This window comes from Coffea arabica, chromosome 6e (genome assembly GCF_036785885.1).
Source record: "Coffea arabica cultivar ET-39 chromosome 6e, Coffea Arabica ET-39 HiFi, whole genome shotgun sequence".
Lineage (NCBI taxonomy): Eukaryota > Viridiplantae > Streptophyta > Magnoliopsida > Gentianales > Rubiaceae > Coffea > Coffea arabica.
Window position 1 is genome coordinate 53463510 of NC_092321.1, and position 72089 is coordinate 53535598.

Below are 72089 nucleotides of genomic sequence, written 5' to 3' on the forward strand. Positions count from 1 at the left end.
AGAGAACGTGTTTGATCAAGATTAGCCGTCCCCCAGCCGAAAGCATCCTGTTTTTTCAACTCGCTAGCTTCCGCTGCATCTTGCTTATCAAGGGTTGGATGTACTCCCTTTTGGTCCGACCCTTGTAGAGACGAAAACCGAGGTACATGAATGGTAGTGATTGCTGCTGAAAGCCCGTTAGTCTGGTTATCAATCGCCTCTTTGCTGCAGAGCACCTAGCCGCAGGAACGTAGAAGCTCTTGTCCGTATTTACCTTCTACCCCGAGCCTTTCTGATAGATCTCGAGATAGTCCATTAAACACTTCACAGACCGGCGATCTCCCCTGGTGAAAATGACCACATCATCTGCAAAGGCAAGGTGGGAAATTGGCAAAGTGCCTCTCGGCTGTGCATAGGCCTGGAGCTTCCCTAAGGAGAATAGGGTGCGTAGCCCCCGACTTAATGCTTCAGAGACCAAAATGAACAAAAAAGTGGATAGGGGATCCCCTTGCTTTAAGCCATGGTCGGCCAGGAAAAACCCATGCGGTTTCCCATTAATGAGCACTGAGAACCAAGAGGAGTGTAAATTATTAATCACCAAGGCCACAAAGCGAGGGTTGAATCCAAAACGGAGGAGTAGGCGAGACAAGTAATCCCAGGACACTCGGTCGAAAGCCTTCATCATGTCTAATTTAAAGATAATGTTATGGCCACGGGCCCTCCTGTCAATTCCATTAACCAAGTCCTGAGCTATCAAGATATTGTCAGAAATCTCCCTGCCCCGGACAAAGGCCGACTTCTCCGGGGAGATAACCAAAGGTATGACTGATTTAAAGCCATTGCAAAGTATTTTGGTGAAAATCTTGTTGGCAAAAGTGCATAAACTGATTGGCCGAAAGTCAGAGAAGGTTTGAGGTGAGTCAATCTTTGGAATAAGCGTAATGGGAGTGCTTGCTATGCTTTTCAGAATTGGGACACCATACATGAATTCCTTCGCTGCTTGACAAACATCGTCCCCAATAATATCCCAACAATGCATAAAGAAAGTCCTAGTGAAGCCATCGGCCCCTGCTGCACTTTGGCCATCAAGCTGAAAATCGCCTGTTTCACTTCATCATTAATGAGCTCCCGAACTAGATAGTCATTATCCGGGTTGGGTAGTAAGGTGGGGATGTTGTCGAACAGAACTTGCATTGCTGCCTCATCCGTTCCAGCTGGTGCAGCCAAGAGATCACGGAAGAAATTACAGGCTTCAACACCTATTGCATTCTCCTCAACTAACAGGATACCTTGCACACTTTTAATTTGACGAATGGCCAGTTTTGCCCTCTTATCCAGAGCCGTGGAATGAAAGAACTTGGTGTTGAAGTCTCCCTCGCGCAACCATTTAACTCGACTTTTCTGCTACCAATAAATTTCTTCGTCAGCTAAACACCTATTTACAGTGGTCGTGGCTCACTCCCATTGTGTCCGCGCATCCTCCGTGTCGCTCTCCTCCAGACATATCTCTATTTGGTGCATAGCTTCCTCCGCTGCTAAGGTCTTGGAAAAAATGTTCCCAAACACATTCTTGTTCCATATGCCGAGTTCCTTCCTCAAGCGCTTCAGTTTCTGTCCAAGAAGGAACATCCCATATCCTTCAAGTGGCTGTGTCCAGTTCTGCCGAACTGTTGCCAAGAAGCCCGGATGTTTTAACCACATGTGCTAGAACCAAAACGCTCCATGCGCAGGTCTGCTCCCCTCATCAAGATGCACCAGCAAGGGGTTGTGGTCTGATCCTGCCCTATTAAGGTGATGGAGCACTGAGCTAGGAAACTAGTGTTGCCTAGGCGCGTTCATCAGTATCCGATCTAAGCGCTTCCATACTCCTCGACCTTGGCGAATACCAGTCCAAGTGTATCGACTACCTAGTGGCGCCTTCGTCTTCAACCCACAGCTAGAGACACATTTGGCGAACTCGTTCACTGCTGCCAAATTCTGCTGCGCACATCCCAGGTATTCTCCTAAGTCCGTAATTGTGTTAAAATCTCCTCCAACCAGCCACGATTTCGAGAGGGAAAGCAGGCTGGACCAATGCTGTCGCTTGCCCACCTGGGAGCAGCTAGCATAAACAAAGGTGCAAAACACCTCCCCCATCCACGAAGAGTGGGTAACTGCTAAGTGAATAAGTTGGTTTTCATTGAGTAAGACGTGAGCAGCAAAATCGACTTTCCACATGACCCAGATTTTATTGGTGATGTTGCTCACAGTAAGATGAAACCCGAAACGGTTTTTAATTGCTTCGAGTTGTTGGAGATCCACCATCGGCTCCAAGAGAACTAAGAACGAGATAGAGTGAAGCTGTAACAATTTCTTTAGGCGTCGGACTGTAGCATGGCCTGCCATCCCTCGCACATTCGATATTAGCGCGTTAATCATCAAAACAGTTGAGGAGGGGCGTGGGTGAGGGCTATCCTCGACGATTGCCGAGTTACAACTGTTTTCGGCAAGTTTAAGAACCGCCGTTTCTGTCCCCGTTTCGCCACTACCTCCAGGCTCAGGATGGGGAGGAGATGATCTATCTTTTGCTTGAGTAGAACAAAATCTTGTACCACAAGATGTCTCGGTCGCTCCTGTGGGAGTTCTTCAGTGTCAAAGAGAGAGTTAGGGACGCGTACCGTGCGTTTAGGGAGAAAGAGGTGGTCATCCAGAACAATTTCAGCTAAGTGATTTGTGTCTGAGAGGATTGGCATAGTGGGCTGCTGCGTCGACTCCGCCTTCAACCTCCCTGAGCATTGCGTTAGTTTGAGGGGGGCCATTGCTGGTCAAGCTCCTTGCTTGGGTTGGGTGTGAGGCAATCCTCGTTTGATCCTTCGGAGGCTGCTGATCTTGTTCCTTCTCGCGAGGCAACAGACCGATGTGCCTGGCAACGCGTCTGTTTGGCGTGGTCCACTCTGGGTATCCAGTGTTTTTCTATTTTACCCCCCACAGTCAAGCTAGGGGGAACACTTGTTCCAACGTTTTCTGGGTGGTGGCGGCATCTCTCCACAAAGTGTCCTAGCTTATGGCAGAAGGAGCAAAACTTCGAAAGATTTTCATACTGAATCGATTGCCAAAAGCCAGCGCTGCCGTTCCCTATCCAGACTTTGCCTGGCAGGTCACCTAAGAGGTTCACTTCGACGCAGTAACAGGCTACCCCAGGTCTGGTTAGCGATGCAGTTGAGGTGTCGATTTTGAGAGGCTCACCAATGAGACGGCCAATCGAGAAGAGCGGCCCTTTATCAAAGAGGTGGACTGGGAGATGTGGAAGGGAAATCCATACCGGAACTAATGGTGATTCTGCATCTACGGTAAATGAGGGCGTCCACTTGAGGGTGCGCATGGGGAAACCTTGGAAGCTCCAAACTCCACGCAACCAGCAACGGAGATAATCCTCCTCCTTGTCAAACCGTATCAGAATGTGTCGGGGATCTAACAGGCCAATGGAGTAGTCTCTGTGGCGACCCCACTTCACCCTAAGGCGAACCAGAGGGTTGGCAGGCCGTCTGCCTAGCTCTCGCCAGGACTCACACAAGAAATCTAGCCCAAATCCTTCCGAAGTATAGCCTAAACTATTACAACATTGATCCTCCAAAATAGACCAATAACTAAGACCACATTAACTTTAGAGATAACAGCACTTTAAGATAGCGACTCGTTGATTCTTAAATACCTTACGCATTACAAACCACGGAATAAAGTCAAACAGTCCCATTTAACAAATTCATACAAGCCACATACATTCTTACAAGCCAAGTAACAAACCAGGGTTTGCACTTTTCCAGCTTCAAGTGGCAACCCAAAACAAAACCACACTGTTTAATTCGAATTACATTCATAACAAGTAAAGTAGATTTCAGGTCTTTCTCACATGCCAGAACCTGTCAAGGAAAACAAAATAACGTGGGGTGAGCTAAAACTCAGTGGTGCCCCAAAACATGCAATCACATAAAACAATAACGAGTATTAACTTCAATTAAAGTAAATAATTAGGAAAGTGTTTAACAGTACAAGATAGGATACAGGGGCTATCAGGAGCCATTTCTCCACGAGCTTGATCAAAATTTTCCGTAGTCGACCCTCCGTCAACTTTCACTACCTAAGGTCCGTGTAGATCTTTTTATTTTTCTTAACTCCGATCACCAATCTTACCCCTGTCCCGGGCTCGCACGCCAAGTACAAAAGTGATAATACTCGAGTATACCTTAGACTGGTCGAGAGATTCACCCAACGACGTTACGTCCAACACTTATAGACTGGTCGAGGGATTCACCCAACGACTTTACGTCCAACACTTATAGCAAGCACAAGCAAAATATTCACGAAAAACACTTCAAGCAAGTCGCCACTCGAAAGGCTAGTGTGATAAAGTACACACTGCTCAATTCGATGGACCAGCAATCATTTTCCAATTATCGCATATCGAGTCACGAAAGCACTTTAACCAAATAAGCATAGAACAAGCAGGGACACTCACCAAGAGTGAAGTTCAGAGGTCAAGTTGAGAATCGAAATCCGCGTCCTCGCTAAACCCTAAAATATCAAATTTTAAAAACTGTAAGTTGGCTATACCAGTTCTAGGGTTACGTAGGAAAAGTTGTCTGTGTGTATAACTAGTTTATCCTTTCGAAACTGAATCAACAATTTGCTTAAAAATCAAAACTAGTAAAAGTGTTAAAATATTTCGTAGGGTTTCTTGCCGAACAAGTTTTCCCACGTTTTTTAGTTAAAGTTATTAAAATCTCATTTTTTTTTGGACAATTTCCTCTGGAACAACTAACCAGGGACAATTTCAAGGAAAGAGAAGGAATAGAGTAGAACCTAGGGTTTTAAAACTAGTGAAATCATTTTCTAACAATAACAAGGTTAGTTTAAGCTAAAAGAAGAAATATCGGTTTGGCAAAGTTTAAAAGTCCCGACACACGAGTTTCTTAACGTTAGCGTTCAATACCAAATTTTATAGTTCAATACTAGGGTAAAATATATTTAAATAGCTTGACTAAAGATACTCAAGTTCACAGGATCAAAACGGACTTCATGATTCCGATTCACATGCACATTATATCTCAGATTTGCCAATATAGTAAAATCACATTTCAACCAGCAATTTCACTAGGGTTTCGTCAATCATTAGCCCTAGGTTTCAACTGATTCATTTTTGATAAAAAATTAAACAAATGAGCCAAGAGTTTCATCAATCATTAGCTCTTAGCATCAATTAATCCCTGCTCATGACAACTCAATTGAAAATTCAACCAAGTAGCTTCCATTTTAAAAAAATTCCAGCTCAACCTCTCGGTTACTCCTAAAATTTTCAGCAGCTAATTGGTCTTAAATCCAATTTTTCCTCGGCTGAATCAGTGTGTTAAGTACCCAAAACTAACATGCAAGGCTACTTAATGAAGTTACCATCATTTCTAGTCCAAATCAAGTTCGGACAGCACCTGTAATCATCCACAATTTTTAGAATTTCTTCAGCTATTCTCGAGTGAACTTGCATGCGTCAGATTTCTGTTTCATTTTTTTTTTCTTTTTTAGCCGAACTAATTAGCCTTATGCAAGACTTAATTGTCTTGTTCTTAGTCAGATAATCATGTTTATCAGCTCAGATTACTACCAAGAGACAAAATTAGAGCTACATTCCAGATTAAGTTCTCGGCTAGGCTTGCATGCCAGCTCATCCCATTTCATTTTTATTTTTCTGGTTTATACCAATTAATTAACTGCATGCAGAGCTTAATCATCTTGTTATTAACCAGCTAATCACAGTTATAAGCTCAGATTATCAAGAAATAAACAAATTAACTCTGCATTATCCCATTCAATTCTTGGCAAACCCATTCCTTCGCACATCAGATTTTTCTTTTCCTAAATTCATCATACAAACGCCTAAGCTTCACATGCATGGCCATAGATAGCTTAATCTACCCTTGATTAGTTAGTTTCAGTCCAGAAATTACCTCACCGAAAGCTCACTCACGCGACAGAAAGCTGATGTTTCTCTCTTCTCGGCTCGCTCGCGACTGGATGTGTTGGTCCTGGTTGCGGATGGTTGAAGCTGTGGTGTTTCGGTTGGAACTGGTGAAGATGGTGATGATCAGTAGCTCACTCGACTGCCTCTTGCTCTCTCTCTCGCTTGACTTCCTCGGACAGAACAGAAATACAGCTCGCGGCTCGCTCTCTCTCTTCACCTTTCTCCTGCTCAAGCCGAGGAGTTCTCCCTCTCTTGCTCTCGTCGATGATCACGAGGTGGAGAATGGAGATGGGGTGGAGTGTTTGTGGTTGAGGCTGATGTAGTGGAGTGATTTGTGGTAGTGGAGATTGAGTGTGTGTGTAGAGGAAAGGGAATGCACTTCGGCAGAAATGGAAATGTTAGTGTTTTTAAGAGTTGGCCGAGGATACTTTGTGGTTGCATGGAAATTTTTGGGATAGTGGAGGGTATTTTAGTCTTTTCACGTTTCCTCCAAATTTCTACTCAAGTCCTCAATTCTAATCTAATTCCAAAGTTTACCCCAAATGTAATTTGAATGCCTAATAATGTACTAATCTTAGTATACTTATATCGAATTTGTTATAATGCTAAGTTTCCAATTAACACTTAACCTTATTAGGGATTAAAATGAGCTATCGAAATTTCGAAGAATTTATATTAAGGCAATAAAATTACTCTAACTCAAGAAATATTAATTTAACATAGCGAAACCAAGTATGTTAATATTTTGGCACAATTATATTATTTATCACATAAAATTATTTCTACGTACTTATTTAAAAACAAGTAGATATAATGCTAGAATTTATTAAAGAATTAAAATTGCAATGAAATATGCATTGATATCTATATATTTTTTCGAGGTTCTCACAGTCTCTCTTGAAATCAATCGTTCTAAAGTCCTTCCGCAGTGACTCCATATTTGGTCAACCTCTGGAGAACTTCCCGATGAGTGCAAATCGAAAGAGGGTCGATTGAGTTTGAACATCTTCCTCTGAGAAGAAAATAACAGGCCTGCCCTTGTATGAAGCTAGCTCCCTAACTATGTAGAGGTGACCCGAAGCAAGGGCGCTATGCTGGTGGACTGATGGCGCTGGTCGAGGATGCTGGTGGAGGACATCAGCGAAGGAAATTATGCATTAATGAGAGAGTGATGCGTTACCTCGATGGCTCTAGAAGCTTGCCGTGTTAGAATCTGTCGGGGCAGTGGAACATAGACGCGCCGCTTCCTCGTCTTCCGCGAAAGTACCATGGTAAAACCCTTTTCATCGCGATCAACCCCTGGTTGGGGTAGCCTCGGCCCCAAGGCAGTGCTAAACTGCTTGAGGGAATGGACCAACGTCTCTCTATCAAGCGCAACTGCTCTTGGCATGTCCTCTCCATCTGAGAAGGATCCGTTGGCCAACGTCTTCTCCTGCTCATTTAACTTGAGCTGCGTATCATCACAAATACCTCCCAAGACTGGTGCGATGTCAGTGACCTCCCACATTGCAGTCTCGGGCGCTTGCTGTGGCAGCACGACATTTTGGATTGCTGTTTAGGCAATCGTCGCCTCCTGCTCGCCCCACTTGTGCTGCGTACCAGCACACAAAAATCCCAACACTGGCGTGACATCATTGATGTCCATCTCAGGTGCCTGTTGCCTGAGAGCGGCATGTGGAGTTTGTGTGTGGGTGACGGTATCCCTCACCTCCTCCTGGCAGTGCCCGCCCAACCTGGGCTCAGTATCATGCTGCCCCTAGCCAAGTTGCTCAGCCATGGCAACCCCTTTTACTGCTGGGCCAGAAAAATGCTGCACACAGGCCTGCTCACGCTTGCCTCACCGACAACCCGAGGAAGGATGACCCTGTTGATGGCAAACGGAGCAATAAGGCGGCAGGTTCTTGTAAGCCACCTTCTGCCAGAAACCATGGCTGCCCGCTGCGATCCAGACGCGACCAGGCGGGTCCTTGGAGACGTCCAAGTCGACACAGACGCGAGCCACATTGGGACGGGCCAAGGTTGCCGTCGCCGAGTTGACTTTCAGAGGGCTGCCGATTGCACTAGCAATGGAGAACAGCGAAGCCCTGTTGAAGAAGTGAACAGGTAATTGTTCCAATGCAATCCATACTGGTGCGTGGGAGGACTCACTGGTAAGCTGAAAGTTAGGAGACCACTTGAAAACGCGCATGGAGAAGTCGGCAATGCTCCAGAGGCCTTTCATCCAACACCGTAGGTAGTCTTCTTCCAACCCAAAGCGGATGAGAACATGACGTTGGTCCAAAAGGCCGATGTTGAAACTGGACTGGAATCCAATTGTTGAGAAGGATTTGCGCATAGCATCAAGACTTGGCCGCCCATGAGAAAACTTCTCAACAATGGCGAACTTGAAGGGCGCAACCATCTTGGCAATATCCTTCTTCGAGAACAAAATTGCTGGTTCCCCTTTGAACTGAGAGATAGGTCTGATCTTGCAAGGCGACAGCGACGGCTGATCCTGAAGGACTTCAGTAAAGGAGCGGCTAGCCCTTCCTCCAGGCGGCTGGAAGCCAGCCATGGTTGGAGCCCTAAGCTTCCCAAAGTAGAAACCCTAAGAGACGAAGCGAAAGGAGACACCACGAAGACAAAATAATGGAATTGATGAGTTTTGTTTAGATAATTATTGTTTTCTTGAAATCGATTGACATTGAATTGTGATTTATTATTAGTAAAGATCCATATGATGCCTCTGTTATAAATGAAAATACTCATAGACCTAAACCAAAAATAAGAAATGAACTGACTGCTAAGAATAGAAAGCATCTCACCTTAAATGCAAAAACTATGGATGTGTTATATAGTGCTTTAGACTCAAATGAATCTATTAGAGTCAAGAGTTGTAAGTCAACTAAAGAAATTTGGGACAAATTGAGAGAATTCATGAAGGCACTTCGAATGTTAGAGAATAGAAAAAATCTATCTTGATTACTAAATATGAGTCGTTTAAGATAGAACCTCATGAAAATATTGATCAAATGTATTGTAGATTCAATGATCTTATTAAAGATTTAGAGGTTTCAGAAAAGGAATATACCTTAGGAGAAAAAATAGAAAAATCTTGAATGCTTTGTCAAATGATTGGGAAGTAAAGTGACTGCTATTGAAGAGGCAAAAGATTTAAATTCAATGCCTATTGAATCTCTTATAAACTCTCTATCTTATGAGTTGAAACTAAAGACCAAGGTACAAGAAGAAAAAGATGCAAAAGCAAAAAGGAGCATCGCTCTAAAAGTATCTCAAGATGATGATGACTCTATTTCACTAGATGATGAAGATATTGATGACAATGAACTTGCTCTTATTATAAAAAGTTTCAAAAGAATTATCAACAAAAGGAGATTCAAAAAGGGAGGACTTAGCAATTCGGATTTCAATCAATTCAATAATACAAGAAAGCAAGAGACCAACAAAAGGCAAGGTGACAAATGCTATGAATGCTGCCAATTTGGACATTACATGAGTGAGTGTCCAATGAAGAAGACGAAAGAAAGAAGAAAATCAAAATTCAATAGCTTCCAATTCTCGTGGAATGAGTGCAACTCCGATGGTGAAACTGAAGAGAAAGAAGAATCTGCTCAATTAACTTTTATGGTTATTGGAGATAATGAGATAACAACTTATAACTTTCAACTTGAAAGTGATGATGAAACTGATGATGATCTTGAATCCATCATTATAAAATTGCATGATAATTTAAAAGAATCTTATGTTAGAAACAAGGAGTTAAAACAGAAAATTAATTTTTTGTTTCAAGGTAATGCAAATCTTTTTCAACAAACTAACTCACCGCCTTTTCAGAGCAGGTTAGGGAAACCAAAGAAACAAGATAAGGAAAAAGAAATTCTAAAGGTGTTTCGAAAGGTGACAATCAATATCTCTTTGTTGGACGCAATCAAGCAGGTGCCAAAATACGCTAAATTCTTGAAAAATTTGTGCGTCAACAAGAAGAAGTTGAAGAGGGATGAGCATATTGTGGTAGGTGAGAATATTTCAGCTATTTTACAAAGAAAATTACCACCTAAATGCGGAGATCCAGGTATGTTTACTATCCCCTGTAAGATTGGACATTCTAAGATTAAAAATGCCATGCTAGATTTAGGAGTTTCTGTTAATGTGATGCCTAAATCAATCTATGATTTCCTAAATTTAGGACCTTTAAAAGAAACAGGGATAATAATTCAATTGGCTGATCATACATTTGCTTATTCGGATGGGATAGTTGAGGATATTTTAGTGCAAATAGACGGATTAATTTTTCCTGCTGATATTTATGTGCTTTACATGGATGATGGAAGTGCCCCAAATCCATCACCCATTATATTAGAAAGGCCATTCTTGAGTGTTGTCCAAACTAAGATTGATGTTAGTAAAGGTACTCTCACGATAGAATTTGATGGAAAAATAGTCCACTTTAATATTTTTGATACAATGAAACATCCTATTAACTATCATTCTGTGTTTGCTATTCATGCTACTAATTCCTCTGTACAAGAATTTGCTGAGTTTGGTTGTAGGGGTAAATTCAAAGTTGCTGCGAACAAGTATTATGGGATGAAAGCAATTCATGAGGTGAAAATGAGTAGAAAATTAAGGAAAAATGTTGCATTCAATGGCTATTTGGATCCCGGAAGAGGGCCACCGATTACAAGAAAAATTGAATTACATCCAGATTAAAGAGTGGTGTTTAACGTCTAGCCAAAAATGTTAAAGAAATGTGCTTTTTGGGAGGCAACCCAAATATTGATTTTATTATTTTTTGTTGTTCAATTCTTTCACTTTGTTGTTTCTCACTTGGGTACTGATTACTCTTGATATTTTCCTCCACTATAACCATGACAGGTAATCTTGGCGTGCCCACGCAAGGAGGACACGCGTTAATAGTGTAAATCCCAGCCTCATGGTCAGTAGACGTTTGCAAAACATGGCGTGGGCACGCCATGTTGATAAAACCTCAACATCTCGCGACGTCGGCAGGAAGTGGAATCTTGGCGTGCCCACGTAAGGAGGGCACGCGTTAAATTGTAAAAAGTGACTCCCATAGTCAGTATATTTTTCCCAATCTTGACATGCTCACGCCGTGTTTAACGACCCAAGATAAAAAAAAACCCAAAAACTTTTGTTTTCTTTTATTTTTCCTTTTCTTTCTTTCTTTTTCTTTCTTTATTTCTCTTTTCTTTCTTCTTCCCCCTTTCTCTTTCAACCGAGAGCTCTGTGACCGCCGCAACCCTATCTTTCTCTCACTCGCCGCGCTCGCTCGTGGCCTCTCTCTTTCCCTCTCATCCAACGCCACCCCCTAGCTGCGACCGACGCAAGCCGCCGGGTGGCTACCGGCCAACCGCGCCATCCTCGTTCTTTAAGGACATTCAGTTTTTACTCCTCTTAACTCTTACTTTAGTATTTGGAGCATCTCTTTTGGGAGATTGTTTGTTGAACTCACTTGCGATTCATCTATTCCATTGTTGCCATTCGATAATTGCCTTCTGTGGGTCTGTGTTGAGATTTGGTTGGCTCCAGTGTGCCTCTGATTGCCTGCTTGTGACCACTGGCTTTTATTACAGTTATTGTTGCCATAGATTTAGTTGATTGCTAAGTTGATTGTTAGGTTGATTGTGACTCACTGGTTGAAAGCAACATGCGGGTGCCTTGAAATGGCTACATTGTTGGGACATTTATTTAGACCTTAAGTGCCTAACTTGAGCATTTTGTTGATTGGGTTGGTCGTTTGAGTTGTTCCATTATCTGTGGGGTGCACCAATGGTACTGGTTGGGGTATTTTGACTATATTTGTTGATTCTATTTCGTTGGCTGTCTGATTGAAAGCAAAAACACCTTGTGATTTAGTTGCTGTCAAAATTCTGAACTGTTGTTGCTGGAATTGTCGATTTCTTGGCTCATTTGCTAATTTCAGTTGGTTGAGTTGTGTAATTGACTATCCAATTGGAGACATTTGTTGAGATTTTGAGATGAGCAAATTTTATTATCATCTGTTGATTATTGGGAGACATCTCTGACAGTGAGTTGCTTGTTGAGCTTTGTTTAATTTACTTGCTTTGTTGGGATAACTTGCATTGTTTGACCGTAGAAACATTTCTTGGGAATTTGCTTGTTGCTTGGGCTCTCATTACCCCGTCTGGAGCATTGGTTTCTATATTTGTTGGCAATTGTTGTCTCTTGTTGCTTGGAGTGACAATTGGAGAGAATGGTGAGGCCAAGATCCTCTCTAGGTCTAGGATATCTAGAATGGGTTTGAGTTCACCATTACTACCGGTTATACTGTATTTACCCCCAATGTCATCCGTTTTTGCTTAATGGGTCAAGAGTTCCACCACTCCATCACTGATTTTAATCTAACATTTGATTTTATTGATCAGGTCTATGCCGAATCTCGTGAGTATGCCGAGAGTGCGTGTGACTACGTAAAGCCTTTTTTCTCCCGCTATCGATATATTTGGGAGGATATGTCCGTAGATCGTGCTGATTTTGACCTTCGTCAGTCTAAGAGTTCCTATCTGAAGGACCCGGCATCTCGCTATATTTAGCGTTTTTTGGCTTATAGTTTCTCGAGTAGGCAGGATGGTTCGGGCATTCTGTCTAAACCAGAACATTAAGGTTAATTTGGGGTGCTGCCTTGCTTCTCAATTCAAATCTATTTTGACTAAAAAGAAATGCCCCCTGATTCTTGGGTTGTATATTACCCATTTGGCTGTTAACTTGCATTTGCTTGATCTTTCTAACCATGATTTGCATGTAACCTGTCAAATGGAAGCCTTAGACATCCCTTGCTTAGAGAGAATGGGTTTGGTCAGAGAGAGTGGCAACGAGTGGGATATTGTTTCCCCGGGACCGACTCGCGTCCCTCCTCGATACTCTTCTGCCCGTTCTTCCTCCGATGACGCTGATCCGGGCCCGTCTACCTCCGTTCTACCCCATGGGGCTGATGACTAGAATGAGCTCCGGGTGCAGGTTGACATTTTGGATGCTCGGGTGACCAATATTGACGCCAATATGGCCAACATTGCCCAGAATCTGGCGGCCTTTATGCAGTACGCGGGTTTTCCTCCTCTTTTTGCGCCTCGGCCGCTGATGTGACCCCGACACGGTCCCCATGATTTCAAGGAAGTTTCGTTGCCCTTCTCCTTCTTTTTGCTGTTCATTTGCTACATTGAGGGCAATGTGTCATTTAGGCGTGGGGAGGGATCAGCTGTGGTGCTAGTTTTTCTAGTTTTTAGCTTTCAGATGTTTTCCTTTTACTTTTAGTTTGTTATTTGTCAATTTTTCGTTTACTTTTTTTTTAGTGATCAGCTCTCCTATGACTGCCAAGGTTTGATGTTGGGTTGTGACTCTAAATCTGCTATTGCCGAGTTTTATTAATAAAGGTGTATCTAGTTAATATAGTTGAGTCCAATAACATCTCTTTGGTGAATATCGATGATTGCATGACTCCTATGATTTCTGGTTAACTTTTCTAGCCATAGGGAATGATTATTGGCATTTTCATGTGAATTGGTCCGGTTATTAATTTTAGTTCTCCATGTTTGAAGAAATGAGGCTAGCGGCTGCTATTTTTATTTGCTTTTGCTATTATTTTGAGTTATTGTGTTATCTGGCTGTGAATAAAAGTTGACTGTGCTCCGCTAGTTGTTACTACTGAGTAACCGGGGATTTTCACCTAAAGTATCAATGCTCGCGTAAAAAAATAGTAATTGCTATGAGTACGTGGTCGTATAGCGATAGAAACTGAGTAACCGGGCTCCTTCATCTGACAAATATTGGAGTTCGTGTCAAAAGACTCCAATGGTTAGAGACTAAGTCTTTTGTTACTATTAAAAAAGAAAAAAAAGGAGAAAAATAGAAACATGATAAAAGAGTGAAGGTTGTGTTAGCGTGTGATAAAAGTCAGCTTGCCGATTTATGGATTTAATGTTGGGATTTTGGTTAATAGTTGGACCATTTGCTGATAAATGTTGAGCGACCATTCTTTTTTCTTAGATTAGTTTGCCTTAAATTGAAGGAGTTTGTGGTTTAGAATCTAATTGGGGTGATATTTTTTGGATCCTGATCACTGATAATTGATATATGTTTTCCTTGGTATCTTGGCAATATGGTAGATGGAGCAGTGCCCATTGTCGAATATTGGTGTTTGGTTGTCATCCCCATGCTTGAGGATAAGCATGATTTAGGTGTGGGGAGAATTGATAGGGTGTTAATTGTTAGTAATTTTATTGTTAATTTCCCTCTTTGTCCTTGCCAAATATTGCTTAATTGTTAACATATACTTATATTTGGTATTTAGACCTAATTTCACGAAACGGAGCAGAAGAGTGCTAAAAAAGGGGATATTCTTGAGAAAATTTCTCCACACGTGGGAAGCCTCCAAAGGATCCACAAATCTAGTTGAATGCTACAGGCAGGCCCCCTTTTCCTTCTTTTCACTGACTAGCAGTTTGCTAGCAATAAGAGTGTTTTGAGTATTGGAGTCATTTACTAGCAATAGACAATGGAAAAAGGAAACATTGAGTAGGGCCTTGCCCTTTTTGTACCTTTTTTTCCCAATTCGGCAGGGACCACTAGAGAGTTAGTCATTGCTTTAGATTAGGGAGAGTTTTTCGGGCGGCCTTTTAGGGTGCGTACCTTCTGTTCGACAATACTCCCGATTGGAGGAACGGTTCTTTTACTTCTTGATTATTTAGTAAAAAACGTGATGCCTTGGCAATTAATTAATTTGTGTGGAGATTTACTTATACGGCGTGACTAAACTTTTCATCTAGTCAAAGATTAATGCGACGACGCAGTCCCGAATATCTATGAGATCGAATTAATTTTCATGCGTTCCTTAATTTGTTAATATTTGCACGTTGTTTGCTTGAATTTCCACGGGATTACTTTGTTAATTGGATGTCAAGGGCCCGATGTTCAATGCGACTTATTAATCTCCTAGAAAATTAGTCAATTAAATCCGTAATTGTTTAAATTGATTAATATCAGTGGCAAATAGCATTTTTACACACTAGGGGAACGTGCAATATGATTTAAATAACCCTCGTAGCATGTTATTAATTGGGGTTAGATTTTTCTAGTTCTTAATGTAATTAGGGAATTAATTCCTACGGTCGTACTTGGGAGTATTTTCTGATTAGGGGTAATCAATGGTCGTACCTTGGTTATCAATAAATTAAGAAAAAATTGGTCGTTAGAGCTCGTCGGCGATTATAACTAACCTATTAATAAATTAGGTGAACCTCCCTTACATCAATGATCGGATGAGCGGACTGTGTCTAAGATGCTGTATTCTTGGCTAGAGTTTGTCTTTTATTGATTTAATTCCTGTCTACAATCGTTTTAGTTAATTGTTTGTTTTGGTTGAATTGTTGAATTGTTTTTATTCTTGTTTCGACAAAAATCTCCCATTGCCAATTGGAACTTCAAAGAAACAAATATCCCCAGTCTCTGAGGAGACGACCCTACTTGCCACTGTCTACTTGTTAGTAAAGTTTGTCCGCTAATTAATTCTGGTATATCGGATTAAACAAACTCTTCAGGAACATGGTGAATCAAGTAATCCATTGCACACCTAGAGTCTCTGCTCCAGTACCTAGGATTGATTATTGATTATTTAGTGGTAGTTAGGTTTTATTATTATTATTATTGCACAGGTTCGACACCTGTCAATAGGTTTGGTCTTGAGTCTCATTATCTACATGATAGTCCACAACGTCATATCTAAGAAGACGGGCCACACGAAGGTTCGTAAAAGTGACATTTATTTTTCGACTATATGTTTCACAATCAAAACTCCTCCTACGCTCGAATTCTCCTGCCAAACATCATCATTAGTCATATCAAGTCTACAGCGAGGCGGCAGATAACTTCGTTCAAATTGTCATTTCCTCCTCTGCTCTCTTTGGTGTTCGAGTGTTTTGAAGTTAATTTACAGGGTATACGGCAGCAATTTGTTACGTTTAGAACTGAATTATCAGCTTCTATCGTTTGACGTCTAGGTATTGGAAAGAAAAACATCTCTCAACCTGGTCGAGAAAAATGACAAAAGGCACGACATGCTCAAGGAGAAGCCGGGCCGTCTACCGTGGCACCACCACCTCTTTCGCCGGTGCATTCCTTCCAATCCAATTGGTAGCGACTTTTTGGACTCTTGGACGACATTGAAAACCAGCTTGTCGGAATGAGCACCCGCCTACTCCGCATTGAAGATCATCTCGGCATCCATCCATATCACACAGGCGATGAAGATGATGACGAAGAGGATGATTGAAGCCGCACCTCTAGATTCATCTTTTGTTTCTTTTATTATTAGTTGTTTTAATTTTCATTTTGACGGATGTTTAACATGACCTTTTGCTGTTTTTAAGTTACCTTTTGGCCGTTATTAGCAGGTATTTCTACTTTGGCAGCGGTTCGTGATTCATGGTTGATCTGGATCTCAACCATTATACTGGGGAGTACGTCTTTCTAGCTTTTGTTTCTTTTCTTTCCCTACACATTGAGGACAATGTGTATTTTAAGTGTTGGGAGAAAATGTGAAGTGTGACGCCCCGTATGAAGGAGGGTTTTCATTTTATATATATATATCTTTGTTGGACGAACGGAGGAGCGCAACGTTTGAACTTGGAAAAGAAAAGAAAAGTTTTGGAAAAAAACAGGGGCCAAATCCGGCCTGAAATCCGGCCAGTTTCTGGCCGGATACCTGGCCGGATTGCCTTGCCATTTTGAAAAAAAAAAGAAGTCGGCCACTGCCTCGAATCCGGCCAAGAATCCGGCCGGAAATCCGGCCAGATTCCGGCCGGATTGCGACGTGGCAGTCCGGCTGTCAACTTTTGACCAGCAGTTTTTCTTCATAAATATCTTGTTTTGGTTGCTTTTTGTCCTCATTTTTGTCCCTGCTCAACCGTGAGCTTTGAGAGAAAAGAAAGAAAAGCCTTTCAAATTCTAGTTTCAATTTTCTCTTGAATCTTGAGTTTTCACCGATCGATTTTCAATTCACTCCACACAAGGGCTCATATGGGAGGTTTGAAGAGGTTGACGGATTGATTTTGAAGGGAAAGCTTTTAATTGCTAGTCTTCTTGAGTTGTGAGGTAAGTTGAATAAACAAGTTCCTTGTGGTTCTAATATGGGTTAATCTAGGGTTTGTGATGTTTGAATATGTTAAATTGTGGAGTATTTTATGGGTTTAAGGAAATTATGATGAATTTTTGATTTATTGGGTATTTTTCTGATTTTAAATGATTATGATTAGTTGGCTTGAATTGATGGATTGAAATGGTGTTAAATGAAGTGATTGTGCGTTAATTGTGATCGTTTGCGGAAAATTTACGCTTATGGTATAATTTCTGGTTTTAGGGTTTCAATTTGGGAATTTTTCCAAGGTTGGCTTATGAGCTTCTAATTGGCTCAATTGAGGAGTATTGAGGCCCTAATTGGATATGTTTTATCGTTTACGAATCGTATACGCAATTGTGGTGAATTACTATATGTTTGGGTATTTGATTGTAGGATGGAAAGGATGAATTTATGGGGAAATGCTGTCCAATTTTGAATAGCGTTGGTGACTTTGAGTTTAAGTTAAAAGGCTTGGACTTGAATGATGAAATTGTCTTTATTGGACGAGGATTGTGAGCCGTAGAGGTGAGTGACCTCAAACTATTTCCAACGTTACCTTTGAAATGTTTCTTGCATCGTTTCTTTGATTGCATATCCTGTGTGCCGGCATATAAGTTCTTGACATGTTTTGGCTCAAATGAGTACTTGGATTTCGTGTGCTGGACCCCAACGTCTCCTCCACCGTTTAATGTTCCTGTAGAGCACCAATGGGCTCTTTCTCTCTGTTCAATGTTAAATGTTACATGTTCAATGTTAAATGATTGTTTGGAGCGTTGGACGTCTAAGTACCATGATTTCACTGGCTCACGAGAGCAATGAAAGTGCATTGGTTACTGAATCATTGAATCATGACATTATTGAAATGAATGATTGTGAAACTGATTTGATAACTGATTTTACTGGTTACTCGCTGAGCTTCTAGCTCACCCCAAAATGTTTTATTCCCCTCCACAGGGCTCAAGGCGAAGGAAGGGCTTGTAGTGTTTATTGATGGATTATCTCATGCATGGATTGAATCCTGGATTTCCTCTTGTGTAATCATTCATATTGGGATTGTATTGAACGTTTAGAATTGATTGGATGTGTAATAGTCTAGTTTTGGACTTCCTCCTGTATAATAGTTGGTATCAAGGATCAGAGTGGCGCAGTGGAAGCGTGGACGCTTCGCTTTTGACATGTAAGTGTTGGAACATTTGATGTATATTTGAGATTTCTATTGTCATTTAATTGAGGACTGTAGTGAACGACTGAGTCCCGGCGAGAGCTGGGCAGGCGGCCCGCCGAACCCTCTGGTTCGCCTTAGGGGGAGGTGGGGTCGTTACATGTAGTACATGTAGTATTTTTGTGTTTAATGTTTAGACATATTATTGAAAATATTTCTTGTGGTTAAATGTTGTCTCTTTTAGGTTTGCTGGTAGGGAGTTTCGTCCAGTTTTAAGGGGAGACTCTATCAAAATTTTTTCAAAATCTTGTCCAAGTAAAATTGTCCCAAAAAAGTTTAAAATTTTTTTCGATTTTATCTAGGGGTAACAAGTTTTACACTATTAATAGTTCAAATTCCTTCCACTTTTGAGATGTATATATGTGACTTGAGAACTTCTTTTCTCATTTAACTTGGAAATGACTATTATGTGATTATAATTTTTTTGCATTTGTAGAAAAGTATATCTAGTAAACTGGAGAAAATTATGCCTACATTTTACATGTTTAGTAAAATTTCTTCTCTTTACTCGATTTTACTGAGTTAAAGTGATTAATATGGTCAATAAGTGTAACACTCTTCTCATGATTATTCTTTTGAGGGAATGTTTATTATCTTACTTAAAAATAAAAAAGAGAGTAGAAAAAGAAAAAAAATGAATGAAATACAAAAAATTGAAAAAAGAAGAAGAAAGAGGAAAAGAATATAAGAATTGCTTTACTCCAATGGTTCTTGTACTTAGTAACCGGGAGTTTTCATCTAAAAATGTCGACTTTCGTGTAAAACGATATTCAAATTAAGAGTATGCAAGGCAATTTAAGTATGTGAAGTGTTGAGTAATCAGTGATTTTCATCTAAAAATATCGATTTTCGCGTCAAAAGACACTTTCACAACTTGAGTAATATTTAGCTATAGTATATGAATAAATCTCTCCCTAAGTTGAATAAGAAAATGCTCATGAGATTAGATAACATTTTATTGACCATATGTGTTATTTACTTTTGACATTGGATAAAAGGTGAGAAATGGAGTTGAACTAGCATAATTAGGGTATAAATAGCTCTCATTTACTTGATATTATGAATACTTGAACTTAAATGAATGATTGCATAATGGTTATTTACCTTGTTTTGGGGAACTAAAGTTGAATGGTGCACATATGTTTGTTTTCAAATTTTGAATCATTGTTGGTTTATATTTCTTATTTCTTGAGGACAAGTAATAGTTCAAGTGTGAGGATATTTGACAAATATATATTTTACGTGTTTTAAGTGTATTTTACTAGTTAATGTTGGTTCATTTTAACTAGTTTTATAACTAATTAACTAGGGTTTTGGTAAAAATATATATTTTGTGGTTTAAATGGTAAACGTTGCATTTCTATGGATTTTAATGGTAAAAACTTCATGTTTTTGTAGGTTTAACGATTCAATCATCAAAGGGTGCGAATCGAGAAGATAATTGGATGATAATTGATGATTTGAAGTGGTTAAAAGAAGACATGAAGTGAAAAACATTCAAATGAAGAAATGCAAGTGAAGACAGTTTTGACACATCTTTGTATTTCGGCAATATCTTGAGCAACAATGATCGGATCAAGGTGATCTTTTATACCATTTCGAAACTAAGAGATAGATTTACATTTGGTATGAAGACATCGAAGTCCAATTCAATTGTTTTCCTGGTCAAAAAGTAGAAACACAGAAGCTTATTTGTATGGTCGAGAGCTGAAACAGGGGATTGACCAGTTGATGGTATTTCAATTATATCTCAGTCCACAGAACTCCAATTTGGATGATTCTTGAAAATTGGAAAGCTAACTAAAGGGGCTACAACTTTCATGTTTTGCACAAAAGTTAGTTTGGCCTCTATCATAGCAGTTGAAGTGAGGCCAAATTCACAGAAATGAATACGCGACTTGAGAAAACGTGGATGAAGTCGCGTATTCTCAAGTCGCGTATTGTAGCCTGATTTTAGCAACTTGCTCAGCCACTTACTTTGTTTTCATACTACTTTCCAGCTATAGTTGGAGAGAGAATTTCGGCTGCACATGCTTCTGACGCAAAAAGGAAGAGGAAAGGAGCTTTATGTCTTGTCCAAAACCTGCCTTTTTTACTCTCTTAACAATTAGATGTTAGAATCATTAGAAGGAGAGAGTAGATCATATTAGAAGAAGTTCATATCAGATTTTACCATTAGAACTTAAGACGCTCTCTCTAGCTAGCACTTTTTGGTGAAAGCAATTGGAAACTTCATTGTACACCATTTTGTTGAAAAAATTGAAGATCATTGGGAGTTTCTTTATTAACTTGGCTAAGCTTTCTTTCTCTATCTTTTACTTGTGATTCATGAGGTGTTCATGCAATGAAGCTATGTGTTTTCTTGTTTTATCTTACATGAGTAGCTAAATTTCTAGATCTAGGGAGTAGATGAAACTTATGGCTATTTCATATAAAGTGAATATGATTTACACTTGTTACATCTTGTATTAGCTTGTCTATTTGTGCATGCTTATCACTTGTTGTTGCTTGATCACCAATAACAAGCTCTTAGTTGTTATTATTCAATGAAAATTGGTAATAATGATAGAACAATATGAGTAGAGCTTGAGTAGTAGACTCATGAGAATAGAGGTACACTTAAATGGATTAAACTTGCATTTCATGAAGGAAACAAGAATAGAACTAGTTATTCACCATAAGAATAGGGAAAACTAGACTATTCTAGGCCATTTCATCATGAGAATGAGATTTGGTAATATTGGAAATGAATCCCTAGTTAAACAAGGGTTGTAACAAGAGATAAATCTATTCATTTGTGTTATTTATGCCATAAGTGGAATCTATATTATTAGACTCAAATATTTAGTGAATTTTCTCCATTTGTTATCTTGCAATTATCTAGTTAAGGTTTGTAAGTAGTAGTAATTATAGTTTCTCTTGCTTAAATTGATTGTTAGTCTAAATAATAGAGTAAGTTAGGATTTAGTACTTGAAAAATCGCTCTCCGTGGGATCGACCCAATATTTGCCCTAAAACTACTAATTTGACATGTATACTTGCAGTCAAAATGGGTAAAATTCGGAATTAAACTTGTACTTATATCAAAATCCCGTCAAGTAGTAAAGAGGTCTTTGCTATTCTAGTTTGGCATCAAATTTCATTGTAGATGTCAAGGGGTCGTACAAGATATAAAACCCAATATTTTTGAATTTATATTTCAAGTAAATTAGTTTGAGATTGTCATGTTTTGGGGAATATTTCTCCTTCTTGTAGAGAATACTAGGGTGTGCTCCCATTCCCAAGGCAGATGTTTTGACCTATACATTGATTTTTTTATACAAACTTTTTTATGTTCATGGTTATAAGTGGAATTGTATTAGATGTAATGTATGAAAGTTTAATCATGTTGGTGAACTCGAGTAATTAGTGAAGATGTAGAATTGTGAGAAAGGGAATATGGATATGCCATAAACAACCATAGCAAATTTGTAATACTCACAATAAGCACATTATACTATTATAAACAATCATAACAAAGGCATGATTGTTTGGGTTTCACAGCCATACTAACGATTGCATAGACTTACTTATAGTTTCAGTTTTAGATTATATATGATAGTGGTTCCTTTTATATGAAGGTATTATAGACCATATTGCATGTAATCTAATTTGAAATAGTTTTATTTACCCCAATAGTATTCACATAGGATAGGAAGAGTGGTAGTCTTAACCAATTGCTAGAATGTTGATGCATTTCTCCCACACTTCAGCTTCTTTTAAGAAGTTCACAAATGCGAAGTGTTTTTTAGAAAGTGAGTTGTGATCTCGTTTTTTAGCAGATAAGAACAATTAAAGTGTGCAACACCTCATTTTCTGCCGCTAACAAAGAAATTCGGGAATTGCAAATAAAATTCATCAAACACTCACAAAATTCATCAATGAAAAAAAACCGGATGCAATTGACAATAAACAATTCAAATGAACCACTTGTGAAGTGAAGATTCAGACCTTACCTTTACCACGAATTTCCAATATGTAAATAACTTTTGCTCACAGTTTAGCTAGCTACAAGAATTAAAATGGCATTTTGGAAATATAGCTAAAAGATATAAAAAGGTTTTTGATGGATATTAACAGGTATTATATATTCCTTAATGAATTTTCTAGATTCGTAAAAAAACTTATGAGGGAAAATGCAGTATACAACTTATAGTATCTAATTTACTTCCTAAACACCAAAAGTATAGAAATAGAGAACTCGAGTAAGCACACTGATAAGTGCATTTTATACATAGTTATTAGTAGTATTTTGTGTGCAATCTTGGTATAAATTAGGATGATTTAAGGTGTAATTTGCTCCATAAGCCTCTAAATTTTGTGAACTTCATTTGAGCAATTTAATGTGCAAAAGTTGGTTATTTTTGTAGGAATTGAGGTGAACTCTCAACGTTGGTTCAAGTTGGATCGGATTCGAAGTCATTAGCGCTTGATTCAATGGCAAATTTAGAAAGTAGAAGATTATCAATTGCAAAGATCAATGGTGGAATGCATGAAAAACAACATGAACATCTTGCATGAGGCATTAGAGATGATACGCAACCATCAATATGCGAGCTGAGATCGCGTATTCTAAGGTCGTGGCTCAGAATGCTACAACTTGCTCTACCACTTGCTCTGTTTTCACACCACTTTTCAGCCTTATACTGGACAAGAATTTCAGTTGCACATGCTCAAGGGACATTTTAGGAAGAGAAAGGAGCTTTTTGTCTTATCATTAACAATTTTTTGACTCCTTTAACATTATTGGTGTAAAAATCACTAAATGTGAGGACTCGTAAAATTCCTTATATTTTTCTTTAAAATGCCCTTTTAATTAGGAATTATTCATTTATTATGGCCCTACTACCCAATCACCCTACAATAAGTGTAAATGAATATAGAAGTAAGGGTTTCGTTGTCCGTTTTCAAGTTAGAGCGAATTAGGGTTTACACGTTTTTCCGTAGTGTGACTATTCGGTACGGAGCGAGAATCAAATTTGGTAGGTAAGAGTGACTTTTGGATGAAAAAATATTATATGATTTGAAGTGATAATAATAAGTTAGTGATTAGAAGGCAAAAACCCTAGTATACGCGATTTAAGAAAATCGACTCAAACCGACGTGTACCGTGCACTAGCGATTGAACACACCACTTGACCACCACTTTCTTGCTATATAAGCTCATTAATATTTGTGCAAAATATCCCCTCATTCTCAGCTAGCTTTGGCCGAAAATGTTGACCAAATTTGCAAGGAAAAGAAAAAAAAATGAGTGGAAAGTGGTGATGCCACTTGTTGGCCATCTAAGGCCTTGACCAAGACCAATTTGTCTTGTCTTCTTATCACCATTTAGCTTCCTTTCTTCAACATTTTCAGCTTGCTTTGGCCGAGAGAGAGAGAGAGAAAAACCAAGGGAGAGATACATCAATCCATCTTGAGTTTGAGTCACTTAAGTGAGGAAACAAGAAACTAATCCGATTAAAACTTTCTTTGAGTGTTTAGCTAGTGGTGTGTTGGTGAAAGTTTGGAAGGAAAAGCTAGGGTTGCTCTTGGAAGTAACTTTAGTAAGGTAATAATGCTGATTTACCATTTCTTACTTTTAATCTTGCTTGACTTGGTATAGCACCTTAAATTTGTGGTGGATGATAGCTATTATAATGATTTGGATGGATATAGTGTATGTTCTTGAGTTACATGAGTTAGGGTTTGAATGATGTTCTACCTATACTTGCTGTATGGATAGTATATGTTGTATTTAAGCTTATAAGAGGTCATGGTAGTGATTGAAGCAAGGAATGAAGAAATTTTCCTTTGAAATCGTTAAATTTCAGATTTCTGGAAAAACTGTAGCTCAGTTCTGTCTGGTTCCAGTTCATGATGTTAGAGACCGAATTAGGCTTAGCATAAAACATGACAGTTGTAGAAAATGATGTTTTATAGTTTCCTACAAAATTTCAACCCAATCGGAGCAACGTAGCCTGTGAAAAGACCAAAATACCCTCACTGCCCTAGGATGCATCCAGTGATCAGTTTTGGACATTTCATCCAATTGACCGTGTCTATTCACTATGATCCGTACTGATTTAGCCATTTACCAAAACATGAAAGTTTTATTGCAATGTTTTAGCTTTCCAATGCCACTAGAATCACATCGCTTGGACTTCGGTAGCCCGAGTTATTGTCGTTTAAACATAGCGCGATTAACTGACCTGTTTGGGAGATTTTGGTTCTGTAATTCGACATTTTGACCTAGGTACACTAGAAACTGGACTAAGTGGTCTTCATCAAACTTGTGGATCTCTGTCTTAGCTTCATAACGGTATAAGTTGTACCTCAATCCGATAAGCGTAGCCTCAGTTGTGTCCGTTACGTAAAACCACGTCAAATCTGTCTTTTGCTAGACTTCATTTCCGCACATGTTGCTAGCTTGATTTTGTACTTGCATTACCTTGAGCCTATTGAACGGCTATTGAAATGAGTTTGTTTTGTGTGTAACTTTGGGTTTGATTAAGGAAAAGAATGAAGCCATAAATAACTGGAAATAGGAAAATACAAAGGGCGTGCTACCCAAATTTACGCTCAAGGGCTAGGTAGACATATTTGCATCTTCTGTTACCGAGGTATATAAGTAAGGACTTGGCTGAACTTGTACCCTTGAGAAATAAACTAAATGACTGCTCGGAGTATGTTTTTCTTGTACTTTCGACTCAAATGGCATTTTCAAGTATATATATTACAAAGTTTTATAGTTTAAAAAGCGAGCAAGTGTTTCACGACTACTCTCCACGTGAATTTCAATTTCTTGATTTTTATTGAACGAAACGTCTAAGTTTCGAACCTTAGTCGATTTTTAAAGTTTTGAAGCAAAGTTTTATCACAGATTTGGATTTCGAACCCGGAGTATAACTCAGACGTGATTACTAGGGGCACTTCATTTTGGTGAGTGCTTCTAAATACCTGATTGAACTGGACACTTGTTTCCAATACTTGATCAATATGATTAAATGATATATGATTGGTTTGATCGGGCAAGAGTGTACTTTATCGCACTTGCCCTTATTTGATATATACTTGTTTATTGTTGAAATTGATTTGATATACTTGTTTATGATGTGCGGACTTCTTGGAATTCCAGAAACCCTGCGGCAAGTTACTCGAGTCGAGCCGGCAAGGGTTTGGTCGATTAGGTAACGAACCCTGGGTCTCATGTTTGTCGAGTGGAGTGATATCTCCTCGACTCATCGGTATACTCGAGTATTACCACCCGTATTTATTGAGGATTTTGGGCCCAGTAGGGGGTTTGAATGGTGGACGGAGAGTTGTGTAAGTGGTGTTCTGCTGGATTGGTTACTTACTTGAAAGTTGACGGAGTGTCAACTATTATGTGATCAAACTCCTGGTGATGCATTGGGAGTTTGGCTCCTGGGAGCCATTCGTATCCTTATACTTTGAGATGATTGTTACTTGTAGTGTTATTGTTCAAGTAGTGTTATTGTTTCTGTTAAAACTTTACACTCGCTTATTTTGATATTGCTACTTGAAGTGTTATTGCTCACTTTTATGAACTCCTCATACTCGTTACTTTGTTATATCGAAAACTTGTACTTATAAATAATGGTCCATTTGCTATTTGGAACCTCACTGGGCTTTTAGCTCATTCCACGCCATTTGTTTTCCTTACAGGGGTATGAACGAGGCGTGAGACGTGTACAGACTAGCGTAGTCTAGTTGTTTTGAATTTTGTAATTGTACTCGCACTAGTCGCTCGATTAGGGTTGAATGTACTGAAAACTTAAATCTTTTGATGTATTTGGGACTGTATGGATGGTTGAGATAGAAATGAATGTATCCGTATGTTCCAAACTCGGGAACCGTTATTTCGTTTATTATTGAGATTGCACCTTATTTTAATTGATGCGATTGAGTGAGTCCCGGCGAGAGTTGGGCAGGCGGTCCGCTAAACCCTAGGTACGCCCAGGGGGAGGTGGGGCCGTCACACTAGAAGGAGGAGATTTCTAGTCATTCGAGAGGGGATTATCATATTATCATCTTTAGAGCTTTGAGAGAGTCTTATTTTGTTCTCTCTAACTAGAACATTGTGACAACAATTGGAGATTTCATTGTACAACTCATTTTGTTGAAGAAATAGACGATCATTGGGAGCTTCTTCATTATTTCGGCTAAGTTTCCTTTATCTATCTTTTTACTTGTAATTCAATATGTGTTCATGCAATGAAGTTATGTTATTTCTTATCATATATCATATGAGTAGCTAAATTTCTAGATCTAGGGAGTAGATGAAACTTATGGTTATTTGATATGAAATGAATATAATTTACACTTATTACATCTTGTATTAACTTGTCCATTTATGCATACTTATAACTTGTTGTTGCTTGATCACCAATAATAAGTTTTTAGTTGTTATTATTCAATGAGAATTGGTAATAATGATGGAATAACATAAATGGAGCTTAAGGAGTAGACTCATGAGAATAGAGGTACATTTAAATGGATTATCTTTGCATTTCATGAAGATCAAAGAATTGATCTAGTTATTCACCATAAGAATAGGGAAAACTAGGCTATTCCTTGTTTCTATATCATGAAAATGAGTTTTGGTAAATATAGAAATACATCCCTAGATAAACAAGAGTAGTAACAAGTGGCAAATCTATTTATTTATATATTTGATGCCATAAGTGGACTTTATTTCCCGAGATCCAAGGTTTAGTGATACTCTCCATTGGTTACTTGCAAGTTCTTCAGTTAATTTAGTTAGTTAGTTAGTATTGTTATTTTCATTGTTATTATTGATGGTTAGTTTAAATAATAGAGCAAGTTAAGAATCTAGTACTTGTAGAAGTTGCTCCCCGTGGGATCGACCCGATATATATCCTAAACTACTAGTTGACCTGTACACTTGCAGTCAAAATGGGTGTCAAATGGATTTAAACTTGTACATATATAAAAAATCTATCAAATTTTTGGTGCCGTTGTCGGGAAGCGGCAATATTAGGACCAAGCAAACTTTATTAATTTAGACATTTTTTTAAAATTTTAGTTAAAACTTTTGTGTGGTATTTGTATAGATTTTTCAGTCGCTTTTTACTGTAAAATTACTAATTTTGTTATTTTCTCTTTGTTTGTAGTATATGCACCGAGTTTTACATATAGTCACACCTTTTGATCAGAAAATTAAAAGGACATTCCGTAGATAAAGAAGGCATACACCACAAGAAGAAGAAGAAGAGGCTCAACAACAAATAAAGTGAATCGCTATTGAGCTACCTTTTCAAGAAGAAATGGCAAAAAATGAAACAAATAGGCGAGATTTTAGAGATTTTGCTCTACCGGGGACTAGAGTTGCAAAAATGAGTCAAGTCGAGTCGAATTTTAGACTTATCCAACTGAATTCGACTTAATAACAGGTAGGCTTGAGTTCGAGTTCAAGTTCGACGAGTCAAGAAAATTGTGCTCAAACTCGACTCGACTAAGGAAAAACCAGGCTAGAGCTCGAGTCAACAAGGTTCACGAGCTGTTGCTCGATTTCTGGCTCGCGAACAGCTCAAATTGCTAACTCGTAATGTAAGTCGAATTTCTGACTCGTGAGCAGCTCGTTAGCTCGAGTTTCTAAAAATTAATCTAATAAAAACAACAAATAATTATTTTTCTTAATAAATAATAAAATTTTAGGGATATATATATAATTTTACGATTAAAATGAAAAATGAAAAAATATATATATACTCGAGCTCGCGAATAAAAAATAAAAAATATATATATACACTTGAGGCTCGCGAGCTAACGAACTTAATATTTTGAGTTTGAGTTCGATTTGGCCAACTCGACCTCGACTTGAGTTCGATGTTTGATCGAGCTCGAGTCAAACTTTGATTCGAACCGCTTGTGAGCGGCTCGATTCGTTTGCAACCCTATCGAGGACACAAGGCTCTCAAACATATATAGTAAGATCAATGGTAAATGCTAACAATTTTAAAATTAAACTATCATTAATTCAAATAGTTCAACAATCTCAATTTGGAGTTAATGCCGTAGAAGATCTAAATGCACACTTAGCCAAATTTTTTAAAATATGTGATGCAATCAAAATGAATGGAGTTAGTGAGGATGCTATAAGGCTAAGGTTGTTCCCAATATTATTGAGGGATAAGGCTAAAATTTGGCTACATTCTCATACCCCTAATACTTTCACTACTTGGGATGATTTATCAAGGATTTTTTGAATAAATACTTTCCATCAGGTAAAACGACTAAAATTAGAAAAGATATAACTAGTTTTAGTCAACTAGAGAGTGAATTAATATATGAAATATCAAAACAGCTTAGAGAGTTGCTTCAAAAATGTCCACATCATGGACTTTCGCATTGGCTCATTGTACAAATATTTTATAATGATTTATATTTTTCTACTAAAACTACTATTGAAGCAGTTGCTGGTGATGCTTTAATGGATAAATTACCCCAAGAAATCCAAAGTTTGATAAAGGAGATGGCAGCAAATAAGAGAGATAATTCTAGACGTCAAGCAGGTATGATTAAAATGGACACTCTCAATATATTAAGTGCTCAAATGAATAATGTAGTAAAGTTGTTAAGCAAGCAAGCCGGAGTTGGTCCAAGTTCTTCTTTCAATGTACATGTTGCTTGTTGTTCTATCTGTGGATGAAAAGATGATTCTAACGAGTGTGTTGATTTTGAGGAGGTTCAATTTATCAATCCATACTCGAATACATACATTTCGGGGTGGAGAAATCATCCAAATTTTAGATGAAAAGATTAAGGTAACCCTCAAAGGCCAGCTAATCCGCCGAAATTCCAACCAAAACAACCACAAACGGATACTAAATCGGGTTAGAAAATTGCGGTGGAGAAACTTGCAAAGGGCGTCGAGGTTCGAACGACTAGAGGAGTGATTGGACCAATTGACTAGGATATATAGAAATATGGAGGTTCAAATTGGTAAAAATTGCCGATTTAATCAACAATAGAAGCCGTGAAGAATCGCCTAGTAAAATCGAAGGCAGCTCGAGAAAGCATGTCAATGCTATCACTTTTAGAAGTGGTAAAATAATTGAGGGACCTAACTTTGGCAATTTAAGTGGTGAAAAAGATAAGGAACAAGAAATTGAAAGAGTAAAAGAAAGCCAAAATGATCATGTTGTCATTGATATAGATGTACCTCCTCTCAATTTAAATTCTAATGTAATTCCTTTTCCACACAGGTTGAAGAAAGATGGGAAGGATTGGGAGTTTGAGAAATTTCACAAAATTGTTAAACAATTGCATATTAACAATCCTTTTGTTGATACTATTACACAGATTCCCTCTTATACGTGTTTCTTGAAGGATATCATGTCAAAGAAGAGAAAAATTGTGGATAATGAGATGATAACATTAATGGAAGAGTGTAGTGCATTGATTAAGAACAAACTCTCTGTGACAGCCCCACTTTTTCCAAAGATGAACCAGAGGGGTCAGCGGACTGCCAGCCCAACTCTCGTCAGGACTCACTACAAACCATAGCAAGCATTACTTGAAATTTCTAAACTAACCAAAATAATATTCATTACATCCCAAAATAACTCTCAAATTCAAATCCTGTTAAGGAAAATAAAATGTGGGATGAGTTTACACTCAGTAAGCATTCCAGGTAAACAGACAAAATAAGAGAATAACACAATTTAGCATGTAAGCACGTTTTTTCAAGTAATATAGGTTCAAGTAAGTTGATACTCAACTTTAGAAAGTGGTAGTGCAACAATTAATTGTAATAGGAATCTTTAAATGTAAAATACTTGATAAATAATAACATTTATGCGTGCACTCAATCATTCGTTCAAGTAAATACAAGGATAAACAATAATTTAAACAATAAAAGGATACGAGACTCAGATGGAGCAACATTCACCTTATAACTGCCAATTAACAATCCCCTACATTTTACCACCTTATAACCTCCGAACTCCCATCTTATGTCCTCCAAAAGATCAACAATCCCCTCATTTAACATTCACCTTATGCCCTCCGAAAAATCAACAATCCCCTCATTTAACATTGTACTCAAAGCCTTTCGGCAAAGAGTTTGAGCTTTGCACTTAACATTAGTAAGTTATAAACCCAAAACTGTCCAGCTGACACTACAAGAAATTTGGTCATTAGTGACAATATTACTCAGTGATGAAAAAAAATCATCACAAAATGGGGTCCTTTAACCACAATACGGCAAGTTGTCACAATCGAGTCAAGGAAGCCAACACATCAGTGACGACCTTGCATTGTTGTCACAATTCGATTCCCGCCAGGAGTCATGAAGAGAGCGGGAACTGCAATAGTGACAACTTTCTAAAAGTCGTCAGTAATAATAGCACCTTTCTTTGACAACTTTGCTATTGTTATCACTGATAACATTATATAGCTGTTAGTGACAACTAGTTTTATCACTGTTTGATTTTAAATATTTATTGTTTTTTGCAACTATTACTCTTAATTTTTTGTAATCATTATGTGTTCTCTAATGATTTTTAGTTGTTGTATACTTACGAGCCTCCTTATTAGTTTAATTTTCTTGTATATGTAATAACTTCATTAGAATAAAAAATAATTAAAAAATAAAAAATTCATTAGTGTAAATAAACTTGTGACTACTTAACTTAGAATGATTATTAGTTAATTTGATATGAATTTAAATAAGAGTTTTCAAATTGAATCGGTTATCGAAGTGGATAAATCATAAACTCCATAGTTAATTAACTAATACACTTTATGTATTAGTTGAATTGTGCATTTTTTTCTTATTTGAAGATAATGGATTAATAGTGAAGTTTTATAAATAGTAGTTATAATTGATATAAAGTTTTAGCACTTATAAGAACTAGTTAAATTTTATTAAAATGCTTTTCCATTTATATGAATTTAAAAAATTTTGCCACTCATACTAAAATTTTTAATCATACTAAAACTTTAAAATTGTGACACAAAAATAATGAATAAAAATGAAATCTATATTTCAAATACAATTATAAAAGACAAAATTGCACCAATTTTTCTTGTGTAAAAAGGGGGGGAATTATGATGTCCAAATCTAGTTAAAATTAAAGACAAAAACAAAGTGGCGCAATTTTAAAATTCAAGGCAAAAAAAGAGGCGCAAAATTGTCCAAGTCTCTTGTACTACGTAGATGCAAAATAATAACTTTTCTAAGTGTTGAACTCTCTCTCAGACATCTCCCCTCTCCAGTCTTTAAATCGAAGCCCATTTTTTATCCTTCCCGTCAAAGTCTCTCTAATTTCAGCTTCAAAAGCAGCGATGGCACCAAAGGCGGAGAAGAAGCCGGCTGAGAAGAAGCTCGTGGCCGAGAAAGCCCCAGCAGCCGAGAAGGCTCCGGCAGAGAAGAAGCCAAAGGCTAGGAAGAAACTCCCGAAGGAAGGCGGAGCCACTGCCGGCGACAAAAAGAAGAAGAGAGTCAAGAGAGCAGCGAGACCTGCAAGATCTACATCTTCAAGGTGCTGAAACAAGTCCATCCCGACATCGGGATCTCCAGCAATGCCATGGGTATCATGAACAGCTTCATCAACAATATTTTCGAGAAATTGGCTCAGGAGGCTTCCAGGCTCGCCAGGTGCAATAAGAAGCCGACGATTACGTCGAGGGAGAATCAGACTACTGTGAGACTTGTACTTCCCGGTGAATTGGCCAAGCACGCCGTCTCCGAAGGCACCAAGGCTGTTACCAAATTCACTAGCTCTTGAGGAAATTGAAGAGAAAACGGTTGATTTCTAGGGTTAGTTCTTTCGGTTGATTTTTAGGGAAAATTTTTTACCTAGTTATCGTGAATCCCCTAGATTAATTGTATCCTCTACTTCTTGGCCCACTTGGGAAGGACTTGCTACTTCCCAAAGATTTTTGGTACAAAATCAGCTACAGCTGGACTTGGTAGGGGGAGAATTGAATAATAATGACCAAATTAGATGAGGCAATTAGACAAGCTTTAGATGAGGCATAATAGCATACTCATTTACCTCAAAATATTTATTGCTCTGGCTGAATGATTTTTCCTCCAGAACTGCGCACTTCAATTTTCTCCAAGGTTGCAACACGAAACATTCGTTCTGTTTCCAAGAGGGTAATCACTTCTATTTCTTCTTCCCGTCTCTTTTCTGCTTTGCCCGGAGTGATAACTATGGGACTATTTTTGGTTAATTGAAGGGAATTTTTTCTTTTCATTTTTTATTGTAGTTTGGATTTACTTTTCTTCTTTGTTTGGTACAATGAATCTGTTCTACTTCTAGCATCTTAGCTCAATCTGTTTTTGTGTAACTACATCTCATAGCATTCTTAATTATTGGTAAATGCTAAAGTAATGTTCTTTAATTGTTTGTGTTAGTAAAATAGAGTTCTTTCCTGCGTTCATATATGGTTCCTTGGTGTTTCTGGTGAAGTAATGACTTGTGGGAAAAGTTCCCTTTTCTAATCTGGGTATAGATTGTATATTCCAGGTGTTATGTGTACATCAAGTTGTCACATACAATAACACTAAATACTCAGATTTGGATTGGAAGGCATTTTCTGTAAGGTTGATTCAGGAAATGAAAACTTAATGCTTCTTTTTTCTTTGTGGAAATAATGTGTATGCTTCTTTTTTCTTTGTGGAAATAATTTGATGCATGGAGAATTACTTCAAGTTATGTTTATTGAATGCTTAGTCCTGACAATTGGCTTGTTCAATCTGAAGTTTTCTTCTTTCACTTCCAATATTCAGTGGCTCTTTGTTTACTTTTTCTTTACTATTGCATCACAGACTCACAGTTGTATGTCTTCCTATGTTATCTAGAATCTTTTAGAGATTTGCATCTGGCCCACATTTTCCACTGTTGACGTTAAATGAAAGGAGAGTTTGCCATAGAAGATAAAGTAGTGAAGCTGTCGAGCTTGTGTAGTTTGCTCTGCTTCTGAGAAGTTTTGATGCCTATGTGCTCTGGACTAGTGATTGACGAGTTTCAGTCAGCTTTTTGTTGCACTGATTACAGTAGCCAGTTGAATGTCAAAAGGGAGATTTAAAAAAAAACTCAGATTTGGATACTTTTCTTAACATAACTAGTTGGACTAGTCTTTGTGTTTAAACCTAAATTATGTAATTGTCTTGCTATAAAAGTGTGTACTAAGCTTTCATGCTAGGATATAAGTTGAACTTAGTGATAAGTAGGGAATAAACACGGACATCATCTCAAAAGTTTGTAATATGATCTATGAACTCTGTTTGATTTGTGGGCTTTGGTTGCACGAGTTTTAGTTACACGGGCAATGTATTCATGTGACTTTCCAGATTTTATTCTTATGAAATTTCAAAGTGGTTGTCACATGGGTGAAAACAAATTTTGCATAAAAGAATACCATAAATTGACTGGTCTGTATTCTTCTAATTAGATGTCATGGCTGATTACTGTGTAGGCGAATTGTCTATAGTTATAATATGTGGATATATTGTGGTGAAAGTTTGTATTATCTTAATGGATTATGACACTGTAAGTATTTATTTGCAGTAGCATTTTTTTTAATGGGTTGCAGTTCCATGGTTGATTTTGTGCATTAATTTAATTTAGTTGTATGGTTTGACAACTTCAATTTCATAAGGATGATAAAATTCTTGCTTTTGTTTTACTCAAGTGTTTTAGCATGGTGTGCTGAATACGTTTTTCAATCAAAGCTAAATTAGAGGTTCAAAGCAGTTGATTATCATGCTCTTTTCATTTCTATTGCACTTGTTTCTGAGCTTTATAATGTTATGGAACTTATCTGCTATACTTGCTATGTTACTCATTTCATTATGATTACTACACCGATACTTGGATATGATTGTAATCATTCATACATAAATTTTTTGTCTTTACATTTGATTGTTATTACTTGATAATACATTTTCATTTTAGTAGTACTTGTACTCCGAGCATGTGTGTCCAGTCTTTGAAATTAGTGAGTTTTTGAAGCCAATCTGAAGCTTTCTTGAGTTCTAAAGTTTCAAGTGCTTTATCTCTTACTTTGCTCTTGTTCAGTCACTGTCTAGACGATACATAAAAGAAATGATTCAACTTATTTTCTTGCAAATTTCTAAGTTCTCTTTCTTGTCTCAAGTTTTTATTATCACCTACTAATAATTGAAGTACTTCACTGCAGATATGTTGCTCATTTTAGATTTTTGGAAGATCAGCAGCCAGAGTTGCTAATTGACTCAAGAACTGTAGAGAAAATCCTATACTCAAGAAATTTTTCGACGACACATTAAAGTCATCACTGATAAGTTTTATTGACAACTTGACTAAAGTTGATGCTCGTAATGCATGGCAATAAAACTTAATAAGGTAGATTTGTACTCCAGAGTTGCTAATTGATGCTCGTAATGCATGGCAAAACCTTTTTCTGATCATACTTTTAATAAGGTAGATTTGTAATAGTACAAATCAAGTGCAATATGAATCATGGACATAATTTTCTGCCCAATTGACTTAATGAGGGCATTTATATAGATGGTTTAATTTTGGGTAGTAAGCTAATTTAAAATAACCTTTTACGGGTTGAAGAATGAACTTAATCAAGTTATTGTAGCACAGCAATTTGCAGCGAATCATTGTTTTATGTTATCCATGGCTAATTTTTATAAGTAACAATCCTTTGTCTTCAGTAGAACATATAGAATATAAATAAGTTATTGACATTACTAATACTTTAATAGCTAACTTTTGAGTTCATTTGGGATATTGTTCTTGTTATGACAATTCTTCACCTTCTTTATTCTTTTCCTTAATAATTTCCTACTCATTATTTGAGTTTGTGATAAGTAAATCTAAGATTTTTTTCCTTTTCAAAATGCTTGTTACTTACTATTGTTATACTACTTTATGCAGACAAATGCTACTATGTCAGATTTTGTGCAAAATTCACAGCTACTAAGTGGACTCAAGAAGGATGAAGATAAAGCTTCTTTTTTGGCTCGTGAAGTGTTTTGGAAGTTTTTATGACTTTTGAGGCTCGGATGCTTTTTGTAAACTTGATTGGCTTTGCATGAACAATTTGGGTTACACAGTACCACTTCTATTGTAGTATTTGTAGGATGACATTGAACTTAAACATTATATTTTGGTCCTTTGTAGCATAATGGATGCTTTTAGCTATTAATTAGCAGGCCTTTTATGGTTCTTTTGATTTGATGAATTGTTGGATTCCTTTTTAGTATAATGGATGCTTTTAGATATTAATTAGCAGGCCTTATATGGTTCTAATTTGATGTATTGTTGGATTGGTTGCTTTTAGGACAATCGTTTGTATCAGGTTTCATAGTGACAATATATTGTTACTAATCAGATTTCTCCACTAACAACAAAAAGTTGTCACTAAATAGGGTGTATAACAAAAAGGTATATAGTGATGATAAATGTTGTCAGTAAAGAGCCATTTTTAGTGACGACTCTAAAGAGTTGTGAGTAAACAATCAATACCAACGGCAACTATGAAAAGGATTTTACTGACGACACTACTACGAGCATCATTGATAAGGTGAAATGTTGTCACTATATATGTATTTATTATTGACAAAAAATATTGTCACTAACGAATAACATTTACTGACGACATTTAATGTTGTGACTGTGTACCTTTACCGACAGAGATTCACTGACGACTTTGTGACAACTAAAATGTTGTCAGTAAAACACGTTAGTGACGACTTTTACATTTTCTGTGATAATAATCAGTTGTCACTGATGACCAAATTTCTTGTAGTGTGATCCGACCTCGCAATTGGCGGGTCTCGGATAGGGTGCCAGCATAGGATTAAACTTAGTTCAGTTGAGGCGATAAAGTACACATCGGCCTACATTCTTGTACATTTATCACGCATTCATGCAATGTGAACATGCGTTCATAGCAAATTAGCAAGACAAGAAAATCACAACAATCATTCACTTATTAACATGTCATTCAAAAGAGAGTCACTCACTTAAACAAATAATAACATTTTCTCAAGTCATGCATAATCAAATAACATACATTGGAACACTCACCTGTTAAGAAATGCAGAGTTTGTCCATCAAGTCCCATGGTTAACCTCACCTTCTTTTCCCAATCCTAGGGCAATGAGTGAAAGTTGTTAATATCCTAGATTTATCTTCCAACCCAAACATAAGTTCATTAGGTGATCAAGTGGGTTGTTAATCGACTCAATTTACCATGCAAGTTAGATAAAAAATGTAGGAAAAGGTCATAAGAAAATGAGTTTGACAAGTGCAAGAAAGTTGAGTAAAAGGAAAATCTCATTCAAGTTCAAAAGGGTTTTCTCGGGTATAACAGTTGTGCACGCGCAGTCTCGGGAAAATGACCATATCTCATTGTAGAAAAGTCGAAATCACGCTCCGTTTGCGTTGTTGGAAAGTAGACCCGAAGAGCTTTCCAACGGTATAAAATGCAAACTATAGTTCCTCTCCTATCAATACCAGAAGTCCATAGAAGTCGATTGATTTTCCTGTTATGATCAGCTTAGGACTTTGACAAAATTACCCTAATCCTCCTTCCTAACCTCATTCATTTTGACTCAGATTCATCCAATTCAATCTCCTAAAGCTAATATACAAGGGGTCAAGTTATATAGCACTATTTAAGATTAAAATTCAACACACAAAACGATAAAATGAATCAAGGCAGTCCGGCCAACAAGGAAGAACAAAACAGTCCGCTACCTTGCCAAATCAACCAATTTACTTGCTCTATTTCACCTTAATTCACATATAAGTTTAAACCAATGTTTAGCCAAGTTTTAAGGTTCAATAAGTCACAAAGATCAAGGGAAAAACCTCCAATCCATGGCTGGCCAGCAAGCAACCCCAAAATAAAAAATTTCCACCTAGTTTTCTTAACTTTACTCCAACAAACTACCACTCAAACACACATACATAACATCCACTTCTAGGGTAAGGTTAAACCAAGTTCCTTGAGCACAAATCTGTTATTCTTGGTTTTGATGATCACAAAAGTTCTTTGAAATGTCTATCTAACCTTCTTCAAATATAAGTGTTTTTGCCTATCAAAGAATCAGGAACTAAAATGTCATGAATTGCAAATCAACCAAAAAGAAGAAGCAAAAACAGGACACTCATGTCGGACGTCCGAAAGGAAACTGTCGGACGTCCGAAGGGATGAAGAACATCAGGAAGGAGTCTCTGTCGGACGCACATCGATCATGTCGGACGTCCTAAAAATTCCATAAAGTTTTGATGACTCTCTGCCAAGACTCTGTCGGACGCTCGCAAGGAATCATCGGACGTCCTAAAGGACCGGACGCATGCTTCGGACGAACATCGATATCATCGGACGTCCTAAAAATTCTTCGAAGATTTGATAACTCTCTGGACGTCGTTCGGACACTGAAGCTCGGACGATAAAATTCCATCGGACGTCCGAACAACAACTTGACTATTTTTCGGACGATGTGTTCGGACGATGAATACTCCATCGGACGTCCGACAGCCCCAACGGCTAGCTGACTCTTCATATGCCTTCTAGCCGTTGGAAGTATTAATGAAGTCCATTTTTGGTTCCCTTCAAATACAAACGACTCTAAGTCAGATAGGAACTTTTGCACACTTGGTCTACAAGATCTCAAGAGATATTTTAGCTAGAAAATAGTCTCCAAAGTTAGATTTGTTTTCTAAGGAGTGTGAACTTCTGGTGAGCTTTTCTCTTGTGGTTGAAAGTTTCTTTAGTGTAGCTTTATTGAGGGTTATCTGAGTGTTTGTAAAACTTCTTAGCTTGACTAAGTGAGGCTTAGGGCAAGGAGGAAGTGCTCCCTCCATTGTACATCTAGTTGATCATCTTTCATCAAAGAGAAGTTGCTCAACCTTGTGATTGGTCTTCAAGTTTGAGGAAAGCTTGGTAGACAATTGGTTTGATTTCCTATTTTACTTTTTGTTTAATAAAATTCTCATTGCTTATCTATACTTGTTTTTCTGATCAATATTGCTATTGTCTTCTAATCTACTTGGTTGATCTTTACTAGAAAAGAAGGTAAATTTTTATTAAAGAAAAAGTGCATAAATTTGGTTAAGATTTTAATCAACCCAATTCACCCCCCCCTCTTGGTTGTGTTTGGGACTTACAAAATCTCACCAAAACAACACAAAAATCCTCACAAAATTGAACCAAAAAATTCAGCTAGCCCAAGCATAAATTCCAACTTCTGATTGTTCAATTTTTACTTCATGTGCACCAAGTTAACTATACTTACTTTAACCATGATTCTCATGCTAACACAACCAAGAAAACCTAAAGAAATCCTCACCTAATACACATAACCATACATCAAACACATAGAAGGCATAAACATAAACCCATGATCTAAGCTTCAAAACAAGAACCTAAGCCAAGCCATCAACAACTCAAGTATCTAGGTTATCTAAGCACCTTAATTACATGCATACCCTACTAATTCAAAGTATTAAAATTCATGATTTAAGGTTTACCTCAAACTCTTCAAGCTTTGCTAGTTGCGCCAAGAACACCAAGAATCACCTCTCAAGTAGCAAGCCAAGGTTGAGTGGAATCTAGTTGAACTTGTAACGACTTGAAAATTTGTTTATATTTTCTTATAATTCCCTCTTATTTTAAATAAGTTAATTTATTATTCCTTTACTATTAATTTACTCTCTCAATAGTTGTAATACATCTTACAATCGATAGTTTTACTTTTACTTTTATAGTTAAAGTAAGTTAGGATTTTTGCGCATTTTGGTAGTGTGATCACTTGGTGAGATGTGTATACTGAATTTGGTGGATAAGAGTGAGTATTAGATAAGAAAAAGTGTGTGATTAGAAGTGCTTAATAATAAGTTAGTGAATCATAAGTTAAAACAAAAGTACAAGAAATTTAAGGAAATAGGTTTGAACCGATGTGCGCCATTTGCTATCGATTAAGTACACCGCTTGACCAATACTTTCTTGCCTAATCTTCTCGTTTTTATTTCACCTAATTCTCTCTAAATTACCCCTTATTCCAGCTGAAATATTTGACCAAGGAAAAGGTGAGAAAAGAAAAAAAAAAAAAGAAAAGCAAGGTTGCCAAGTGTTGGCAATCAAATGAAAGTTTGACCAAGCCAAATTCTTCCTTCTTATCTTTCATTTTGGCTAACATTCCCTCATTATTTCTTCATGGTGGCTGAACTTAGGGAGAGAAAAAAACAAGAGAAGAAACCTCCAACTACAACCTTGATTTGCCTTGTTTGAGTTGAATTACAAAAATCTAAACTGATTAAACTTGCACCAAGGGTGTTAGGAAGCTTGGGGTGTTGAATTTCTTGGGAAAATTTGATTGGTTCTTCACTTTTCAAGAAGTATTGGAAGATATAAAATTATTAACTTCCTTGCTCTTTCTTATTCTAGCTAAATATGGTGTAGATGGCTTGAATCTTGAAATATTATGGATGATCTTCTAGTTTTGATGTAGATTAGTGAAATTTCAGTTACGGTTTTGCCATTTTATCCTTGATTTATGTTGTTTGACTATATTATGTTGGTGGTGAGCTTGGATATGAAATTTGTGAGGTGCTTAGTAGCATGATTGTGACTTTTTAGCGTTAAAAGATGAATTTCCAGCTTTGTTAAGAAATTTCCAACTTTGATAGTGGATGATTATTTGCTAGAAATAAGCTACAATTTGATGGTTTTTGGCCTAGATTAAGAACTACCTTTGTATGTTTACTTGTGGTGATTGAGTTGGGCTGATTGGAGAAGCAAATGAAGCTAATGGCTGGAAAATTAGGTAAACACAAAGGAAACGCTGCCCGATTTTTCTTTTGTGTGATAAGTAAGTGAAATGGAAATAGGGATATGATTTGGGTTTGATTTGGGACTTAGTTATGTAGAGATACTTAAGTTGACCTTGTGGGTGACTTATAAGCTAAAATATTTGCTCAAAAGTGTATATTTCTCAAAAACAAAGTAATGGCCACTTTAAACACGATTTTCTAGTTTCTTCCGCCAAGTTGCGAACTTAAACGTTTTAATCGCTTCTTTATTGAAACCAAACGAGCAAGCATGAATTTTCTAGGGTTTGATAAGTAAAATGAGTACTACTTAAACGAGTTTTATTTACTTGATTTTTTTAGAGTGAAACTCCTATATTTTAAACCCTAATTTATTTCAAACTGTTAAACGATATTTTATTGCAGATTTGGACTCCAACCAGGGAGTTGAACTTGAGCGTGGTTTTGAAAAGCAATAAGTCTTTGGTGAGTGTTTCCAAGTGCATGATTAAACTTGATATTTGAAAGAAATACTTGACTTGTTTGGACGGGCAAAGGTGTACTTTATCGCACTTGCCCTAATGTGATTTCTTACTGTTTACTGGTTATTATTGACTTGATATATATGTGTACAACTTGAATGCTACCTGGATCCTCACTCTATTGGTTAGTCAGTCGAATCGAACCAGTAAGGGCTTGGTCGATGAGACTGGCAAACCATAGGTACTGTTTATTGTTTATTATTTATTGTTTATTGTGTAATCCTTTGGATAGGGTCCACTGGATTTGGTATACTCGAGTATTACCATCACTCTTAAATTGGAGTTCGGGCCCGGTAGGGGATTGATCGATGGATGAAAATTGGTATAAAGTGAAAATCTACGGTCTTGATTTTTCTTCTTTAAACGTTGACGGAGTGTCAACGGGTTCAGATCAAGTAATGCAATGAAAATTTGGCTCTTGAGAGCCATCTGTATCCTTATACTTGGAAATGTTGCATATTTAGTCAATTTGTTACTTGTAGCGTTATTGTTTAATTTCATGAACTTTTATGCTCGCTACTTTGATATTTCAAGTTTTACATAATGACCAACTTACTACTTAGGTCTCCATGAAGTTGTGGAACTTCACTGAACTTTGTCTCACCCTATTAGTTTTGTTTTCCTTACAGGGAAATCGAGCGCGGGCATGAGACTGGTACAAGTTACCGTAGTCTAGTTTCTGAATTTTGTGATTGTACTCATGTTAGTGCTTGATTAGGGTTAGAGGTTAGCTGAAACTTGGATCTTTGTTATACTTGGAAATGTATGAACGGTTGAGATAGAAATGAGTATAAATGTACTTTCTAGCTGTTGATTCCTTTACTTTTGAAGTTGTAACTTATTTTCTTGAAATGAGTGAGTGAATCCTGACGAGAGCTGGGCAGGAGGTCTGCTAAACCTTGGGGTACGCCCTAGGGAGAGGTGGGGTCGTCACAGAACTTCCTCTTGAATCTTGCACTAATTTTTCAAGAATTAGACTTATGGATTTTGTAAAGTTTTCTCTCTCTTTTTCTTAGCTCAAAAGCCGGCCAAGGAGGGACAAAAGATGATAGAATTTTGGCCAAATTTTTTTTGTTAATAAAAGGTCAAGAAAAGTCTTAGTCAAAGTCAAAAAGCTATGGCTTGTGCGACACTTGACTCACTGTGGTTAATCCTCATCTTATTGTCTTTCAAACACTAAAATATCTAGTCAACCTCTAATTATCCCTTAGCACCTTATAAAATAATATCCTTTTGCACAAAACTCCTCATAATCTTCAAAAATTTGACGCACACACCTCACTAGTAGGTCCCACATTACAAACTTAATACGTACTAACTTATACGAGGAAAATGATTTAAAACTTGACTTACTTGTAAAAATATCTAGGAAATGAAGGCAATAGGTAAAAGTAACGAAAATCTATTCGAAAAAAAAAATAAAATAAGAAAATTTTTCGAGTTATCACACAGTCTCCTAAATTGAAAGATCCGGAAAGCTTTTCTAGTCTTTGTATTATTGGACAGTTGTATTTTTCTAATGTTTTATGTGATTTAGGTGCAAGTGTGTCACTTATGACTCTATCAGTTGCCTGGAGGTCGGGGCTTCAAGAGTTAAAAGCTACCAATATCACATTACAGTTGGCAGATCAGTCAATTACTTATCCAATTGGTATTTTAGAAAATGTGCTCATAAGGATACAACAATATATTATACTTGTGAATTTTATTGTCTTAGATATTGAGAAAGATGTGAAAATACCAATTATTCTGAGAAGATCATTTTTAGCCACCGCACGAACTATAATTAATGTGAAAAAGGTAAGCTTATATTTCGGATTAATGGTGAGGAATTGAAATTTAATTTGATTAATAAAGATAGAGGTATAGAGCCTATTGCTCTTATTTCTAATATGCCATGTGACGAAAAGGTTAACCAGAAAATGGATGAAGTCAGATCTATAAATTTTCTTGGTACTAATTTTCATGGTGTAGGAGTAAGGGGGGCGAGGACAAGGAAGGAATTTGACTTAATAAGTTCGTCATTCCATGAAGAAATAGGTGAAAATTTGAGCCAACTCGAAAAAGACAAGCAAATTTTACTCCGAGGTGAAGTTAAGCCTTTACATGACAAGTATAATACTTCTCCTTGGCATTTAAGGAAGTTGGACTATGGAGATCAATACATGGCTGATCACATGGTGGAATGGTTTGGGGGTTTTGACCCGTGGGGAGAAAATCACTCCCTAATGTTTTAAAAGGAGCTGATTTTTTTTATTCGAACCAATGACTATAAATAAAAGCGCTAATTGGGAGGCAACCCAATATTTTTGTTATATATGTTATATTTTTGGGAGGAGCTGATATTTTTTGTTATATCTGTTAGTTTGGTGTGATTTAGTATTTAATGTGTGTACTTGAGTTAGTTTGTTATTTTTATATTATAGGTTTGGCAAATGAAAGCAAAAATGACTAAATGAGGTGTAAAATGCAAAGTTGGATTGAGGAACTCAACCCCTTGATTTGAGCAAATATTGTTTTATATCCATTAGAATGGGGTAAAATGCATATTTTGATTATTTTACATGTGTGTGTAATGATAGTTTTGACCAAAAAAAAATGATCTAGAATGCATTTTGAGTATTTGAAGTAAAAGTCGCATTGTTGTATAAAGTTTGAAATTTTGCAGAAGAGGTTGCAGAAAAGCAGAAAATTTGACTAAATACGCGATCTTGAGGTCGCGTATTTGATTCTACACTGACACAACAGACTATGCGAGCATCAGAAATATGTGACCTTTGGTCACATATTCAGTAGTTGCATTTGCATTCTACACCGACACTAAAGAATACGCGATGTATCAAAACGTGACTTCAGATCGCGTTTTTGCGTTACATATTTGCTTCCTCTATTTTAAAATCAGAATATGCGAACCCTCACCATTTCATTCTTCTTCTTCTCTCTTCTCGTGTTTTCCACACACACATGCACTCAATTCACAAACACTCATTTTTACTCCATTTTCTTGCAAGAAAACATGAACTCAACATCATTTATCCTTCATAGAATCTTTTTAACCCATTACAATATAAGAAAAACATCTCAAAATCGGTTTTTAGATGATTGAAGGCTTGGGTTTCTCAACATTTATGCAAGCAATTGGGGGTCAATTAGAGGTGTTTCATATGATTTTTTGCATCATTAGTATCACCAAACATCCTTCTACATGATTGAGGTAATTTTTTCATCAAATTTTCGCATTTAAGAGGTTGATATTTTTCAGTTTCCAGAGTTTTTTGACATCTTTTAATTTCAAATTTTTGATGATATATATTGATGTTTTTGGCCTCCATTGTACTTATTGGGGTTGATTAAGCATGTTTACATGTTCAAATGTAGCAAATTGATGGATTATTAGTTGTTTAAATTTTTTGAATTGTTATATTTGGATAAAATGGAAAAAGTAGCTTGGATTGTTATTGAGAACTTATTGATGGATGTTTATGATTAAAAATGGTTGGTTAATGATGTTTTAGCATGTACATTGTTGATTAAGAGTAATTTTGATAGTTTTTGTGATTTTCGGGATGAATTTTGCCTAATCATGTTTATGGCTAAATATTCTCTATTGTTGGCAATTTGTGATTGTTATAAGCATGATTGCTACTAAAAATCACTAAATTGATCTTATTAATTGCCTATGAATTTGGTGATTTTGGTTAGTTTGGGCAATTTTCTAGCAATTTGTGATGTATAATATATGATATATGCATCTTTTTGCCTTAGTTTACGAAATAATTATATTTTTCTTTATTAGATACCATGGTGAGAGGTAAAAGACCGGTGGCTAGTGAACCATTTCCTTCTAGCAGTGAAGAGACCGAAGGGATGGAAGTAAGCGAAAAAGTTGAGGAAAATGAAGAAGAGAAATGATCACCTTTGCCTCAACCTATGCCACGACGTCAACGGGGGAGAACATCACAACAAGTTAAGCCAGTGGTATATGATAGTGCTAAATTTTCAACTCTGAAGAAACAAAACATGGGCATCGATGTGATAGTCATTTCTCAGCCGATTCGGGAGCGACGATCAAAGGCATGACATGGTCGATATCAGGCTGGTCCCTCCACTATTGCTCCACCACCTCCTCCTTCTTTGCATCCACCTCAATCCAACTGGCAGAGACTTTTTTATCACTTGGACGAAATTGAGTATCAGTTAGGCAGAATAAATATTTGCCTGCAGCACATTGAAGATCATTTGGGCATACGTCCATGATACGTGCATATTTTACATGTTTTAAGTATATTTTATTAGTTAGTTTTGGTGTGTTTTATTTAGTTTTATAGCTCATTAACTAGGATTTTAGTGAAAATATATACTTTGTGGTTTAAGTGGTAAAAATTACATTTCTATGGATTTCAATGGTGAAAACTTCATGTTTTTGTTGATTTAATGATTCAATCATCAAATGGCATGAATTGAGAAGATAATTGGATGATTGATGATGGTTTGAAGTGATAAAAAGAAGACATGGAGTGCAAAGTAATCAAAGGAAGAAATGCAAGTTTTATAGCTTTGACACATTATGGTATTTTGGCTATATCTTGAGGTACATCTATATCAATGGATTGAAGAGATTCATACACCATTTTGAATTTAAGAGATATATCTATATTTGGTAAGAAGACATCAAAGTCCAGTTCAGTAGTTTTCCTTGTCAAAAAGTCGAAATACAGAAGTGCATTTGCATGGTCGAAAGCTAAAATAGAGCTCTGACCATTTGAGGGTATTTTGGTCATTTCTCAGTCCACAAAACTCCAAATTGGATTATTCTTAAAGAATTGAAAAGTTAATTGAATGGGCTACAACTTTAATTTTTTGCATAAGAGTTGGTTCGGCCTCCATCATCAAGAAAATAGTAGTTGAAATTGTGCCAAATTCACAAAAATGAAAACGCGACCTCATGAATACGCGAGCTGAAGTCGCATATTGTAGCCAGAATTCTGTAACTTGCTCAGCCACTTGCTCTATTTTCACACTACTTTTTAGCTCTACTCCAGACAAGAATTTCGACCGCACATGTTCAAGGGACCTTTTGGAAGAGAAAATGAGCTTTATGTCTTGTCTAAAAAATCACTTTTGACTCTCTTAACACTAAAGATGTAAGAATCATAAGAAAGAGAGATGAGAACATTAGAAGGGTTCTCATCAGATTTTAGCATTAAAACTTAGCTTTAGTCTTATTTTGTTCTCTCTAGCTAGAACTTGGTGAGAACAATTGGAAATTTCATTGTACAACTCATTTTGTTGAAGAAATAGAAGATCTTTGGGAGATTCTTCACTTCTTGGCTAAGCTTTCTTTATCTATCTTTTTATTTGTGATTCAATATATGTTCATGCAATGAAACTATGTTCTTTCTTGTCATTTATCATATGAGTAGCTAAGTTCTTAGATCTAGGGAGTGGATGAAATTTATGACTACTTGATATGAAGTGAATATGACTTACACTTGTTACATCTTACATTAACTTGTCTATTTATATATGCTTATCATTTGTTGTTGTTTGATCACCAATAACAAGTTTAGAGTTGTTATTATTCAATAAAAGTTGGTAATAATGACAGAACAACATAAATAGAGCTTAAGTAGTAGACTCATGAGAATAGAGATACATTTAAGTGAATTAACCTTACATTTCATGAAGAAAACAAGAGTAGATCTAGTTGTTCACCATGAGTATAGGGAAAACTTGTTTAATTTAGGCCATTTCATCATGAGAATGAGAATTAGTAATATTGGAAATGAATTTCTAGTTAAACAACAGTTGTAACAAGAGGTAAATCTATTTATTTGTATATTTGATGCCATAAGTGGAATCTACATCCCTAGACTCGAGTATTTAGTGAATTTTCTCCATTGTTATCTTGCAAGTTATCTAATTAAGACTAGTTAGTAGTAATTATCATTTCTCTTGTTTTAATTGATTATTACTTTAAATAATAGAGTAAGTAAGATCTTAGTACTTGTAAAGTTGCTCCATGTGGGATCAACCCGATATTTATCCTAAACTTCTAAATTGACCTATATACTTGCAGTTAAAATAGATATTTTAGAAATTAAATTTGTACTCATATAAAAAATTCATCAAATTTTTGGCACCATTGTTGGGGAGCAGCAATATTAGGGCCTAGCAAACTTTATTAATTTAGATATTTTCTATATTAGTTAGTTAAACTTATTTATATTTAAGTTTGAATATTTATTAGTTTTTGTGAAATAATTACTACATAATCTCTTTTATTTTTGTTTGTAGTGTATGCATCGAATTTTACGGGTAGTCACACCTTTCAATTTGAAAATTGAAAGGACACTACGTAGACAAAGAAAGCGTATACCACAAGAAGAAGAGGTGCAACAACGAATAGCGGGAATCGTTATAGAGCTACCTTTCGAAGATGAAATGGCAGAAAATGAAGCAAATAGGCTAGTTCTTATGGATTTTGCTTTACCAGGAACCCAAGCATCTTAAGCAAGTATAGCACGGCTGACAGTAAACGCTAACAATTTTGAGACTAAACCATCACTTATTCAAATGGTTCAACAATCTCAATTTGGAGATAATGCCATAGAGGATCCAAATGCACATTTAGTCACATTTTTAGAGATATATGATGCTATTAAAATGAATGAAGTTAGTGAGGATGCTATATTGCTAAGGTTGTTCCCATTTTCCTTACGAGATAAAGCTAAAATTTGGCTAACTCTCATGCCCCTAATACTTTCACTACTTGGGATGATTTGTCTAGGGCATTCTTGAATAAATATTTTCCACCGGACAAAACGGCTAAACTTGGAATGGACATTACTAGTTTTAGTCAATTAGATGGTGAATCATTATATGAAGCATGAGAAAGGTTTAGAGATTTATTTTGAAAATGTCCGCACCATGAACTTCCCGATTGGCTAATTGTACAAACTTTCTATAATGGTTTATCCTTTTCTATTAAAACGGCTATTGATGCAGTCGCAGGTGGAGCATTGATGGCAAAATCACCCCAAGAAACTCAAGATTTGATAGAGGAAATGATGGCAAACAATTATCAATAGCCTAATGAAAGAGGTAATCCAAGGCACCGAACAAATATGATCAAAATGGATACCATTAATATACTTAGTGTCCAAATGAGTAAGATGATAAAAGTATTAAGTAGACAAATCAGATGTGGTTTAAGTTCATCTAATATTCATGTAGCTTGTTATTCCATATGCGGAGGTGATCATCAGACTAATGAGTGAGTTGATCTTGAACAAGCTCAATTTGTTAATAATTATAATAGGAATGATCAAAATAATCGATACTTGAATACTTAAAATCCGGGATAGAGAAATTATTCAAATTTTGGGTGGAAAGATCAAGACAATCCTCAAAGGCCGGCTAATCTACAGAAATTCTAACCAAAACAATCACAAGTGGATACTAAATCGGGTTGGGAGATAGCGGTGGAAAAGTTAGCCAAAGGCACTTCAGAAAGGTTTGAACGACTAGAGAGGTGATTGAAACAATTGACCGAGATATATAGAAATATAGAGGTCCAAATTGATCAAATCACCAATTATATTAACAATCAAAATTAAGGAGAATTACCTAGTAAAACTGAGGTGAATTCGAGGAAACACGTGAAGGCCATTACTCTTCGTAGTGGTAAACGACTAGAGGATCCTCCGATAGTAGAAAATGGGAGGAACAATCAACTGAGAAGAAAGAAGATGAGCGAGTGGAGCAAGAGATAAGTGTGAGGGAATGTAGTAGAGAAAAATCAAAAGAAGACCAACTTTCATTCTCCACTACTGTTCCAATATCTCCGGCAGTTCCATTTTCTCAACTACTCAAGCCAAATAAGTTTGACAAAAAATTTGAAAAGTATGTCAAAATCTTTAGGCAATTGCATATTAATATTCTTTTCGCTGGTGCTATTTTGTAGATTCCTTTATTTGTGAAGCTCTTCAAGGAGATAATGACACGAAACAGAAAATTGAAGAATCGCGAAATGATAGCATTAACTAAGGAGTGTAGTGCTATTATACAAAATAAGCTGCTGCCAAAATTGAAAGATCCGAGGAGTTTTTCTATACCCTACACCATCGGTAACATTGAATTTTCTAAGGCATTATGTGACCTTGGTGCTAATGTATCATTAACTCATTTAACGGTGGCTAGACAATTAGGTTTGCATAAGTTAAAACACACTAATATTACTTTGCAGTTAGCTGATCGGTTTATTAGATATCCATTCGGAGTTTTGAAAAATGTGTTGATTAAAATTTAAAAATTCATCATTCCTATGATTTTTGTGGTATTAGATATGGAGGAAGATATGTCTATGTCAATTATTCTTGGTAGACCATTTTTAGCAACTGCGGGTACTATTATTGATGTCAAAAATGGCAAACTCAAATTTCAGATAAGTGAAGAAGAGGTAATATTTAAGTTCAATGAAATGGAAAAACACCTTTCTTTTACCAACCATACTTGTTCCATTAGTATTATTGAAATGCTAGCCCAAGAGTTGAGTCGAGTCAATCTTGATTTCGATCCTCTTGAATTTTGTTTAACAAGCGTAGAAATGCAAGAAGGAAAGGATGAAGAAATGGAAGCATTGGCCAAGTACTTGGATTTTCAAACATCTTATAAAAGAGGTAATGTTTATGAGACACTTAGTCAAGGAAAAAGACTCCCACCACCTTCAGAGATTGAACCGGCAAAATTAGAGCGCAAACCGCTTTCCGACCATCTAAGGTATGAATTTTTTGGAGAGAATAGCACTCTACCGGTGATTGTAAGTGCTCACTTAGACAAGAAACAATGTATGAAGTTGTTAAGAATTCTAAAAAAGTACAAGAGGGCGATTGGGTGGACAATCTCGAATATAAAAGGTATAAATCCCTCTATATGTATGCATCGCATTTTGTTACATGACAATTGCAAATCAGTGGTGAAAATGCAAAAGAGATTCAATCCAAATATGAAAGAGGTGGTAAGAAATGAAATTCTCAAATGGCTTGATGCAAGTATAATCTTTCTCATCTTTGATAGTATTTGGATTAGCCACATTCATGTTGTCCCTAAAAAGGGTGGAATAATAATAATAATGGACAAGAATGATGAAATGATTCTATCACGACTTGTGGTTGGGTGGAGAGTATGCATTGATTATAAGAAATTGAATGCAGTCACTATAAAGGATCACTTTTCTTTATCCTTTCTTGATCAATTATTAGAACGTATAGTTGGTTATGAATTTTATTGTTTTCTTGATAAATTTTCAAGTTATAACCAAATAGCTATAGCTCCGGAAGATTAAGAAAAGACCACATTCACTTGTCCCTATGGCACCTTTGCCTTTAGAAGGATGTTGTTTGGCCTATGCAACACTCCTGCTACATTTCAACATTGCATGATGGCCATATTTTTTTATTATATTAAAAAAAATTATAGAAATTTTTATGGATGATTTTTCTGTCTTTGCTTCATCTTTTGACCATTGTTTTCATAATTTAGATTTAATCTTGCAAAGGTGCGAGAAGACAAATCTTGTGCTAAACTGGGAGAAATGTTACTTTATGGTTTGTGAAAGAATTGTTCTAGGGCACAAGATTTCCTTTAAAGAAATTGAGGTGGACAAAGCAAAAATAAAAGTTATTGAGCGAATACCACCTCCAACTAATGTCATGGGGATAAGAAACTTATTTGGACACGCGGGTTTTTATAGACATTTTATTAAGAATTTTTCTAAAGATAGCAAAGCCATTGTGTGATTTACTATGTAAAGATATCCCTTTTCATTTCAATAATGAGTATTTAATTGGATTTGATAGGCTGAAGAAGGAATTGATTTCTGCACCCATTACAACTTCATCAGATTGGTCGCTACCCTTTTAATTGATGTGGGATGCAAGCGACTACGCGGTTGAAGCAGTTTTGAGGCAAAAGAAAGAAGGAAGGATGCATGTTATCTATTATGCTAGCAAATTGCTAAATGAGGTGCAACTCAATTATGCAACTATAGAAAAAGAGTTATTGACGGTGATATTTGCTCTACATAAATTTAGATCCTATCTAGTAGGATTTAAAGGTATCATCTATACGGATCATTCAACTCTTAAATACTTACTACATAAGAAAGATGCAAAATATCATCTAATCCAGTGGATTCTTTTATTGCAGGAATTTGATATTGAAATTAAGGATAAAAAGGGATCGGAGAACCTTGTAGCAGATTACCTTTCAAGACTGGAGTATATCCCGGCAAATGATCAAATTCCAATTAAAGAGACTTTTTTGGATGAATTTGTCTTAGCTTTATCAATTTTCCATGGTATGCAGATTTCGCTAATTATTTGGTTAGTGGAGTACTTCCATAGAGTTTTAATTTTCACCAAAAGAAGAAATTTTAAATGATGTTAAAAGTTATTTTTGAGAGGAACCATTGCTTTTAAGTATTGTGTCGATAGTATGGTTCGTAGATGCATTTTCGAAGATGAAGTACGTGATATTTTTTATCATTGTCATAATTTAGAAACGGGTGGTCATTTTAGTACTTCTAAAATCGTAACTAAGGTGTGACAATCGAAATTTTATTGGCCTACCATATACCGAGATGCTAGGAAATATGTTAAAAGCTGTGATACTTGTCAAAAAATTAGAAATATCTCTAGAAAAAATAAAATGCCATTATCGACTTTCTTAGAAGTAGAGTTATTTGATGTGTGGGGCATGAATTTTATGGGACTATTTCCTAATTTTTTTAATAATAAGTACATCTTAGTAACCGTAGACTATATTTCTAAATACGTGGAGGCAATTGCTTCACCTACTAATGATACTAAGGTGATATTTTGGTTCCTTAAGAAGAACATTTTTAGTAGATTCAGTATCCCTAAAACCATAGTAAGTGACAAAGGAAAGCACTTTTATAATAAGCAACTTGATTCTTTGTTGTTTAAGTACGATTGTAGGCACAAGACATCACTTCCATATTATCCACAAGCAAATGGACAAGCGGAGTTAACCAATCGAAATATCAAGCTCATTTTGGAGAAAACGGTGAACAAATCAAGAAAATATTGAGCAAGAAAACTTGATAACACATTGTGGGCTTATCAAACGGTATTTAAAACACCTTTGGGGATATCGTCGTATCGATTAATATATGGAAAATGTTGTCCTTTACCTGTAGAGATTGAACGTAAGGCATATTGGGTTATTAAAGCAATTAATATGGATTTTAATCTTGCAGGTGAAAGAAGACTACTTGAAATTGAGTGAACTTGAGGAACGCTGGCTACATGCTTATGAAAATATCAAGATTTATAAAGATAAATTCAAATATTGGCATGATAAATATCTTATATCTAAACAATTTGAGGTGGGAAAAAAAGTTCTCTTATACAATTCACACCTTAAATTGTTTCTCGGAAAACTCAAATCAGGATGGTCTGGACCATTTGAAGTCATTCAAGTTTTTCTTTATTGGGCCGTTGAGGTGGTTAATGTAAGAAATAAGTGGTTCAAGGTCAACGGACAAATATTAAAATCCTACTTGTTGGGTGAAATCGTCCCCAAAGGACTCATATGTCCTTTGGGTGATTCTTCTTCAACTTAATGAGACAAATCTTTTGAGTCGAGCCAACTATTATAAACAAAAGTGCTAGTTGGGAGACAATCCAATGTTTGACTTATATATGTTAATTTGGTATGATTTTGTGTCTAATGTGTGTATTTAATTTAGTTGTTCTTTTTTGTATTGTAGGTTCGGCAAACGGAAGCAAAAATGGCCATTTGAGGCGGAATAGGCGAAATTTGATCAAGGAACTCAACCTCTCGATTTGTATTAAAGGTGTTTTTGATTCGTTAAAAAGGGGTAAAATACGTGTTTTGATCACTTTACATATACATGCAATGATAATTTTGGCAAAATAATGATCTAGAATGCATTTTGAATAATTGGGGTATCATGTACAATTTTAGAAAGTTAACATTTCTACAAATTTGCAGAAGAAAACGCGGAGCCTAGGAAAACGCCACTTTAAGTCATGTATTCCTTAAATCACATTTTTATTTCTGCAAGATTAAAGTTGCATATTCATGAAATCGTGTTTTGATGGCTACAAAATTGAGCAGAAAAACGTGACTTCAATACGGGACATGAAGTCGCGTATTCAAGAAGTCGCATTGTCCTTTCTGCAAGATTAAAGTAGAAAACTCAACTTACCAAAAATACGACATGAAGTCGAACATCATCATTAGTTACATAAGGTCTACGGCGAGGAAGTGAATCACTTCTTTCAAGTTGGCATTTCCTTATCTTCTCTCTTTGGTGTTCGAGCATCAAGGCGTTAACTTGCAGGGAGTAGCTCATGTGTTTGTTAAGTCTAAAACCGAGTTATCGGTTTCTTTACTTCGTAATATGGGCATTGGTACGGAGAACATCCCTTAACCAACTCGAGAAAGGAGACAGAAGGCACATCATGGCCGAAAGAAAGTTGGACCTTCTACTGCTGCACCTCCTCCTCCTCCATCGCAACAATCAAATTGGCAGGGCTCTTTAGTCGCTTAGACGACATCAAATATCGGTTGGGAAGGATGGATACGCTTTTGGAGCAAATTGAATATCATATAGGCATTCCTCTACCTCATGATGGCGATGAAGATGAAGCCGATGATTAAAGCTGCACCCTTGGATGGCTCTTGGTTTTGTTTCCTTGTTTTCTTGTCATTTTTCACCTTTTGTTTGTAGGGAGTTTAACTTGCATTTTTCCTTTTACATTTAATCTTTTGGTTAGTATTAGTAGATGTTGTGTCTTTTGGCGAAGGCTTGTGACTCATGGTTGATCTGGATCTTAGCCATTGCACTGGGGAGTACTTCTTTCTATCTTTTGTTGTTTTTCTTTCCCTACACATTGAGGAGGACAATGTATATTTTTAAGTGTGGGGGAGAAAATGTGTGATGTATTTTTTGTGTTTATTACTTGGACTTGTGATTTGGAATATGAATTGCACTTGAATCTTGTCAATCTTGGGTTTGTTGGTAGGGAGTTTAATCCAGTTTTAAGGAAAAACTCTATCAAAATTTTTTCAAAATCTTGGCCAAAATTATAAAATTGTCCTGAAAGGTTTCAAATTTTTTCAATTTTATCCAAAGCGCAACAAATTCCACACCATTAGTAATTCAATTTCCTTCTACTGTTGAGCTAAATATATGCGACTTAAAAACTTCTTTTCTCATTTAACTTGGAAATAACTATTATGTGATTATAATTTGTACATTTATTGGAAAGTATATCTTGTAAAGTGGAGAAAATTATACCTATATTTTGCATATTTGATGAAATTTCTTCTCTTTACTTGATTTTATAAGTTAAGTGATAAATATGGTCAATAATTGCAATACTCTTCTCATAATTATGCTTTTGAGAGACTAATTATTATTTTCACTTCTAAAAAACAGTAAGTAAAGAAAAGCAAAGCAAAGAAAAAATAAACAAAAAAAGGGAGTAAGAGTTGTTCTACTCCAATGGTTCTTGTGCTTAGTAACCGAGAGTTTTCATCTACAAATGGCGAATTTCACGTAAAACGGTACATGAATTAAGAGTATGCAAGACAACTTTAGTATGTGAAGTGTTGACTAATCGGCGATCTTTATCTAAAGATGTCGATTTTCGCGTAAAAAGACACTTTCACAACTTGAGTAATATTTAGATATATTATATAAATAAATTCCTCTTTAAGTTGAATAAGAAGATGATCATGAGTTTAGGAAGCATTTTATTGACCATAAGTGTTACTTGTTTGTGAAATTGGATAAGAATGAGAAATTGATTTGAACTAGTTAAAATTATGGTATAATTGGCTCCTCTTTACTTGATATTACGAGTATATGAGCATAGTTGATTGATTGCAAATGGTTATTTATCTTGTTTTTGAGAAAATAAAGTTGAATTGTGCACATATATTTATTTTAAAAATTTTGAATTATTGTTGGTTTGTATTTCTTATTACTTGAGGACAAACAATGGTTCAAGTGTGGGAGAGTTTGATAAGTGCATATTATACGTGTTTTAAGTGTGTTTTATTAGTTAGTTTTGGTGTGTTTTATTTAGTTTTGTAGTTAATTAACTAGGATTTTAGTGAAAATATACATTTTGTGGTTTAAGTGGTAAAAATTGCATTTTTATAGATTTTAATGGTGAAAACTTTATGTTTTGTAGGTTTAATGATTCAATCATCAAATGGTATGAATTAAGAAGATAATTGGATGATTGATGATGGTTTGAAGTGATAAAAAAAGACATGAAGTGCAAAATAATCAAAGGAAGAAATGCAAGTTTTCCAATTTTGACACATTATGATATTTTGGCTATATCTTGAGTTATGCACAATGGATTGAGGTGATTCTTACACCATTTTGAAACTAAGAGACATATCTACATTTGGTAAGAAGACATTGAAATCCAGTTCAGTCGTTGTCTTTGTCAAAAAGTCAAAATATAGAAGTGCATTTGCATGGTCGAAAGCTTAAACAGAGCCCTGACTAGTTGAGGGTATTTTGGTCATTTCTTAGTTTACAAAGCTCCAAATTGGATGATTTTTGAAACATCGGAAAGTTAACTCAAAGACTTAAATTTTCATGCTTTGCACAAGAGTAAGTTTGGCCTTCATCATCAATAAAATAGTAGTTGAAATGGTGCCAAATTCACAAAAGTGAAAACGCGACCTCGTGAATACGCGAGTTGAAATCACGTATTGTAGCCAGAATTCTGAAACTTGCTCAGTCACTTACTCTGTTTTTACACTATTTTCCAACCCTATTTCAGACAAGGATTTCGGTTGCACATGTTCAAGGGACCTTTTGGAAGAAAAAAGGAGTTACATGCCTTGTCTAAAAAAAACACTTTTTGACTCTCTTAACGCTAGAGATGTAAAAATCATAAAAAAGAGAGATGAAGACATTAGAAGGGTTCTCATTAGATTTTAGCATTAGAACTTAGCTTCAGTCTTGTTTTGTTCTCTCTAGCTAGAACTTAGTGAGAACAATTGGAGACTTCATTTTACAGCTCATTTTGTTGAAGAAATAGAAGATCATTGGGAGCTTCTTCACTTCTTGACTAATCTTTCTTTATCTATCTTTTTACTTGTGATTCAATAAGTATTCATGAAATGAAGCTATGTTCTTTCTTGTCATTTATCATATGAGTAGCTAAGTTCCTAGATCTAGGGAGTAGATATAACTTATGGCTACTTGATATGAAGTGAATATGATTTACACTTGTTACATCTTGTATTAACTTGTCTTTTTATGCATGCTTATCATTTGTTGTTGCTTGATCACCAATAACAAGTTTAGAGTTGTTATTATTCAATGAAAGTTGGTAATAATGATGGAGCAACATAAATAGAGTTTAAATAGTAGACTCATGAGAATAGGGATATACTTAAGTGGATTAACCTTGTATTTCATGAAGAAAACAAGAGTAGATCTAGTTGTTCACCATGAGAAGAGGGAAAGCTAGTCTAGTTTAGGCCATTTCATCATGAGAATGAGAATTGGTAATATTGGAAATGAATCCCTAGTTAAACAAGAGTTGTAACAAGAGGTAAATCTATTTATTTGTATCTTTGATGCCACAAGTGAAATCTACATCCCTAAACTCAAGTATTTAGTGAATTTCTCCATTGTTATCTTGTAAGTTATCTAGTTAAGACTAGTTAGATAGTAGTAATTATCATTTCTCTTACTTTAATTAATTATTAGTCTGAATAATAGAGTAAGTAAGGTCTTAGTACTTGAAAAGTTGATTCATATGGGATCGACCTGATATTTGCCCTAATCTTCTAAATTGACTTGTATACTTGCAGTTAACTTTTTCTTTTTACATTGGACAGTATTAATAGATGTTTGTGGCTTTTGGCAAAGGTTCATGAATCATGGTTGCTCTAGATCTCAGCCATTGCACTGGGGAGTACTTCTTTCTATCTTTTGTTGTTTTTCTTTCCCTACACATTGAGGACAATGTGTATTTTAAGTATGGGGAAGGAAATGTGTGGTACTTGTAGTATTTTTGTATTTATTGTTTGGACTTGATGTTTGGAATATAAATTGCACTTGAATGTTGTTAATCTTGGGTTTGCAAATTTGCCCAAAAAAGTTAAATTTTTTTTTCAATTTTACCCAAGGGGTAACAAGTTCCATGCCATTAGTAACTCAAATTCCTTCTACTTTTGAGATAAATATACGTGATTTGAAAACTTCTTTTCTCAATTAACTTGGAAATGACTATTATGTGATTATAATTTGTGCATTTATAGGAAAGTATATCTTATAAAGTGGAGAAAACTATGACTACATTTTACATGTTTGATGAAATTTTTTCTCTTTACTTGATTTTACATAGTTCAGTGATAAATATGATCAATAAGTGCAATACTCTTCTCATAATTATGCCTTTGAGGGTCTTACTTTGAAAAAAAAAAGAAAAAAGAAAAAAGGAGAAAAAAAGAAGAATAAGAGTTGTTCTACTCCAATAGTTCTCGTGCTTAGTAACCGAGAGTCTTCATCTACAAATGTCAACTTTCACGTAAAACGGTACTTGAATTAAGAGTATGCAATGCAACTTGAGGATGTGAAGTGTTGAATAACCAGAAATTTTCATCTAAAAATGTTGATTTTCGCGTCAAAAAGCACTTTCACAACTTGAGTAATATTTAGATATGAATAAATTTCTCTTTGAATATGAAAAAGAAGATGATCATGAGTTTAGGAAGCATTTTATTGAACATATGACTTGTTTGTAAAATTGGATAGGGATGAGAAATTGACTTAAACTAGTTACAATTATAGCATAATTGGCTCTCCTTTACTTGATATTATGAGTACTTGAATTTAATTGAATGATTGCATAATGGTCATTTACCTTATTTTGAGAAATTGAAGTTGAATTGTGCACATATGTTTATTTTCAAAAATGTTAGATCATTATGGGATTGAAATTCTTAATTGCTTGAGGACAAGCAATGGTTCAAGTGTAGAGGAACATGATAAGTATATATATTTTACGTGTTTTAAGTGTGTTTTATTAATTAGTTTTGGTGTGTTTTAGTCACTTCTATAGCTAATTAACTAAGTTTCTAGTGAAAATATGCATTTTGTAGTTTAAAGTGTAAAACTTGCATTTCTATGGATTTTAATAGTGAAAACTTCATGTTTTTGTAGGTTTAATGATTCAATTATCAATTGGAGTGATTTGAGAAGATAATTAGATGATTATTGATGATTATTGATGATTTGAAGTGATTTAAAGAAGACATGAAATGAAAAATACTAAAAGGAAGAAATGCAAGTTTTTCAGTTTTGACTCCTGGTGGTATTTTGGCTATATCTTGAGTTACAAGCAATGGATTGAGGTGATTCTTAAATCATTTTGAAGCTAAGAGATAGATCTACATTTGGTATGAAGAGATCAAAATCCAATTGAGTCATTTTCCTTGTTAAAAAGTCGAAATATAGAAGTGCATTTTCCATAGTTGAACTTGAAACGAGGTTCTGACTAGTCGAGGGTATTTTGATCATTTGTCAGTCCACAAAACTTCAAATTGGATGAATCTTGATGAATTATAAAGCTAACTCAAAGAGCTACAACATTCACAAGAGTTAGTTCAATTTCTAATATCAAGAAAATATCAGTTGAAATTGGACCAAAAACAGAGCAAGGAAGAATTCTGCCCAAAAAAGTGCAAACCTGCAAAGAGTAAAATGGGAGGTCAAAACGTGGCCACAGGCCGCGTTTTCTACCCGTGTTTTAGTGGATTTTGGTTGGAACTTGCTTTGCAACTTGTGTTCTTTTCACACAACCTTTTTGATCACTTTTTCTGCAAAGACTCCGATTGGAAATGATCAGATGAATATGAAAACTTTGAGAAGCAATTTTTGAGAGTTTCAAGAGTAAAAAATGTCAATTAGAAACAACTCATTTTGGCTCTTGAATTCTCTACAAATAGCAGCCTTGGAGGACATTTTCACAATTTTGGAAAGCTAGAAAAACTCACGAAAAATGTAGTTTTCACTAGAATTTCTTTAATTCATTAGTTAGAGTAATATAATATAGGTAGTGTAGTTTATCTTTCTTGTATTTATAGCTAGATTTGGATGAAAATTTGAAGAGCAAAGATGGAGAGTTAGAACTCATATGACAAGGGTGATATCTCTTATACTATTTTCTCTCTTGTATTGGATTTCATGTTTAGTTATAATACAAGTTTAGATTTGTTGTTTTATTATGTTTAGTTAAAGTTTATGCCTAGAGTTATGGATGAACTTGCTATATCTTGTTAGTGATACTTGGTTATTTGGTGATATTATTTTGAACAAGTTATTTATCACTTTTGCTTTTTTAATCATGATTAACTGGCTATTAATTGTGATAATCTTATGGTATTAAGTTTGCAATGAGAATTGGAATTTAACACTTGTTCAAGGAAGTGATAAAGCTATGGAGTTCACTCACGAGAGTAAAGGAGCACCTTTGTAGGTTAAGTGACTTGTTCCATGTAATTTCATAGAAGAAATGAACTTGTAGTTAATTCATTACCACGAAAGTAGGTATGGTTTAACTATAAATATAGTTGATTCACTACAAGAGTAGGTTTGACATACATTAGGAAATTAGACTATAACTAGCCAAGATAATAGCATTCACTTAACCGATATTGTCATTTAGTAAGAAATTTCATATCTTTAGGAGTTTTCTATTGTATTTTTGTTACTTTTATAGTGTAGACTTAATTTCTTGCACTTATAGTAGTCTAAATAATAAAAGAATTCGAAAAATATTGGTAATTGAAAATCTTCCTTGTGGGTTCGACCCTTAATACCTTATACTCAATAGCGACTTGTATACTTGCGAAAAATCACATGTGGAGTATTTAGAATGTTATAAATGTAAAACTTGATTATGGATGAACTAATTGTTATATGTATACCCCACGTTCGTCAAGTCTAATCCCCAGAAGTGTTGCTGCATGTAATATAACATGTCTCCAAGCAGACAAAAGAAGTTTAGACCTCATCAATAATTAGTCTAACAATTAATTGTATCCATCTAATAAATGATTCGGTTAGACCATTTTGTGTGTGAATGTAAACTACAGGATGTTCAACAGTTATTCTAATGAACATGTAATAATCATCAAAAGCATATAATGAGTATGCGCTAGTATTATCTAGATGAATTCTCTTAATTGAAAAGTACGAAAATTGTGCTCGTAACTTAATTATTTGAACAAGTAATCTTGAAAACATCAGGTTACGAGTAGATAATAAACATACATGTGACCATCTAGTTGATACATTAATTAACATCATGAAATATCGAAATGGTCCACATGGTGGATTTACAGGTCTACATATATCACCATAAATTTGTTCTAGAAATGTAGGAGATTCGGTCCTAACGTTAACTAGTGATGGTCTAACAATTAATTTTTCTTGAAAGCAAGCAAAACATGAGAATTCATTCGATTTTAATATCTTTGATTTTTCAATGAGTGGCCATATGAATTCTCAATTATACACCTCATCATTATAGATCCAGAATGTCCGAGATGATCATGCCAAATCATAAAATCATTGGAGTGAGTAGACTTCTGATTTATTAGATGATGAATTTCAACTGCACTAATTTGTATATAATATAAGTCAGAAACAAGTGAAGGCAATTTTTCTAATACATATTTCTTTCCAGAAATGGTACTTATAATTAATAAAAATTCACCATTTGTCTTATTCATTGTCTCAATATGATATCTATTTTTGCGAATATCTCTAAAACTTAATAATTTTTTTTGAGACTTGGGGAAGAGTAGTGTATTATTTATGACAATTTAGTCCCTTCAGGAAGAAATATAGTGGCCCTTCCGAAGTCTTTAATCAATTTTGCACTATCACATATTGTATTGACATTTGTCTCTCCCATTTTCAAATAAAAAATACTCTTTATTTTTAAATATAGTATGCGTAATAGCATTATCAATCAGACAATGTCATCATCACCATTAATTAATCATGTGTTTAGCATCCATTTCTTCTTCACGAAGAGACGACAAAAGAAATTACAAGTAAATATTAATAAAAGATACAAAAATAAATATCGAATTGAAAGCAAATTTCATAAAAAGATACAAAATACCAATAAAATATCTAAAAATATAGGGTATTTGTCACATAATCATTTAGCATCTTGAGGATGCTCAAAAAAATCAGCTATATCAATGTATGTCATATCAGCATTAATATCATCATCATAATCATTCTTTTGATCAATGAAATTTGTTTCGATATTTTTGTCTTTGTTTTTCAATGATGCTTGATAGAAATCAATAAGATGATCAGTCGTACGATAGGTACGAGACCAATGACATTCCATACCACACTAATAGCATTTTTCTTTATAATATTTCTTTTCTCCATTTTCTGATCATTATTATTATCTTCTAGGGGATATTTTGTTGCTTTCCACGGTATAATTGTTATGAGGCACAAATTTGCCATGACCACGGCCACAGTCTCGATTTATATCACAGCTATTTTCACGGTCATGTTCACGATCAGAATTTTGAGATTGAGTCGTATTTGCTTCAAAAAATAGACTAGCACCAGTTGGTCAGAATTCATGATTTTTCAGTAATAATTTATTATTTTGTTCAGTCAAAAGAAGACATGCAATAAATTCAGAATATTTCTTAAATTCCTTCTCTCGATATTGTTGCTACAGGAGCATGTTAGAGACATGAAAAGTAGAAAATATTTTCTCTAGCATATCTTTATCAGTAACCTTTTCACTACATAATATTAATTGAGAATTAATTTTGGACATGAACATGACTGAATTATATTCATTAACAGATTTAAAATCATGTAGTCGTAAGAGAAACCAATCATACCGGACTTTTGGGATCAATTTTAGGTGGTCGAATCTTTCTTTCAAATCTTTTTCAAAGGACAACTGGATCTTTGAAAGTGAGATTTTGTATTTTTAATCCTTCATCTAAATGATGATGAAGGAATATAATAGCCTTGGCATGGTCTTGGTTTGAGGTTTCACTATTTTCAATAATAGTATTTTCAAGACTTATTGCCTCAAGATGAATTTCAACATCCAATGTCCATGATAACTATTGTTTTTTCAATTATATCAAGAGGTACGAGCCCTTGTTTTGTAAGATCAGCCGTGAAGATAGAATAGACTAAAGAAGAAAACTATTACCTCAAAAATTTAACCAAGAATATCAACATGTGCCAACAGTTAACCCAAAGTTTGGACTCACACTTGATTACTCTAGTGGTTGAATCTCATATTTCAACTTGGTTCAGGAATAGAGTCTCATGCTGATAACGTATTGTGAAACTAATAAAATAAATTACTAAAATAGGGATTGAAATAGTAGAGTAAGAAGTAGAGAGAGAATGAACTATTTTCTTATTATTTCAACTGATCAAGAGTTGTTATAAGAGAGGTTAGGATAACTCTACATATAGGTAATACAAAATAAAAAATACATGAATCCAATTATACACTTATGCATGAATAGAATAGCTCCATTAATGAATTAACAAACGACGAAAAGATTCATCCAATGTACCAATGAATCCTGTAAAGGATTCATGAATCAATCTTCTCAAGAATATAAATGGACATCCATATCTTTAATTGTTTCATAATAAAGGAAAGATTGAAGGAATTTTTGAAGGCGACAACTTTGAATATGCGAAAGAAAGAAAGAAATTTTGGATTAGAACAAAAATGTTTAGTCATGGATTTTAGAAACTTTTAGTGGCACTGTTTTTGTAAACTAAAGAGGAATACAAAAAAGCTGAGTGTATTCAGAAAAAAAAGAGTTAAATGCACTTTACACTCTTCAACTGTGTTCAAATCGGATTTGGACCCTCAACTTTGAATTTTAGCAATTAGCACCTTCAACTTTTGAATTTTGGCACTATTTAACATCAAGTTAAGAAAAGACTGACGTGACTAGTTTACCTTCAATCATTTACCAAACTTTCAAAAAATACCCAAAAAGGCAGCTTTTTTAGAAAATCCTCTGAATCTTGTTGTTGTCTGTTGTTTTCTTCTTAAATCATATGTTTCCCAAATCCAAACCACCACACCTAAGAACAAAATAAAGTTTTCTTTTATATGGAAAAGATCATTCATTTAATAAATCCATACTAATGGCAAAAAATATATCAAACAAACATGATACCAAAGATGACACAAATACATATAGGTCTGAAATTAATAGATATAACATATTGAAAAAAATTAATACAAGAAAAGTTAACATTGATGCTTCTACATATCTTCGATCTGAATGAAACATTGTAGCTCAATATCTTTGTGCATGTCTTTCAACAGTCAGATCTGATTAAAAATGGTTCAATTCTAAAGAAAAATTTAGATCTAATAATAGTAGTTAAATTGTAAATCTAAGAAACTAAATTTTAGACCTACAAAATCTCAAATTTCACAAAAAAGGACAAAAGATAAAAAAAACTGTCATAATAAAAAAAACTGAGGTGATAATAAAACTCTCACTTGAACGATCTAGAAGAGAAAAAAATTCTCACTAAGAGATTCTATAAGAAAAGAATCTCTCACTATGAAATCCTAGGCAAGAATTCAAGAGAAACTAAAAATTAGAGTGAAAACTCCCTCCTATGGGAAAAAACTAGATTTGGTTTCTCTTCCATGGGAAGGATGAAGGAGATATTGACTGGAAAACCTTTATAGAGAAGGAGGAGAAAAGAGTTCTAGAGAGAAATAAATGATTGTAGAAAAGCCTCATTCTTATCAATGTTTAAAATAACAAAAATAAAGTTCTTAAAAACACCATATTGGCCCAAGATCATAAAGAAAGAAAGGGAATTGAAAACAAATCTCACACACTTCACAAGCTATCATTGGACCAATTGCTTGGACAGTGTTCATCTACGTATCCAAGAAACTTCAAGTTCAAGTCTTTATTTGTTTTTTTTTTTAACAAGTTCACTTCAAGTCTATCTTAACTGTTGGATGACATCCATTTTGTCATGAATCATAGATGTGTTGATGGCAAAGTCTTCTTCTCATTAATCTCACACAATTGATAACATAAGATGTCCAAATTTACCTTTTGCTGGTGATTTTGGCAGCAATCACAATGAGATGCACTTTTAGGATAGGATGTCTGCTCGGATTAGTTTCTCTAATATAGAACCATTGGAGCCACCTTTACATTACCTTCACCTTTTAAACATACTACCTCTACTGCCGCTGTCTCCTAATTCCAGATAAGTATGAGATCAAGAATTTAACTCCTAAATCTAGCCACCAGCACCACCATAATACATCTTAACCTAGCCACCGCCACCACTACTATTACCTCTAAACCACATCGCCACGGCCGCCACTACTGTGTCTTAATCCTCTATAAGCGGAAACTATTAATCCCAACTTCATCTTTTGATTTTAACTCTATCAAATAACATATCTATGACTCCGTATGAATTAGGTACTTTTCAACCTGATTTCATAAATTTTTCTATAATAGTATATATAAAATTGTTTTTACTATTATTTATTGAAATGTTTTTAGAAGTTTAAATATTGTTGAGATATTTTTTATAAAAAAAAAAAAATCGCCCCCACCTTTACCAGCCCCTTTATCCTCCTCTCTTCTCCCTTTCCCTCCTTCCTTCTTCTTTCTCCACCCTCTTCCTCCTCCCTCCTTCTCTCCTCTCCCCTCCCTTCCCCTGCTACCCTAGAACCCCCCCTTCCTTAGCAGTTAAGACCAGATTTGGTCACAACGTCAGTTCTGGCCGAGGCCAGATCACACTTCTAGTCGTGACCATATCTAGTAAATTTCAGACCAAATGAATTTTTAGATCATTCATTTTTATGTCTCTTACAAAATCAAGTAAGTAAATTTGGTCCCAATTTAGGTTATCGAATATTTTTTTTACCTTGAATCTATCACATGATCTACATATGGTGATTTTTTTAGAGACGAAAAGGTTTGATCCCATTTGTAGTTAAACAAATAACTCCATTCATATTCATTTTTTGCACATAAAAAGTAAAACATGGCCCAAAACATATTCATTTTTTCTCCTGAAAAAGTGGAATCTTATTTAATTTTTATTTATTTTTGTCACTAAAAAAGGGAAATCTTACCCAATCCATATTGATTTATAGGATCTAACATTTTGCATATAACAAATGACTGCATATGGGTCATGTGCTAATTTTATACTAAAAAGTGGTTGGAAAATTAGGTTGGGACCAAATTTCTCAACTTGAATTTATAAGGGATGTAATGTTAATATTTTAAAAGTGAAAGATGAAAAAAATTCATTTGACAAGATGTAAGATATTTTAAACAATTTTCCCAAAAAAGAAATGAAAAGAAGGTTGAAAAAGAGTTTGACTTGCTATAGAAATTCTTCATCGCCTCCTTGCCAGTTTCTTTCTCCTCATCAACCTACACTCCTAGAGAAATTTCCAAGTTGATGGTGAATTTTAAAAATTTTCTACAAAAGGGGCATTTTGAGTGTAGTATTCTGCAAAGAAGTCTTCGCATTTGTGAAATGCGAACCGAGCAAATTCGCATTCGATAAATGCGATGTTGCACCAAATTTCAGATTTAAAAAAAAAAAAGAAATGTTTCATACCTCGCTTTTGCCAAATGCGAGGTCAGGAAACCTCACATTCATCAAATGCGAGGTCGATCACCTTTTATTTTTTGACCAAGCTCATGCATTTCTTTTCTTTTTCTTTTTCTTTTATTTTTTTATCCAAGCTCATGGTCTCTAACCTCGCATTTCTCTATCTAATTTTTAGAGCAATAACAATAATTAACTTAGCATCGGCTAAAACATAATGTTGCATTCAGGTGTACTTTCTGAAGCTATTGCTCTCGATTTATGCTCTCTATTTCTACATTAAAGAGATCTGCTCATTTTGATGTCTTTAGAGAAATATTCTTCCCAAAATTGGGTAGACGGCATCAGTTTCTGTGTTTACCCCTTTAGTTTCATGAATTATGTTTTGTTTTGGCTGCAATACCCTCTGTGCGTGGGCGCACGCACAAAGGTTTCAATACTTTGCAGTCCACACTCCTAGTGCCCTGTAACAATATACATGTGCCTCGAGTTCTTTGTGAGAACCTTCAAATATATATAAATATCGATGCATATTTCATTTGCATTTTTAATTCTTTAATAAACTCTAGCCTTATAACTACTTGTTTTTAAATAAGAGTGTAAAGATAATTTTATGCAATAAATACTATAAATGTGTTAAACATTAAATTATTTGGTTTTGTTATGCTAAATTAACATTCTTTAAGTTAGATAATTTTATTGCCTTAAAATAAATTCGTTGAATGCCGATAGTTAGCTTTAATTGTTAAAAATGTCAAGGTGTTAATAGGAACCTTAGTATAAGATGAAGTCGATAAATTTAGGCAATATCGGTACAAGTATTCTTAGAATTCTTAAGAAAAAAAAAAGAGAAACTTCCATGCAAACTCAAACACTCTCTCGAACAACTCTTTATAACACAAACACTCCTCGGCCGAATGCAATCTTCTACACTCCAACACTCAACCTCCTCCCAACCGTGCACCATTTGCTCTCCACCATCTCACCTCAACCACAAGAACCTCCCTCACCTCGTGATCATCGACCAAGTGAGGAGAGAGAGAGAGCTTCCATTTCCTTTCGGATCAGAAGCTAGAGCAAGAAAGGAAACCGCGAGCTGTAGCTTTGCTGTTCTGTCCGTGAGAGCCGAGCCTACTTCACCCTCTGACCGTTTCATTCTTCACCCTTTTATTCAACCTCCACCAGCTGTAAACATCCTCAAACCCCAGCACCATCACAGCCGCAACCACTGCAACCAGGAACACCACATCCAGTCGCGTGCGAACCGAGGGGGGAGAAACATCAACTTTCTGTCGCGTGAATAAGCTTCACTGTGAGGTAATTCCTGAGCTAGAATAAGTTGATTAGTGATAGATTGAGCCATCTATGGACATGCATGTTGAGCTGTGCATTTGGATGATGAAACTGAATCATGAGAAAAATCTGACTTGGAAGAGAAATGGGTCGGCCGACAGCTTGATTAGGAAATGCAGTCCTTAATCTGCTTATTTGTAACAACCTGAGCTAACAAATGTGATTACCTAATTAAGAACAAGATAATTAAGTCTTGCATGAGGTTAATCAATCCGGCTAAAAAAAATAAATAATAAATAATAATAATAATAATACAAAGCAGTAAATTGACGCATGCAAGTCATCCGAGCTCGGTTGAGCTTAATCTAGAATAATGTCGTTTTACCTGGTTTAATTGTGACGTTCTGAGCTTACAACTATGATTAACTAACTAGAAACTAAGTGTTTAAGCTTTGCATGCAGCTCAATAGCTCGGTTAAGCAAGAAAAGGAATAATGAAACAGAAATCCGATGCATGCAACCTCATCCGAGGCTAGCTGAACCAATTTCTAGAAATTTGGATGATTTCTGTTGCTGACCGAATCTGATTTTTAATCAAAAATGTTAAGTGACTAGCTAAGTAATTGCATGTCAGAATTTAGAACCTAATACCATATTTTAGCTGAGGGAAAAATTGGATTTATGATCAACTAAGTGCTGGAAATTTCTGGTAGCTGAGAGGTTGAACGGGAATTTTTTTTTTCTGTTTGTTTTTGGAATTTTCTTTGGCAAATGATGTGTAGAAATGCATGAGAAATATGTGTTTAAGCTTGGTAAGCTGTGAAGATGTGAAAACCTTGATACGGTTGATAATCTGGTTGGAAATGTTGAAGCAAGTGCTGGAATTTTTCAGCTTAGCCAAGAGAGGAAGAAGAAAGAATTTTTCCAGATTTCTTTTGCTAATCTTGAGTTCCAAATTTTCATATTAAAGTTTGATTTACTGTAGAATATCACACTATTGTTGATTCTATCTTATAATCTATTAAGAGGATCATGCATGTGAATTTTGGGGTGACAATGTATTTTTACGGCTAAAATATGGAGATGGAATCCTTGGCATTGGAAAGGATATTTTGGAATAAAAATTTCTAGAGAATGTCTAATTGGTAACCGTCTATGAACAATGAGATTCTGGTTCCAATCTTGGATAAAACATGGTTGCAAATCGTGTCTTTGTGGTTACGTGCATGTTAGTAATTTTAAACATTTGAATTTTTGGTTAACTTGCTGTGAGAATTGATTGTTAGACGCTAAGAGCTAATGATTGATGAAGCTCTTGGCCATTCGAGTAATTTTTGCAAGAGTTAAATCTTGATTAGAATTGGACTTGTTAAAAAACAGGGCTAATGATTGACGAAGCCCTAGTGATATTGATTGAAAAGTGATTTTGCTATATTGGCAAACCTGGAATATAATGTGCCTATGGATCGAAATCGTGAAGTCCGTTTAGGTCCTGCGAACTTGAGTTTTTTTTTAATCAAACTACGTGAATATATTCGGCTCAGTATTGAGCTACAAAATCTGGTATAATATGATAGTATTAGAAATTCAAGAGTCGGGAATTGTAAAACATTGCAGGGTAATTATTTCTCTCTTTAGCTTAAACTAGACGTATTATTTTTAGATAATGATTACACTAGTTCTAAACTTCAGATTTCCTTAAAAATTGTCCCGACCAGTGGTTTTAGAAAGCTTGTTTGGCAAGAAAACTCACCTCATGTAACGTAGACCTAGTTGCACTTTTAGAAAGAAAAAAAAATATATTTCTAAAGAACCTACGTGGAATATTTTTCTACTTTTACTAGTTTTAATCTTAAGTGGATTGTCGAATTATTTCGAGAAAATAAACTATTTATATACTAGAGAATCTTTTATATTTATAAACCTAGAACTTGAATAGAAGACTTATAGTTCTTAAAACTTGGTTTTCTAGGATTTAGCGAGGATGCGGATTTCGATTCCCAGCTTGATCTGTGACTTCACTCTTGGTGAGTGTCCCTGCTTGTTCTATGCTTACTTGATTAAAGCACTTTCTTGACTTGATATGTGATATTTGGAAAAATGGTTTCTGATCCATCGAAGTGAGCAGTGTGTACTTTATCACACTAGCCGTTCGAGTGGTGACTTGCTTGAAATGTTTTCATGAATACTTGCTTGCACTTGTTAATCACTAGGCAGGGGAGTGTACTACACCTTAACGGTGAAAAGGACTCTTACCCTGACCTGGTAATCTTGGATGAATTCCTCGACTAGTCCCTAATCTCTTGTTGGACGTAACGTCGTTGGATGAATTCCTCTACTAGTCCCTAATCTCTTGTTGGACGTAACGTCGTTGGATGAATTTCTCGACCAGTCCCTAAGGTATACTCGAGTATTATCACTCTCGTGTTTGTCGTGCGGGCCCGGTAAAGGGGTATGATTGGTGGCTGGAGTTAAGAAAAATAAAAAGATCTACATGGACCTTAGGTAGTGAAAGTTGACGGAGGGTCGACTACGGAAAATTTTGATCAAGTTCGTGGAGAAATGGCTCATGAGAGCCCCTGTATCCTATCTTGTGCTGTTAAACGTTTTCCTAATTGTTTATTTGGATTGAAGTTAATACTTGCTATTTGTTTTATGTGATTGCATGTTTTGGGGCACCACTGAACTTTAGCCCACCCCACGTTATTTTGTTTTCCTTGACAGGTTCTGGCACTTGAGCAAGACTTGAAATCTAATTTCACTTTTATGCATGTAGTTTGAGTTAAACATTGTATCTTTTATTTTGGATTGCCGCTTGAAGCTAGAAAAGTGTGAACCCTGGAATTGTTATCTGGCTTGTACTAATGTATTTGGATTGTATGTTTTGTTGTCTGGTTTGTAACGCGTAAGGTATTTAAGAGTCGACGATTGGCTATCTTAAAAATGCTGTTATCTCTGAAATTAATGTGGTTTTAGTCATCAGTCTATTTGGAAGGAAACGGTGTTGTAATAGTTTAGGTTATTCTTCGGAAGGGTTTGGATAGTTTGCTTGTGTGAGTCCTGGCGAGAGCTAGGCAGACGGCCCGCCAACTCTCTGGTTCGCCTTAGGGGGAAGTGGGGTCGCCACATTCTTGACTTGTAAATTACAAGCATTTACTGAGCTTTCAATTATTTTGAGGAGGGGTCAGGTTTAGATTTAAAAAAAAGGCATCACTTATTTCGAATGAGCGATTTAGCAGTTATCCAAATAATATATGCATCAGCATCCTCTCAAGAGTTTCCTCTTTTGTTCGCATATTTTGTTTCTTTCTGATTTTGTGTTATGCTTCTTTTTAGAAGGTGTTCAGTACTTGGGTCAAGCTTTTTTCTTCTTTAAGGATTGAAAGCGCTTGAAGAATTACTAGTTTATGAAAGATAGCTGCTTACATTTGTGGCATGAGCAGTTACTAAGCATTTTTTCGAGCATTATGTTTTGCTGTCTGGAACCAAATGCAGGCATACCTCACATTTGTTGAATGCAAGCTCAGTGAACTCGCATTTACCAAATGCGAATAACCTATTCTTAGAAGTGCCAACACAAACAACCCGTTAAATAAAAAACTTTTTTTTTCATTATAGTTTTAGAATTTACTTCCATTCCTAGAACCTTCACCACTTTTACCCTTGTCTGCCATTTTCTTCTCTAGCCTAGTGATAAGGGACGGTTACGGTATTATTGGTGCTGTTGTTTGAGGAAAACAACCAAAAAAAAAATTATCTATGGCATTAACACTTCAAAGTTTTTTATTCCCTTTTCTGCAAAAAGTCCTTAAGCTAGTGCCTATAGTGGATTTGTTGTACACATTTTGTGCTTGTTGCTATATAAGAAATTCTTTGAAATTTATTCAGAAATGTAAAATTTTATTTTATTAGCTCTATATCAAAGGGCATTTTGGAGGCAAAAGAGAAATAAGGGTTTAAATGGTCTTTTTACAAATATGAAATTACTCTAATTTTCCATAATTTAATTCATTGTTGTGGATTGCTAGAAATCAAAAGATGAAGGTAGCTAATTGTTGAAATTCAAACTTTATGGTGCAAAATCTGATCTAGGAATAATTGAAGAGTGCAAAGTGCAATTAACCAAAAAAGAAAGAAAATTTATGGATGTGTTTTATGGCCGTATGACTATACTTTTATAGTAGTTTCACAATATGAATTGAAGAAAATTTTTCAATGAAGCTTTCAAAAAAAAAGAACAGGAAAAAAGATTTAATAAAAAAAATGAGAAAACAAAAGTTAAACAAGAGATCCTACCTTTTCTTCTTTATCTTTACTTTCATTGATTAAACACTTGCAACTATCAAATATTTATAATATCCTTTTGATTTTCATTGTTGGAGTGATATAATAAGAAAATAAAAATTTGCAATTTTATTATTTCCATTTTCTTGACAATAAATTTGTTCAAGAATCTCTAATATTAATTTTCTTCTTAACTAAAACTTCAAACATTTACAATAAAAAAGAATGTTCTTTTAAAAAAAATAATCACTCAAAAAGATAAAAGAAAAGGTGATAAAAGCATTGTGCTTGTATGCATATTCATATCTTGAATGGTTAAAATTGACATTTTTTTAACTCTTAATGTATAGGCATAGGTTGTGCATAGCATAGTTAGCCCAACCTAATATTGGTATATATCTAGGGTTGCAAACGAATCGAGTTGAGTCAAGTTTTAGCCTAATTGAGTCAAGCCTTGTCTTAGTTTTATCGAACTTGAACTTGAACTCGATGAGCTGGCAATTTTGAAACTCGAGCTCAAGCTCAAAAAAATAAAAACAATTATTTTATTTTTTAAAAAAAATAAAATAATATTCTTTTCTTAATAAATAATAAAATATTAAGGATATATATATAATTTTACTATTAAAATAAAAAAATATATATATATTCAACCTCGCGAGCGATTAATATTTTGAACTCGAGTTCGACTCGGCCAACTCAAGCTTTTCACGAGTAGCTCAATTTGTTTGCACCCCTATATATACCATACACAAAACTTATCATCAACAAATCAACTTTTCTTTGTCTTTTTTTTTTTTTAGCAAATTTAACAATTTTGTTGATATGCAATAAAGCTTTACACTGGAAAGTTCCTCATCCTACTACATCACAACTGTCATTAGTGCATTAGATTGTGACTTACATTACTGAATGATCAAATATTTCAACCCCTTACTCCTACAAACAGTCCATATTCATTTCCTACTCCAAAGCCAAGCATCAATTCCTTTTAGTCCTAAGAGCTTCCGGCCAAGTTGTTGCAGTATTCTGCACTACTTTAACTATGAGTTCCATAACTTT

At 35.5% G+C, this 72089-nt stretch overlaps 2 protein-coding genes, 2 non-coding genes and 1 pseudogene across 4 annotated transcripts in view; 1 reads left to right on the forward strand and 4 right to left on the reverse strand.

The window, feature by feature from the left end:
* Positions 1–1680, reverse strand: part of LOC113696788 (uncharacterized) — a 2083-nt gene extending 403 nt beyond the window's left edge. The window contains exons 1-4 of the mRNA XM_072056271.1: positions 1439–1680; positions 963–1276; positions 312–804; positions 1–204 (exon numbers count right to left, since the gene is read on the reverse strand). The exon at positions 1–204 is cut by the window's left edge and continues 403 nt beyond it. Coding sequence (XP_071912372.1) covers positions 1–204; positions 312–804; positions 963–1276; positions 1439–1680 — 1253 coding nt within the window. The remainder of the gene's footprint in view (positions 205–311; positions 805–962; positions 1277–1438) is intronic.
* A 6128-nt stretch (positions 1681–7808) lies between these two features.
* On the reverse strand, positions 7809–8525 carry LOC113696789 (uncharacterized). The gene has a single exon (XM_027216173.1). It carries the CDS (start codon positions 8523–8525, stop codon positions 7809–7811), a length of 717 nt encoding a protein of 238 aa, XP_027071974.1.
* A 20117-nt stretch (positions 8526–28642) lies between these two features.
* LOC113697639 (small nucleolar RNA R71) lies at positions 28643–28749 on the reverse strand. The gene has a single exon (XR_003449925.1). It is a non-coding gene; the product is annotated as a small nucleolar RNA R71 (small nucleolar RNA).
* Positions 28750–31633: 2884 nt separating this feature from the next.
* On the forward strand, positions 31634–32155 carry LOC113697512 (histone H2B-like; annotated as a pseudogene).
* A 15389-nt stretch (positions 32156–47544) lies between these two features.
* Positions 47545–47651, reverse strand: LOC113697695 (small nucleolar RNA R71). The gene has a single exon (XR_003449968.1). It is a non-coding gene; the product is annotated as a small nucleolar RNA R71 (small nucleolar RNA).
* Positions 47652–72089: the final 24438 nt, after the last annotated feature.

Excerpts from the sequence above, each read along its gene's own strand:
- LOC113696789 (XM_027216173.1), bottom strand. The coding sequence starts at position 8,525 with ATGGCTGGCTTCCAGCCGCCTGGAGGAAGGGCTAGCCGCTCCTTTACT.